This window comes from Meles meles, chromosome 12, assembly GCF_922984935.1.
Source record: "Meles meles chromosome 12, mMelMel3.1 paternal haplotype, whole genome shotgun sequence".
Classification (NCBI taxonomy): Eukaryota; Metazoa; Chordata; class Mammalia; order Carnivora; family Mustelidae; genus Meles; species Meles meles.
In genome coordinates, this window is record NC_060077.1 from 25,824,846 (window position 1) to 25,884,499 (window position 59,654).

General features: G+C 52.4%; 3 protein-coding genes across 5 annotated transcripts; 1 reads left to right on the forward strand and 2 right to left on the reverse strand.

Annotated features, from left to right (window-relative positions):
* Positions 1 to 4,776: 4,776 nt before the first annotated feature.
* SF3A1 (splicing factor 3a subunit 1) lies at positions 4,777 to 25,176 on the reverse strand. Its single transcript, XM_046024283.1, has 16 exons — positions 24,980 to 25,176; positions 22,169 to 22,290; positions 16,787 to 16,994; positions 15,382 to 15,639; positions 12,792 to 12,866; positions 11,920 to 12,070; positions 11,423 to 11,616; positions 10,443 to 10,560; positions 9,975 to 10,160; positions 9,294 to 9,415; positions 8,945 to 9,190; positions 8,170 to 8,377; positions 7,541 to 7,695; positions 6,455 to 6,556; positions 6,264 to 6,335; positions 4,777 to 5,485 (listed from the first exon to the last, which is right to left on the reverse strand). Exons 1-16 carry the CDS (start codon positions 25,040 to 25,042, stop codon positions 5,384 to 5,386), a joined length of 2,382 nt encoding a protein of 793 aa, XP_045880239.1. The 5' UTR covers positions 25,043 to 25,176; the 3' UTR covers positions 4,777 to 5,383.
* Positions 25,177 to 25,329: 153 nt separating this feature from the next.
* CCDC157 (coiled-coil domain containing 157) lies at positions 25,330 to 41,225 on the forward strand. 2 transcript variants are annotated; one of them, XM_046024285.1, is made up of 12 exons: positions 25,330 to 25,457; positions 28,233 to 28,348; positions 30,899 to 31,157; positions 33,145 to 33,298; positions 34,006 to 34,651; positions 35,349 to 35,426; positions 35,768 to 35,958; positions 37,175 to 37,351; positions 37,527 to 37,695; positions 38,778 to 38,917; positions 39,320 to 39,408; positions 39,498 to 41,225. In XM_046024285.1, exons 3-12 carry the CDS (start codon positions 30,910 to 30,912, stop codon positions 39,745 to 39,747), a joined length of 2,142 nt encoding a protein of 713 aa, XP_045880241.1. In that variant the 5' UTR covers positions 25,330 to 25,457; positions 28,233 to 28,348; positions 30,899 to 30,909; the 3' UTR covers positions 39,748 to 41,225. The 2 variants fall into 2 exon arrangements, with proteins under 2 accessions (XP_045880241.1, XP_045880240.1); XM_046024284.1 differs by lacking the exon at positions 28,233 to 28,348.
* On the reverse strand, positions 36,014 to 49,087 carry RNF215 (ring finger protein 215). Of its 2 annotated transcripts, none has more exons than XM_046024289.1 (9): positions 47,942 to 49,087; positions 47,533 to 47,676; positions 47,027 to 47,098; positions 46,862 to 46,947; positions 46,282 to 46,438; positions 42,890 to 43,009; positions 42,670 to 42,813; positions 42,334 to 42,436; positions 36,014 to 36,842 (listed from the first exon to the last, which is right to left on the reverse strand). In XM_046024289.1, exons 1-9 carry the CDS (start codon positions 48,224 to 48,226, stop codon positions 36,784 to 36,786), a joined length of 1,170 nt encoding a protein of 389 aa, XP_045880245.1. In that variant the 5' UTR covers positions 48,227 to 49,087; the 3' UTR covers positions 36,014 to 36,783. The 2 variants fall into 2 exon arrangements, with proteins under 2 accessions (XP_045880245.1, XP_045880246.1); XM_046024290.1 differs by lacking the exon at positions 36,014 to 36,842 and adding an exon at positions 41,410 to 42,242 and having other exon boundaries at positions 47,942 to 49,082.
* Positions 49,088 to 59,654: the final 10,567 nt, after the last annotated feature.

The window sequence follows — 59,654 nt, forward strand, 5'->3', positions numbered from 1 at the left end:
TTCAGAGCTCTTTATCTGATATTTAGTGAGGAAGAGATGAAGACCAGGATCAATAGTTTATATGAAGGACATCAGGAGAAGGAAAGGAAAGGGGAATTCAGGTAAAGCAGAGAGGAAGAACATGTGTGTGAAAAGGACAATAAAGCGGGGTCAGGAAGGTATAGAGAGTGCTGGGGGCAAGGGTGCCGGTGCAGGCGGGGAATAGATAGAAATAAAGAAGCTTCTCTATAGGGATCTGGGAGAAAGAGAAGCAGACTCAGAGAATGGGGCGGTTAGACTGCAGTGAGAAAGCAGGAGTGAATGAAAGAATGATCCATCCAAAGGAATGCCCCGCAGAGTCCTGGCTTCCTGGAATACGCGGCCTTTGGCAATGCTGGGAAACATCCCGGTAGCCTGGCCGCTATAGTGCTGAGATGCTCAGCCAGGACTACCGAAATGTATGCACAACCTGGGGACGCATTCTACTGGGGTCATTCCTGAAAGTTTAGCTCCAGGTGCTCACACAGGCCCCAGGGAAGTCCCCTCTTCTGGACCCTGGAATGCAGGACTGTGTGTGCTCAGAAAATCTGTCAGCACTGGCTGTGAGATGTCCAGATGTCAGAGCCTTTATTTGTAATAAGGTGAGAGCTGAGGTTCAGAAGGTAGACGACTGGTGCCCAGAAGCCAATGGAGAGTAGGCAAACAACAGTGTCTTTGCCCCTACACTGTGGATAACGGTAAGACTCTTAGGTCCAAGGGGCAGGCAACAGAACTTAAATGGGCTTAACCCAAAACTGCATTTAGTGTGTTCTATAGCTTAAAAATTCATAGGCCAGTGAGCTTCATGAGACATCTTGTCCAGAGGCTGACCAGGAATAGCAGCCTTATTTTCCTCTTTTCTTTGTCGTCCTTCCTCTGGTTGCTTCATCTTAAGCTACAGCCCCTCATGGCAGCAGCTCCAGGCTCACTCCTTCCTCCACACATCCATACAACAGACTCTTCTGGTAGCTTCTGCTCAAGTGAGGAGGCAGCGCCATTCCTTTATGTGTCATCTGTTTATACTGGGACGCATGCCTATCCCTAATCTAATCACCACAGCTCAGGGACAGGGAACACTGACCGGCTTAAACTCAGTTTAAGGCAATGGTAGTACCTTCTCTGTGAGGAGTAAGAGTGTATCTTGTCTTGCTTCAGATTATATGACTAGGGGTATCTAGAATAATTCACTTATTATTTTTTATGGAAATATTTTATTTGAGAGAGAGAGCAAACACAAAGGGTGGGGAAGGGCAGGGGGGTGGGGAGGGAGAAGCGGACTTCCTGGTGAGTAGGGAGCTCAAAGCAGAGCTCGATCCCAGGACCCTGAGATCATGACCTGAGCCAAAGGCAGACACTTAACCAACTGAGCCACCCGGTGTCCCATTCACTGACTTTTTATCAAAATACAGCAATGTAAGATAAGAGCAAATTCCCAAATTAATGATCTCAACTTGAAGATGGTACATTTTTTAAAAAAGCAAACGTCTAAAAATCTTACGTACTAGTATGCATTTAAGCCATACTGTATTTTGCCTTTTTGATTTTTAACTATAAGGATAAATATTACATAAAAGAATTGCTATAATTCAAGTATACCACATATTTCCATTTAAGTATATATCCTAACATAACTTAAAATAGCCTTTTATATATTCTCTAATACAAATTCTAACTGTAAAAAGTGAAATGGGTCAGGATACCAGGGTGGCACAACTGTTAAGAGTCTGACTCTTATTTCGGCTCCTGTCATGATCTCAGGGTTGTAAGATCAAGCCATGCGTCAGCCTCAGCTGAGTTTGCTTAGGTTCTCTTTTCTGGGGCGCCTGGGTGGCTTAGTCAGTTAAACATCTGCCTTTGGTTCAGATCATAATACCAGTCCTGGGATCAAGCCCCATGGTGGGCTCCCTGCTCAGCGTAAGTCTACTTCTCTCTCTTCCTCTGCCTCTTCCTGGCTTGTGCTCTCTCTCGCTCAGTCGTTCACTCTCAAATAAACTTTTTTTAAAAGATTTTTATTTGGGGGCGCCTGGGTGGCTCAGTGGGTTAAGCCGCTGCCTTCGGCTCGGGTCATGATCTCGGGGTCCTGGGATCAAGTCCCGCATCGGGCTCTCTGCTCAGCAGGGAGCCTGCTTCCCTCTCTCTCTCTGCCTGCCTCTCTATCTACCTGTGATCTCTCTCTGTCAAATAAATAAAATCTTAAAAAAAAAAAAAGATTTTTATTTGAAAGAGAGTAAGTGAGAGAGCAAGAGAGAGCACAAGCGGTGGGGGGGGGGTGACAGAGCAGGAGAAGCCGGCTCCCCGAGGAGTAGGGAGCCCAATGCAGGACTCAATCCCAGGGCCCTGGGATCATGACCTCTCCCTCTGCCCTTCCCCCACAAATTAAATAAATCTTTAAAAAGTAAATAGATTAAAAAGTGAAATGGGTCTAATCATAGATGGCCCCCTTTGGGCTACATGACAAATATTCAAGTCAAGCCACTGGTGGACTTGAAGCTGAAATTCCTTAATGTCTACAACTCCCGAAGTCCTCTGTGCAAGTCTAAAAGGACAGCCTCTCTGAGAGCATCAAATCATGCCCATTTTCCCAGCAGTCCCACAACAGGAACATTTCTCCCCATTTCACAGTCTGGTCTGGTAAGGCAGTGAGAACGATGTGGTCACCAGGAATGGAAGAGCTGATTCGGCCTTCCAGAGCCCTCACAGGCTATGACCTTGCGTATCTACCTCATCTAAAAAATGAGTCAGACAATCCTCAAAGGATCACAGTGAGATTCAGAAAAGCTGTGTCAGCAAGGCATTGCCTTCGTGTCACAGGCCCTAAACCAGAAGAGCAGAGGGCTGGGCCCAAGTGCTGGGCCCATGGCCACTGACAGTCACAAGGCCACCCTGGTCAATGGGCCTTCTTCGACGGGAATGAGCCAGGACAGATGTTCATTCAAGAGCTTCAGGAAACTGGGTTCAGGCCTCAGAGGGTGGCTCAAAGGACCCATTCACTCACATTCCACCCAGCAGCATTCCTGGCCTCTAGTCACAGCCTCCATCATCGGGGGCCCACAGGATCAGCCATCTGTGGGGGAAAGTGCCCAACACCACACTCTGTTCCCCATTCCCAGAAACAATCCCAGGAGGAAAGGAGAGCTTGGAGCACAGGACACCCTAGGCCTCCTGACTTCCCTTCCCAGTTGGTGTTTGGTGCAATTTCTGGTGTTAACTATGGAGAAGCAACCAGCAGTGCCTTCATTTTAGACACCTCAAAACATGGAACCCACGTCAGCCCTGGTCCCTGGGGAAACTTCCAGCAACCAGGTGGGAGGCAGATGTCAAAAGGGTAAGGAATAGCATCCCTTGACCAAGTTAAAAGTGTGAGGGATCAGTAGTTTGTAATGGAGCCATACAAGTGGTACTGTAGAAGGGCCACCTGAGCCCTAGGTCTGGAGTCAGAAGCTGCAAGCTTATGGGTATGGGACTAGGGATGGGGAGTGCTGGTGGTACAGAGGGTGGTGACTAGAATACTGGTTCTATTGCTTTGGGAATGGCCTTACCCCTCTGAGTCCTGGAGATGACCTCGTGGGGCAGCTAGGAGGATCCAGCTGAGGGATTACAAAGAAAAGGCACGAGGTACTCTCAGGGGATAAACACAAGTGAGATCTTCAGAACAGAATGAGATTTGGGTTTCAAATCAGGAAATAGTTTTCAATAGGCTCTCACCTTCCTCCCTCTAAACACCCACAGCAGCGCCTAGCTCCCTGTGATAGCACAATTCCAAAAATAACAGCCTGCGTCTGCCTCTTACTAGGAAGCAAGGCCTGTGACAAGCGTTTTGCACATATTCTCTTTTCAGCTTCTTACTGTGTGACTGTAGGCATGCAATCCACCGTTTCTGTGCTTAGTTGACTCAAGCATAAAACAGGAATACTCAATATTATGTAAGTTAAAACTGATGGAGTACTTAAATAAGGAGTAAATTGGTTAAATTTTATAAAATTCTTATAATAATTCAAGGCTCTGGCATAATTAAGTACTTTTTAAATAAATAAAATTTTAAAAAATTTCATGCCCCTGTGCTCACTCAGGGTAAGCCATCTGACTAAGGTCAGAGGGCCAATCAGGTGATGGATGATTCCAGGTGGTCAGGAAACTGCCACCCCTGAATCTCATCTCCATGTGTCTCTCCACTGCCCACTGGCCCAGGAACTGCATCACACTTGTTCTTCTGTGGTCCTGGCATGCTGAAAGCATTTTGTGGCAGTCTATTAAATACATAGGGTATGCCTTTGAAGGATCCAAATGTTTTAAGAGCTATAAAAATAAATGTAAGACAAATTCATGAAAGACTTGGTGGTTAAGAATTTAGTTAAAAGCCCAACATTCCAGCGCACATGGTTGGCTCAGTCAGTTAAGCGTCTGCCTTCAGCTCAGGCCATGATCTCAGGGTCCTGAGATTAAGCCCCACAGTGGACTCCCTGTTCGATGGGGAGTCGGCTTCTCCCTCTTCCTCTGCCCCTCCTCTGCCCCCTCCTCCACTTGTGCTCTCTCTCAAATAAAATCTTAAAAAAAAAAAGCCTAAAGCCTATTAATAGTTCAAATGTTACCTCTAGCATACTAAAGTTCCTTCAGTAAAAGAGTACTTGACCAAAAAAAAAAAAAAAAAGTCCAACATTCTCAGGGTAGAAGAAGAGACACAACGTACTGTACCATGTTCCCACTGTCTTGGATCTGGACAGGGCACAGGTGGCCAACGGACAAGTCTTACGACACTGATTTCACAAGAAGGATAGAAGAGGTTTATTAGACAACCCATGGCAAGATACAAAATCATCAGTAATGAGAACAACCATCTCTATCAGCCAGGTGCTACTTGGGACTATGACACTATCCCACAAGACATTTCTGGGTTCACATCTCCTAATGCGCTACCTAAAGAAATGAATCCCCTCAAATCAGGACTCAAACACAAAGGAATTACACAAAATAATAATGACAACAACCATATTCTCATCAGTCAGGTGCTACTTGGTTCTATGACACTATCCCACAGCACATTTCTGCATTCACATCTCCTAACGTGCCACCTAAAGAAATGAATCCCCTCAAATCATTACTCAAACACAAAGCAATTCCAGAGATCACTGGGCGGGGGGGGGGGGGGGGGGGGTGTGTGGAGACTAGCTTTGGAAGCTCTCCCTTATCATGTGGAGAAAGGATGGGGGAAGAAAACTTGGCAGGACAATTTGAATTTCCAAACTCAGTAAGAGGGAAACAAGTGTACAAGGCAGGGTCTCCTGGGACTGGGGCAGAGGGCGGGACAGTGGGAGATAGGAGAGACAAAAACGGCAGTGGCTGAGACCTGACAGCAAGTTTCTCTTCTCTATTTCTTCCTCCCGCCTCTCTCCTTGAGGGCAAGGTGGATGATGGCGCCGTTGGCCATGTTGTAATAAGCCAATGAGTTGGAATCCTTGATGAAAATGCCCTGGAAAACAGACGATGTGCTTTAGCGTGGGGGCAACCTGGCCTTGAGCAGTGTACAGTTTCATAACCCCCAACATCCATTCCCTCTGAACTCAGTGAATACAGAGGCCTGAGAGAAGATAGGGCAATGGCGGGGCATGTGGGTGGGGTTGGCTCAGGGAGGACTGAAGGGTCTCTGGTTCCCCCAAGAATGCTCTGCTTTCCTTCCATCCTAGTGACCCATGCTCTCCCTCTTTGTCAACTTCCCAAGAAGGTGGCCCAGACCAAACCCCATGGAATTCTGACCCTCAAATCTGAAGACCTTTCTGAGATCAATCCAAGAGTCTGAGACTGAGTCTCAGAGTAGGGATTTGTCAAAGTCCTGAGAGGGAAAATAAAGCAGCCCCATGTGGCTGGGTAGGCACCAGGTGGAGCTGGACTATCACTTCTGCGTCCCTGAACAAAGCCAAGCTACCCCAGACCACCCTGGCTGGGATGGCTCCACTACTGGGCCAGAAACCCAAAACAGCATTCCAAGTCTTGTCCCCAGATGCCCACCCTAGTCACTGAGGCATCAAGGTTTCTGGGGCTCCACACAAGACTGTAACATGACCCAGCCACCCCAAGCCTCATCATGTCAGGCTAACCTGCCTGGTACTCCCAGCTAGCATCATTGCTTCTAGAACAGATTCACATGGCTGCCCCCACGTCTCTCCACTCCTTTGATTCCACAAGGGATTTGGTTACTGGGATGGCAGAGGTGTTGAGACCCAAGGGGCAGGACCACCGACATGACTCACCTCATACTGCAGCTTCTGTTTCCCTGCAGGCATACCCGTGGCTTCATGAATCTTCACCTTGATGACAGAGACCTGTGGGACCAAGAGATCGTTCAGCTCCTTGCTAAGGTCCGCTGAAGAAAGCTGACCCGCCCCCCACCCCACTCCTTGGATCCCCGCATCTAATGCCACTTAGCAGCAGCAAATCATACCTGGTCTGTGAGCGGGAGTGTGAAGACCAGCACCTGTCCATTCAGTTTCCATTCAGTCTTATCCTGCATGTTGGGCACTTGGACTTTGATGGACACTGGACCCTAAAAAACAGAACATGGCCATTACGCCCGGGGAACCCTGAGCCCATCAGGAACTATGGTTTCCTATTTCTGGGCCAACATAAACAATGTCACCTGTCCATCTGGCCTCTTGGACCCTGGCCCAACTCACTAACACCACTAGTGACATGGCACAACTCACTTCCCGTTTTCAAGATTTGGTTTCTTTTCTTTAAAATGGTCTCTACCCTGCCTCCTAGTGAGTCTAGAACTGAAAAAGTGTTAAGAAAATGCCCCATAAAACTCAGAAGCACCAGAGACAGAGAGCATATAAACTGCAAAGTCAGAAAACCTGGGCTACCAACTCCTCTAACCAGGTCTCACTAAGCTTCAACACCAAGTTTATAAAGCAAATGATCACAACAGCTGCATGGCACTGCTGTAAGCACTGAGAAGACATGGGCCTATAAAATGCGTAGCTCTACCTTGGCACTTCAGCTGGTACTGAGAAAATGGGAACTGCTACCGGAAAGGGAAAAAAAAAGCACGGGTCAAATGCACTGGGGGAATGGGGCTAGGACTGCTTCTGCCTCCTCACTAGAAGCCGACAGATTCTCTAGGCACTGGCAGCGCCAGGATTTCCCTTATTTCTAGTACCCCAACAGAATTCCCACAACAGGGAGAACGTCAAAGGGATGGAGCCAGAGAAGGAAGCCACAAAGAAATTAAGAACTACACCCAGGATTTCCAACAGTGTCCAGGGCCCCCTTCATACCCAAGTCCTGCCTGCTGATCTCCACAAGAATTCACACCAGAGGGACCACCTACTCAGCCTGCTCCTTTCACTGCTAACTGCGCATCCACTGGGCGCTCAGAAGCCCTTCCAGGCCTCCAGTGTCTGACTCAGGCCCATGAAGCCAGAGGAGTGGGAGCGGAACAGGGTGGGGCAGGGAGTGTGGAACCACAGCAGGACCAGACCCTCCAGCTGGGCATTATGACCACAGCTGGCACTCTGGTATCACAGACCTTGTTTCTGCGCAGGAATTCCTCTTCAGGCACGAGGCTGTCTTCTGTCTTCAGTTTTTTGGAGGCAGGCTCATCCTCCATGGGAGGCGGAGGGTGAACAGGGGGCATCGGGGCTGGAGCTGGGACCGGGGCCACAGGTGGAGCGGGTACAAATGCTGCAAGGACAAGAATAAGTGGTTGCATGAGTGGGAAGAAGGGCCCTGGGATTCAGGGCTGGTGAAGGATGAGGGGAGATTGCAAAGGTTTCCCACTTCTCCCAGTCAAAAGCGTGAAGGGTCACTCCTTGCTGAGTTTGGCAGCCAGCAGGAAACTGGGCAGCAGGGGCAGGACTGATAGAAAGAGTGGGTGCCAGCTGACAGGCAAGCATCACTGGGCCTCTGCACCTGTCTGGAGCCTGACCATCCTGGGTGCACAGACCCCAGCTTTGCCACATCAGCCCATCTCCCCCAGGACCTGTGGCTCCCCAGCTTGTAGCTCAGGGATACTCATGTGGAGAAGCTAAGGCTCCCCTCTGGGTTGGCCCCCCAGCTGTTAACAGCTGGGCACTACCATCAGTCACTGCTCTGCTCACAGTGCTTAGTCTACAGTTCTGACCCAATGGCCTGGAAGGTGGCATGAGAGACACTGACCTGTTGGCACAATCATAGGGGGTGGGCGGGGTGCCATGATAGGAGGGGCCGAGGGAGGCATGGGCACCACGTTGATCCTGGGCGCATGGATGATAGGCGGCATGGGGGCAATCACTGAGCCTGGGGGTAGTCGGACCACTGATGCCATCGGGGGGCGGGGCATGACAGGTACTGCAGACACAACTGTGGTTCGGACAGGAGGCGGCATCTGTAGAAGAGGAGGGACCCAGAGGTCACAAGAAGCCAAAGCTGGATCTCAAGGGTAAAAAAGCCTGGTGATTAGCCCCCTGCAGCCTTTGAGGATGGGGACTAGACAGCTCTGACAGAGTCCCCTGGCTGACAGACTGCAGGCTCACAACCAGACTCTGACAGGAATTATGCTGGGAGACCCAGAGTGACACTCTTTCCACTTGGGACTCAACCAGCTGCTTGTGGCAGATGCTGAAAGACCCACTAAAGAGGCTGACCTCAACTTAGCTTCCTGGAGACGGGCCAGGGTCCTCGAAGACCTGCTAAGCCCTGCAGCCCTTCTCTGTCCTCAGCCTTCTTCTCACATTTGCTTCCTGCCTCCCTCCCTCCCATGCTCCAATCCTCCCCCACAGATGGAAGATCAGACCAGAGGTTCCCACTTACAATTAAAAGAGTTCTTTGTCTCTCAACTTGACCCAAACAGTGGCTGGGTCCCACTATAAGGAAGTTGTCCTTCTCAGTCAATAGTGTCCAACCCCAAGAACCAAGCTCTGCAAGATCAGTCCCAAAGTGGCTACTGGCTTACCGCAGGTGGCCGGGGCACGGAAGTAATGGGTGGGGCAGAGCTAGGAATGTTGGTGGCTGAAGACGGAGGTGGTGGCTGCTGGGGAAGTTCATTGGGTTTGCTAGGGCCAATCTTCTCTTTGGTATCATCCTCTGGCACCAGGCCCTTGGCCTTATGGATGGCCTCGATCTGCTCCTGGAGGGTAATATTGGCCTGGGCAGCCTGCTGGGTCCGGGCCATACTACCTGAGTGGCCATCCCAGGTCACCTGCAAAGGAAAGCAAAGCCACAGCTTGTCAGGGATCCTAAAATGCAGCTCAAGTATAGGATTGTGAAGGTGGGGAAGGCACTAGAATCCATCAGAACTGCACCTTTTCCTCTGGCTTCTGGATTTCTTCCTCACCGATCTTCTTACCGATGGCTGTTTCTTCTACACCAAAGATGTCAGTACGCCGCTCAGCCAACTGTTTCAAGCTGCTTTCAATATCCAGACCTGGATGCAGTCACAGAACGGAGGCAGGGGACAGAAAGGAAACTAAAACCAGGTGCCCTTCTAACAGAGAGCAGCAACTCTCCTGGTGCAGAGTAGAGGCTAGTCCCACGGGGCAGGCTGAGCCTGGGGAAGCCCAATCAGCACTAAGGCTTGTCCAACTGCCTGACTTAAGAAAAGCAATTGCGAGGACTGGGTCACACGAATGGCAAGCGGCAGTTAGGACTACAAGCTTACTCTCCTGCCTCTGGAACAGTTTTCTTCCCATCATGTCTCATTTCAAAGCACTAACGGTGCTCCAGCCCTTAAAATGAGAGACCTCATTCTAAGACAGCCCCAAGATGGTCAACTTCCCCGGCTCTGGTATGTCTGGGATGGCGTCCATGTCAGGTGCCTGCCTTTGGAGGAGCCTTATGAAGAATGCTTCCAGGAAATGGGGAATTCTTTTGTAGCATCACAGGCTGTACCTATCTGACCACATTTTAGAGATTCCCACGGCTCAAAGCAAGTCCGGGCTGAGTCAGAGCAGGGATTTGGACTGGCTGGGAGAACCCCACCTCACCTGGTGCATACACTTCATCATCGCTCTGCTTCTCCCGGATGGAGCGATCTCGCTGCTCTAGCCAGCGGGGATCGAGAAGCCCGATGCGCATGTGCTCCTGCATTTTGCTGGCAGGGATCTTCTCCCCCGTGATAGGAGACACGAGATATTCATCTGGAGCAGGGGCTGGAGGCAGGGGCTTGGAAGCTAAAAGAAAGAGAGATGCCTGAATGAGAACACTGGGAAGCAGCCAGAGTTAAGGGACTATGGTTTTATTTGTGTCTCCTTCATCTAAGACCCATCCATTTAGTGCCATGCTGTAGCCGGCATTGTGCAAGACACGTGGGCACCAGAGATGACTCGGCTCTGTTCCTCACCACCAGGTCTGCGAAAAGAGGGGCTATCGATGCCTTGGCGACAAGCCACCTCACCCCCTCCTAGAAGCAGACAGCACTGAGGAACATGTGAGGGCAGGAAAGCAGGCCCTACCTTTGGGGTCATAGTCCTTCCGAACAATGACCTGGTCTGGAGTTGGGGGCAGAGGAGGCGGCATGGGTGTCTCTGGGGGTGGGGGCACTTTCTGCCCTTCTTCTTCATCATCCGAACCCTGAAAAGCAAAGCAATGGCAGGACTCAGAAAAGAGCCAACAGGCCACCTCCCTGCAGCTAAGCCCTGGCGGCTCTCAGGGTGGCAAAGAGCCTAGGTCCCTGCCAGCCAGCATCCATGTGCTAAGCCTCCAGGGGCAGCCTAGGCCAGGCGGCAGCTGGCCAAGCTCCTTCCTCGCAACATGAATGGGAGTGCTGGGGGCCGTGGTGCTAATACTCCGCCCAGGCATTTCCAGCAGCTGGCACCAGGCAGTCCCAGGAGGCCAAGGGCAGTTAAACATGCTGGGGAGGGGTGCGGGGGGCAAGTCGGCGCTCAATGGTAGTTGCTCATGGAGCAATGCTGGGAGGGAGAGAAAAAGTCAATTCCCACAGACAGAGGGACCATTCTTCTCACACAAATTCTTTCCAAGGGGAGGAGAGCAGTTTGGCTCTGGAGACTCTATGCCTGCTGGGAGGGGGTAGAGGTGGCCGAAAGGAAGTAGAGGCTACACTAAGAAAAGCTCTGGGAACTGCTGATCATTTGGGCCTAAGTTCAAATGCATCAAAGCATGTGGTGAAAAGTATTCTCTTACTGAGAGCTGGTATGGGGGCAGGAGGGAGCAGGGCCTCTGGGCGAAGCCGGGAAGGTCACAGAACACAGCCAGCACAGCTTTCAGATCCTTGCCTATGAATGAATCTTTGTTGCCCAAGCTGGAAAGAGGCTCTATGCTCCCTGGGTCCAGGCAGCTGCTCAGCCAGCATGCCTTATTTGGGACCCATGCCTCCTCTCAACGATCACAAGGGAACTGATCTGAAATGTGAAGAGCACCCCCATACCAAGCTACAGAGGGAAAGGCCGGCTTGCAGGCCCTCCCAGAAGCATACCTCGTCCATGTCTTGCACTTGGGTGTCCTGGTCCAACTGCGAAGGAGGCTCCTCCGCCTTCTCCTGTTTCTCGTCCTCCTCATCAGACTCGACCTCCATCTCAACCTCTTCACTCTCCCCAAACTTCTCGTAGCGCTCCTGAATGAGGATTCGGGCCCCCAGTTCCTCTGGGGTGGTGGGGGGAGGGAAATTCCCTGGCAGAGGGTAATCCAGAGTCAAAAGGAGACCTCCACAGACACTCCTTATCAAAGGCCCGCCCCTTGGTCTACCCTCCACACACTGTAAGCTCTCCCAGCTCCAGACCCAAGGTCTGGCACGTTTGCTCAATTGGGTTAAGTGGGGCACTGTGGCAAATCAGAAGTCTTCTGGCAGCAGAGACGAAACAGATAGATAAAACCCTCTGGGAGGACTGTAATGCTCTGTGGGAAGAGATAAATACCTGAGATATCCCAGATGGTTCCAAGCTCCTGGCTCCTCACCTGGAGTCACAGACCTACCTTGCTCATTGGGTTGGAAGTCCACTGTTTCCACCACCACAAAATCATGCCAGTCGATCTGTGCATAGGCCACCCGCTCCTTTTCCTTTTCCTCCTCTTCTTTCTTCCTCTCTCGCTCCTGGAACTTGGCCCACTCCACCCGGTAACACACCTGAGGAGATAGGAAACAGCACAATGCTAAGCTGAATCAGGGTCTGTTCCTGATGGGCCCACCCCCTCCAGTACCTTCAACCAAGCGAGCATCTCCTTCAGAACAGGGGGCTGCTCAGCCCACAAGGGGAACTTCCTGGCGGAAACTATGGTATTTGCATTTGGTTTCAGTCAAGCCCAGCGCCCGGACAGGAAAAAAAAAATCTAAATGCCACAGAAACCTTGTGTCTAGGCTTCAAGGACAGCCATTTGTTATAACCTGAGTTTTCTGCTTGAGTTGGCAAGGGGCGTAATGTTCACAGAAGAACAAACTCTGTCCCAGGAAGTCTGCGTGACGACCAAGTACCCACGACAGAAGCAGCGATCTGAGAGCCTGAGAAACAAAGCCTTCATGCAGCCACCCAAAACAGGCAGTGCCAAAAGGCCTTCTCTCCTCGACTCTGAAAATGTGGGGCCTCAAATGGCATCTGTCGCCAGAAAAACCTGTTCAGGAGTTGGCTTCTAGTGAGGGCAGAAAAAAGGAAGATCCAGCAAAGCTAAAAGAAAAGCAGAAAGGGAGCAGAGAGCCCAGGATTCTTCAGCCTTTATGGCCACAAGGTCTTTCTTTCCACCACTCCTGTGCCTGGAACACAACATGGTCCTGCCTCGGAGCCCATTTCCAAACATGAAACAACCCACACAAGGTCACTCGCATCGCAGTAACTAGTTATAATTTAGTTTACCTGGTCCAAAACTTCTCGGGGGTTCTCAGCCTCTTTCTTGAGCTTTGTAAATAAGCCTTTAGGAGGAATCAAGATCTGAAACATGGGAAAAGTTAAAGCAACTGTCAGTGCAGCACAACCCAGGACAAAGAGGGGGCTTCCCAGGGCCTGTGAATAGCACAGGACAAGCAAAAGCATGAGGTTCCAGGTCCCAATCCCAGCTACACTTTGCTTTGTGACTTTGGGCAAGCCACTTAACCTCTGTAACTTGGCTGCCTTCTATAAATAGTGACATCATTGCTTAAAGGTGGCACAGTCAATGTAAAAGGTAGCTGCAAGGACCAGCAAAAAAATCTGCAAAAATGCACTAACCACCACCCAGCAAACAGTCCGCATGCACTGGCTTCTCTCAGCATGGGGTTGCTACCACCTTCTGGCACATGCCACCAGGCCCTTTCGCACGTGCTCCCCTGATGATCCTACTCCACACTGCTGCCCACAGATCCCAACTCCCAGATTCTGTCCCCTGCTTTCCATTTCTCCATAGTATTTATTACCATCGGACAACCACTGACATTGCACTTGCTTTTTGCCCCCCTCACCAGACCAGAAACTCTGTGAAGACAGAGATTTCTCTGTCTTCTGTTCACTATTATATCTCCAGCATTTGAAATAAAGTCTGACGCTGAATATATAGTTGATGAGAAAACGAATGATGGCATTGTTCAAAGCAGCATAAAGCCAACCGTAAAGTGGCTCAGCCCTACCCTATCATCCCTAGACCTCTACCTCAGAAATAAATCTGCCCTAGAGTCTCCTATGACTAGAGACAGACACCAGTGCCCTCAGGTTAGAGTACTAAATGTCAATACCCAAGTCCTGAGAGAAAAGGAATAGAAAAGTAACAGACTACAAAGGGATCTGGGGACCTTTAACCCTGGAAGTGGTCCACTAGGTAAAATCAAGGCAGGGCTCCCTTAAAATTGTTACCGTGTAATTAATTACACTAACCCTTTGGCCTTCCACGATTGTTATTTTAACAACTCTTCCATTTTTTGATTTGATCATTTTCTAAATACATACATTTTTATAATTCTTTCTAGTTACATACTTAGAGTGAACTAAGTAAATCATTACAGTCCTTTCAAGCCAGATCTTTAATGTGCTGTTTCTAAATATCAAGAACAGATGTACAAACCAGGCAACTAAAAAGAGAATGCAACCGCCACAAGAAGTTGGGGGGGGGGGAAGACACTAAAAAAAAAACCAAAAAAACAAAAAAACCACACCAAGCCACTGGCAAATCTGTATCAGTGTGCTTTGCAAGAAATTAACAATCTGTTTCTAAATACTAATATTGACTTGTCCAGATTCTTGATTACAACAATGTAGCATGAAATTAAGCTTCTTGTTCCAGACCCTGAGGCCCAGATCTTAGGGGCTAGAGTGAAAATGCCAGAGTTCAAGTCCCAGCTAACCCTGCCCAAATTAATTCTCTGTGCCTATTCCTCTTCTGTAAAATACGTACAGCAGTAGCTAATTTATAGATTACTACAGATTAAATGAGAAAATGCCACATATATAAGTATTTCAACAATACTATCTATATCTCCTTAAGTTACACTGTCTCCCAATGCTTACTTAAATTATATTTCTAACTCAAGGTACTTTTTAGGGTGAAAAACAACAGAGATGTTGGGGTCAGTGCAGCTACTTACTAGCTCAGAGACCATGATGAGTAAGGGACTTCAACTCTCTGAGCCTATCTCTGCTTTTGAAAAAGGGGAAGGGGAGGAGGAATACCTCCTGGATTCTTATGACAATTAAACTGGGCAAAAGAAGGCAATTATTAAGGGCTTCCTTCTTCTCAGATCTGGTGCTAGGCAACTGAACACTCTGATGTACTTAAAAGCAGCTAACACTTGGACTTGTCACATAGCAGGCACTAACCTAATGGCAATTATCAATCACATGTTTCACTGCTCTTTAAAACCAGCAGTCTAGGGACACCTGGGTAGCTCAGTGGGTTAAGCCTCTACCTTTAGCTCAGGTCATGGTCTCAGGGTCCTGGGACTAAGCCCCACATCGGGCTCTCAGTTCAGTAGGGAGCCTGCTTCCTCTCTCTCTCTCTGCCTGCCTCTCTGCCTACTTGTGATCTCTTTCTCTGTCAAATAAGTAAATAAAATCTTAAAAAAAAAAACCAAAAACAAAACCCAGCAGTCTATGCTACATTTCAATGGCAGAACGGAATAGAAATCAAGACTTTAGGGACACCTGGGTGGCTCAGTCAGTCAAGCAGCTGCCTTCAGCTCAGGTGATGATCCCGGGGTTCTGGGACTGAGCCCCACACTGGGTTCCTTGCTCAGAGGAGAGCCTGCTTCTCCCCTGCCTACTGCTCCCCCGACTGTGCTTGTTTTCTCCCTCCCTCTCTCTCTGTGTCAACTAAATAAAATCTTTACTTAAAAAAAAAAAATCTAGAATGTACACTGAACTGGAATTTTTAACCTCTGCCCGAGGGCCCACAGAGGAATCACGTTCTTAAGAGACACAAGTAGATACAGTGCCTTCCTGCCCTAGGCCCAGCACCCCTGCCCCTGCCCTGCCCAGGCACCTTGGTGTACTGTTCCACCAGCTTCGTGAAGTAGTTGAAGAGGCTGTGCTGCGGGCGGAGGAAGTCAAACTGGTAGTTGCGCTGCTCCTTCTGCATCAGCTGGGTCAGAAACTGGCGGCCGTTCCTGGCCACAAACTGAGCCGTCAGCTTCACCACGTCCAGGTCAAAGGCTGAGATGGAGGGGGGGTCTGCGATGAACTCAAACTCAGGAGGGGGCTCTTTCGGCACGATGGTCTCTTGTATCACCTGGGCTTGGACCTAAGACGCGGAGAGAATGTGAGGGTCGAGAGAGGGTAGGAAGACACCCCCGACAGGATGGCACAGGCCTTCGCATTTCTGCCAATCACCTGCACGCCACTGGCTCATAGTGTGAGAGAATCCTAACTCACAAGAGCACTGATTTCTTGGCCAACTGTGGCCTCCACTCCCTGAATGGCTTAGACCAAGAACCATGCCCCTCTGTACTTCTGCTGTGGCCCTGAAACTGCGGGCAAAAATCGGGTGGCAGAAAAAAATCTGACAGGAACATGCCTTATTAAATCCCACCAGAGGGGGGATGAAGGACACAGTCAGCCCTACATGGGTGCAGAGGACCCACTCTACAGAGGACTTCCATGTTTGTTACCTCGCCTGACCTCCACACGAACCATGTGGTGGACAGAATAAGTACTGTGAATCCCTTTTACAGATGAGGAAACTGGTAGCCTGAGGCCCTAGAAGTAGTAAACTGCAATGGAAGGTCACAAAATCTATTCCAACCTTTATTTCCCACTGTAAAACAGGAGGCAGCCTTTGCCACCATGCTCCAGGAATACAGCAAAGAGAAGGGACCAGTCTAGGTCTATACAGGAGGCACAATGTGCCAGCCCTTCTTGTCCTCCTTGATAACCCTAACTGTCCCTAGTGATGGACCCAGAGAAGATTAGGGTATTAAGGCAGGCCACATGGAGGGACCCTAGGAAGGTGAGATGGATGGGAGGGATGGTTCAAGAAGGGGCCCACAAGCCACATCACAGCACTGTCCTCACTCCATGGTCAAGGCAAAGAGGAGGGCCAAAGGCCTAAACTCTGGATTACTGACCCTGTGGCCTGGGAAAAGCATACTTCCCCAAGCTTCAGGTTCCTCATCTGTAAAATGGTAACTTTGTTGTCCTCACGCAGCTGCTGGGAGGTGCCAATGAGACTCCTAAAACACTGAGCACAGAGCTGGACAAGCAGTGCTCAGGAAATGTCAAAGGCCACAGCACTTCGCTACCTGAGCCTCAGCATCTTCCTCTGTGGATAGAAACCTCTTGTCTCTCCCTGGCTGGTAGTGAGGTTTAGACAGCAGAGTTCATTACCCTCCCCTCCCTGGCCTGGCTTCCCTCTCAGCCCTGGGGATATGAAGGAAGTGGATGGCTCTAACCTTCTGGGGCAGCTGCTGCTGGGTGGCCTGCTGCTGCTGCTGCATGACCTTCGGGATGGTGGCTGAGGGCTCCTGCGCCTTCCCCTCCTTGAATTCGCTGACCTTGTGGCGATAGTAGGCATGGTAAGGATCGTTAGGGTTCAAGAAGTTAAACTTGGGATTGTTGATCTCATTCTGTCGTATCCTAGCTTCAAATTCAGGTCCGTTTCTACAAGGAAGAAAAGAGAGAAGAATTAACACCACAAGCCTTACAATTGCCTAGATGCAGAACACTGCCTCTTCAAGCCCCCTACTTGCCACCACGTGCCACTCAAACCAGCCCAGTCCTGAGCACAGCAGAGGTCCTCCATGAGGCTCCTTGTGACAGTGGCCAAAGTCCTCTGTCTCCTCCAAGACTGGGCCAGGCCTCCTCTACCACAGGGTCTCCCAGACCTCTACTGCTCCTGTAGCTCTTCTGCTAGTCCTGCCATCCCACAACTATCTAAACTCATTGCTTTTTTCTTTTAATAAATTTATTTTGAAATGCAGTTTAAAAAGAAGATATTACTACTTCACATAAAAATCAGTAGAGCTTTACACTAACAAAAGGAAACATAAAATTAAACACAATGAAAATAAAGTAGTATCATTAAAGTCTCGCTCCAAGTTTGTTGAGATGAAGGCCAGTTCTTAGTTAAAGAGGGAGATGACAGAGGGCTGCAGTGGTGTTAAAGATACTCTAGCACCAAACTGACACTTTGTCCTTTGGGTAACCACAAAGGTTGAAAAACATCTAAATGTAAACAATTTCATGTAATGCTTTGTCCAAGTACTACCTAGAATCACCTCATTTAGTACTGGCTGAGGCCCACACAAGAAACACTGCTCTCCAAGGACCCGGATCTGTGCTGCTGCGTACAGCACATCCAGATGACAAGGGGAGAGCTTAAGAATAGAGGGAGGTCTCCCATCTCTCCCCGTACTGAGACAGTTTCCCACATATACCCTAGGTCTTTGCATGCCTTTAAAAACCTCAGGACTGGGGCACCTGGGTGACTCAGTTAAGTGGTTAAGTGTCTGCCTTTGGCTCAGGTCGTGATACCCGGGTGCTCGGATCAAGCCCCACATCAGCCTCCTTGCTCAGCAGGGAGCTGCTTCTCCTTCTCCCTCTGCTGCTCCCCCGCTTGTGCTCTCTCTCTTGCTATCTCTCTCCCTGTCAAATAAATAAATTCTTTATAAAAAAAATAGATAAATACCACAGGATTAAAAAAAAAAAGTCCCTCTCATATTTGGGGAACCCTGATTTTTAAGGAGTCCCAATGGTAACATTTCAAGGTGTCTAACATATATAATACCTGTGTCACTCAAAAAGCACAATAAACTTAAAGACGTAAGATATGGACACATACATGTTTTGAGTTCACTTCTGACTCACCAAGTTACCAAACCTTCCACTCTCTCTTTTTTTTTCCTTACTAGATTACCAGGTTATTATAAAAGGATATTTTAAAGAATAAAAACGAGGGCGCCTGGGTGGCTCAGTGGGTTAAAGCCTCTGCCTTCGGCTCAGGTCATGATCCCAGGGTCCTGGGATCGAGGCCCGCATCAGGCTCTCTGCTCAGCAGGGAGCCTGCTTCCTCCTCTCTCTGCCTGCCTCTCTGCCTACTTGTGATCTCTGTCTGTCAAATAAATAAAATTGTGATCTCTGTCAAATAAATAAAATCTTAAAAAAAAAAAAAAAGAATAAAAACGAATGGCCAGATGAAGAGTCACATAGGAATAGGTCTGGTAGGGTCCCGAACACAGGAGATTCTGTCCCTAGAGTCTGGGGTACACCAGCCTCCTGGCACCCTCTCTGATGTGTTCTTTTCTTGTTCACCAACATGGAAGCTCTCTGAATCCCTCTGGTTAGGGTATTTTAAATGAAGACTTCATGCTACAGGAATGGTTGATTAAATCACTGGTCATTGGTGACTGAACTCAATCGCCAGCCCCTCTCCCCTCCCCAGAAGTCGGGGGTCCAAACTTCTCTGACTCAAATTCCCATGTGTAAGATGCAGCTAATACCACCTTCTCTTTCTACCCTGGAGAACTCAGAAGATCAAATCAGTTAAGGAGATGGCTAAGTCTTTTTGAATCATACAGCAGCCTGAAATGCAAGGGCTGTTATTCCTATGAAGGCTAGAAAGGACTGTTCCATAAACATTAAAGATGATGTGGGTATTAGATGTTTGTGGTGGGGCACCTGGACAGTTCAGTCAGTTAAGTGTCTGACTCTTGATTTCGGCTCAGGGCATGATCTCAGGGTTGTGAGATCGAGCCCTGTGTCTGGCTCTCTACTCAGTGCAGAGTCTGCTTCAGATTCTCTCTATCCCTCTCCTTCTGCCCCTCCTCCTGTTCTCTCACAGACACACATACACATTTTCTCTCTAAAATAAATAAAATCTTAAAAAAAGATGTTTGTGGGGCCTCTTCCCTCACTCCTCCAGCCAGAGCCCTGCACTGAAAAGATGCCCTGAACGTATCAAGGGATGGATGGTTCCAGGGCTGCTGGCAACAGCAGCTTCACGCTCTCGAGACTTTCACACCCTGGCCTTGCTAGCTGGAGGGCGAGACAAGGTACAGGCAATGCTGTGCCCCAGATCAGCCTTCGTACCAAACTGTGCCATGGTGGTGCTCATCAACACCCAGGCTAGGTCCTCTGCAAGTTCTGGTCACAGTCTGTAGTATGAATAACACCATGGGGTCTTAATTAGGCAATGCATGAGTCCAACTGGAACCTCATGCTTGGAGAAGAAGCACCTTCCACCTTCTGAAATAATGCAAACTACACACTCAGGTACTGCTAAAGTAGGCTATCATGCCCAGCAAACACCCAGGGCAGACAAAGGGCTGCTCAAAAAGGAGGTGGGGGGCTCTGCTTGTCTCCTCCATCACTGCCTCCTAAGCCATAACCTCACCACATCTGGGAATAATCTGAAAGAAAATGAGAAGGCAGGAATGTTCATTCCAAGATATTCTGTTCCTTTAAATTAACTTAATGTTAATTTTAGAATTATGTTCTCTAACACAAGGAACAGATTTCAGCAGAAAAAGACATGATTCTGAGTCAACGCAGCTGGTGGGACTTTTTAAGGGTAATTTCCACTTCAGCTTCTTGACAGGAGAATGTAGGGAAGACCAAACCTAGAGAGAAAAAAAACTTCTTCGGAAAAAGATACTCAGTGATTTTAACTGAATGCCCCATCAATCAATGTGTGAGATCCAACAGAAGTGGAAAGATGGTCCCATATGCTTCCTTTATCCCAGAGTGAGATGATGCTCATCCGTTCCTCCATTGCAATGTAAACGAAAGCAAGTCCACAGATACTTAAAAATGCCTACAAGGCAATCACCTAGGCCAAAAATAAATCTAGAAATATGGATGCATACGTTTTTATTTTTGAGAAAACTTGGATACTCATTTCTGCGGCAGCAGAGGCTGGCACAAAATTATTGGAAAGCTACTTGGCAAAATGTTTAAGAAAATCTTTAAAAAATGCTCTTTCAGCCAGTTATGTGCCGCACAGAATTTTCTTCTAAGAAGACAATCTAGAAAAAAGAAAATGCTCAGATTTCCCCCACAGTTTTGTGTGCCAAACTTAAATGCTGGAAACAACCTTGGAGGAAAGGAGAGAGGAGACAGCCAAGTCAAGGGAAGCCCGTCACCTCAACATGGTGCGTTGAGGATGGTGCACCATCAGAGGACTGTGGAGCAACAGGAGAAAATGCTTCTAACACAGCACGAAGGGGGAAAAGCAGGATGTGAAAGTATCTACTAGTATTACAAGGGTCTAAAAAAGGACGTCAAGGACCAGAAGGAAACAGGAAAGTGAAAACAGCTGGTAGAAACTATTCTGGTAATGAGACTGTGGTGATTCTTCCTCTAACACCCTTTCCTATTCGTTCTGTTTTTAAAATTACCAGGGCGAAAAGGGAAGCATGAGCGTTGCTATGAGACATTGAACATTTATCATAAACACAACACTTACTGGCCTGAACCTAACATTGTTCCCCCAAGCACAGAGCAGATTTAATGCAATACCCTGGTTAAGCAAAGCCTTTGAAATGTGAGGCTATGAATCTGCACGGAGCCTGAGAAGTAAAAGGCCTCAGAGTAACCTCTATGTTTCACTTTAAGAGGTTGGGAAGGAAGGAACCCTCTATTTTTTTTTTTAAGATTTTTTTATTTATTTCTTTGACAGAGAGAGAGATCACAAGCAGGCAGAGACGCAGGCAGAGAGAGAGGAGGAAGCAGGCTCCCTGCTGAGCAGCGAGCCCGATGCGGGGCTCGATCCCAGGACCCTGAGATCATGACCTGAGCCGAAGGCAGCAGCTTAATCCACTGAGCCACCCAGGCGCCCGGAAGGAACCCTCTATTAAAATGTACTGTGATGGGGATACTGCCTTGGGATCAAGGCATGTCCCTCTGGAGCACATGTGTCCTGACTGAGGGCAGTGATCTGTTCAAGGCCAGCAGCTGTTTACATGCAACGAGTTGTCCAGTTTGTTGACAAAAGCCAGAAATCCAGATTTACTGTGCAAGCTCATTTTTAAATGGTGGCAACTTGCAAGTTTTTTAAAAATACATATTGTGATGGTGCACTGGGTATTTCAGTTGGTTGAGTGTTTGACCCTTGGTTTCAGCTCAGGTCATGATCTCATGGGTTATGGGATCAAGCCCTGTGTCAGGCTCCCCACTGAAAATTCTCTCCCTCTGCCCTACCCTCTCCCTCCCTTCCTCTCTAACAAATACATCTTTAAAATACATATATATCATGAGGAAAAACAACAGCTCTATAAGCTGCATGTGGCTTGCTGGCTGTCAAAAAAACACTTTAACTAGGAGGGGTGTGTTGACCTTTGGAGTCAAGCAGACATCAAGCGGATTCCGTCTGAGGAAGTAGGAGTGTGTAAAACATGACGGGAAAGGATGAGAGGAACTCGCACTGACTTCCAAGTCATCCACGAAGACAGCACTCAGTCCCATTCCCTCTCTCCTGCCTCACAAGAACTCTGAGCTCGTATTTTATTCCATCCTGCAGAGGGGTCAGTGGAAGCTGTGAGGAGCGCAGTTCTTGCATAATGAGAATAACCAACTCCCTTTTTATGTCTTCCTCCGGCCAGCAGCTCAGACACAGACAGACACAAATACTCTCCCTGACAAGACAGCTTTCCAGGCACTTCCTCAGGCCTATTTTGGAAGCCCAGGTTCCTGGTTTCTGGGGCTGGGTGTGATTCACATTCTGCCACTGCCATGCCATGCCGAGACACTAACCCTGACCGTGGCCCATCTCACCAGCATGCCGTGGTGCTAGATGAGCTAACGAGCCCGGGCTGACAATGCAGAAGCAGCTATGTTACCTGGCCACAAAGCTGGCAGTCTTGTCAACGATATTCCTGACTTCTGGAGGAGGATAAATAATTCCCACCACTGGCTTGGAGGGGGTAGAATCCTCCTTCGAAGAAGCTTCTTCTTCTGTGGGCTGTGAAAACAAGAAAAGGAAAATAACGTCTTGAGGTTCCTGATGTGGGGGACTGAATCCCCAGTCAAACTCCTCTAAAATCACTGAGAACATGGACTCTCTCCCAGGGACGTTCCTCGAGTTAGGACCCTCTGCTCCAGAAAACTGGCTCTCTTAACTGCACTGTGCATGCATGGGACTCTCCTGGGGAACTGGTGGAAAGAGTTGACTCTCACCAGCCAGCCAGTCTGTGACACCAGGAACCTAGATTTTTACCAAGTGGCCAGATGATTCAGATTCAGGGGAGAGGGGAGAGGATCTGACCACATTCTAAGAAACCATCTTCCAGAATCCAGAAGGCCATGTCTGTACCCAGGGATGTTCCTGGAGTGGAATATTTAATGACTGCTGAACAAAGATGGGAAACTCTGCTGGCAGCGCCTTATGCCCTTTCCCTCTGCACTTATTCTAGTCTTAACCACCACTCAATGCTCGAATGTTCTGTGAAACCCCACTGGAATGCACAACACCAACTGTCCCATAAATTCCAATATTCTTTCTTCACCAGCTTCTTTCTGTTAGTGAACAAAGGGTCAGTCTCTCATCTGAAAAAAAGATAGCAGTTCCCTGCCTTCATATTCTTTTCTGCTGTTACATTTTCCCCCTCTTCCTCTGGTAGCTAAATATCCTGAGTTTTCGCAGTCTTGTGACTGTCCACTTCCTCACCTCCCATCTGGTCCCCATCCATTTCAGGTGCTCTTCCTAAAGTCAAACATGACTGCCTAGAGCCAACTACAGCCAGCATCTGGTCATGTGACCAGTGACCATTCCTTCACAAAACTCTCCACTCCACTCCCATGCCCCATTATCCCGTGTCTTTCCTTCCTGCTCACCACTCCACCCGAGCGAGTTTCCCTCCTGACTCCTGTTTCACCTCCTGCCCTATGTTAGGGTTCCCAAAACTTCTATTCTCCACAGTATTCACACTGTACTCAGGCACTCACAACTATGGCCTTTACTTCCCCTACCACCTCGAGACTGAACAATCCCACCCAAACTGATGCCTCAGATCACTCTTACGTGTCACAGAATTCTAGATCAAGCTGGCTCCGGGGCACTTTCCTCATCAACAGCCAACCACGCACTCAGTCATCCAAGTCAGAAACATGGCCCTCTTCTCCCTTCCTCGGCCTCCATATTCAATGGTAACAGTTATCAAGCACATAGAAGGTTCCATATACCTTTCTAAAAACTTTAAATATATTAACTCCACAGCCCTTATGAGAGGCCCATGATGTGAATACTCATTACCCTCATTTTACAGATGGCAAAACCGAGGAACGTAAAGTTTAACTAGCCCAAATGGCAGAACCAGGAATCCCACACACCACTTGAGCTGAAGAGCCTGCACCACCAGTCACTGCGTGACTTGCGTTTGCCCATCCAGTCTGTCCCACCCCCGCCCCAACACATCTAGGGCAAGCCCTCAGCATCTTTTGAGTAACTATGCTCCTATATATTCTCATCACTACCTGCCTACCTGAATTTCTGAAACACAGATGTCATTTATCCAGCTTCAAACTCTTTCCTTTCTCCCTATTGTGTACTACGAAAAGTTCAACCACCCCCAAAATGCATCTTTTGCCACCACTCTCCCAATCCTAAACTTCAGCAACACTTTTTAATTTACTCTCCACCAGAGACACCAGCTGATCCCTACCCTGGTGTCTTTGTAATTATCTGGTATTACCTCACTTTTCCCCAAGTGACTGGGAAAATGCCAGGGATACAGATGTACTTAAAATGGACCTCTTCTGTCATGTACTCTGCTGTATTCCGAACCCAAAGCAGTGGTCACCATACAATATGTGCTCAATAAACGTTTGCTTAATGAATAAAGGATGCTGTTAACCTTTCCAATCACCTGTCTGGCACACTACTAATTCATCCTTTTAAAAGCAATTCACCTATCACTCATGTGGGTTTCACCTACTTTAATTTCCCCTTCACACCATCAAAGAAATGTTGATTAGTTTCTTCTGTACCTGATCCTTATAGGGCCTATCACAATATACTGCAATTATTTACACACCTCTTTCACCCTCAGCTGATTTAAGTGCTGGCTGGTATCATTTATGGTGATCGAAACAGTAACCATTTGTAGAATGTTCACTTATATGGCTCCCCACTTAGAACTGTGACCTCCCTAAACTAGGTATGCTTCATTCATTCTAAACACCAGCCTTGCACGGTATTTAGCTTAGAGCAGATGCTGGGAATTAACAAAGACGTACCGTACAGGCTGGGAAACTAGGGATTACTGGGCAAAACCCGGCGGTCTGGGCAGGCGGGGTGGGGGGGGGGGGACGGGGTGCGGCGGACGGTGGGCCCAATAACCACAGAAAACCTATGGATGGGCCGGATCAGTGCTTCTCAAACTTTAATCGATCACCTTGAGATCTTGTTAAAATGCATTAGTATTTAGGTCTGGCATTTCTAATGAACTCCCAGGTGATGCTGATGGTCCGCGGACCACACTTTGAGAACCACTGTTCCAAGAGCGCAGCGCGCTGCCTTCTGGGATTTGTAGTCCCTCCAAGCCCTCGTAAGCGACCGCTTCCTCCTCTGCACAAGTGAAGAGCGCCCGCGCCGGAGGGGAGGGCCCAGGCCAAGGATCGGGCTGCCGGTCGAGGTGCGGGGGTCGCGGTACCTGTTTGGGCTCGGTGGCCGCGGGCGGTGGCGGGGGCACCGCCTGCACGGGTCCGGCCGGCATGACTGCGACGCTCAGGGCTGCCAGTCCGCCTCGCTGAAGGTGAGCGGTGCTGCGTCAAAGCAGCTCCCCTCACGGACGACACGACAAGCTCCCAAGATGGCAGCAGCCGACAGAGTCGTCGCGGAGGAGGGGAGGCTGACGCACTTCCGGGACCGCCCCTTCTTCGTGATGCAACTTCCCGCCCCCTCCCTGGGGCCTTCTGCGCGAGACGCCGTTGCCATAGCAGCGGTCGAGGTACCCGGCTAGGATTTGTGGGGGATCCCCTGAGCCGCTGGCGCGCGGCGGGCAGTTCCATGAGCCGACCAGACCACAAGGGCTGAGGGTGCGACGCAGGAGACTGGGAAGACGTTCTATACCGCTCGCCGGACGGTCTCCGCACACACCCCACGGCCTGGCCCCCTTCTTTACTCCAAAGGTGGGTTCCTCTCTCCCTCTCATTGGCCTGTCATCTTGGAGAGCCCCTTCCCTTCCAGCCTGCTTCCTCAAAGTCCCGCCTCCCTCTTCCCTTAACCTCTTCTTTCGCTTCACGTCTACATCTTCTGAACCCCCTTCCCTAGTCCCAAGGCCTAATTCTCACTGGTCCCTTTTCCCTTAGGGATGCCTTTTCTAGGGTCCACCCTCTGCCTTCCATAGACCCTCCCTCAAGCCCCGCGGACCGTCTCGAATCAAGACTTCTTTAAGCTCCATCCCTCACTCCCAAAGATGCGTTCTTGCTGACCACTTCCCTAGCTTGCCCGAGCTCACCTCGAATCCCGCCCTTCCCATTTCCTCTCCTGAGATCCTGTCCTCCTTGTTCCCTCTTCGCTCCATCCCAGCGCCAGACTGCAGGCCGGTTTTTAGCCCATGCCTGGATAGTTTGTTTCTTCACCTGTGGAATGGAGGCGGGATAGCAAGAGATGCCCTCCCAAGTGTCTTACCCCATCTCTCTTTTACACACACACACACACACACACACACACCCCATAGCTGGTTTATGTCGTTGTAATAATGTAGAATGATGATATCTAGGATTTATTGAACATTTACAGTGGTCAGATCTTCTGCCAAACACTATACGCATTACATCACTAATTTTTTTTTAAGTTTTTCTTTATTAATTTGTCAGAGAGAGAGAGAGTATAAGCAGGGGGAGTGGCAGACAGAGGGAAAAGCAGGCTCCCCACTAAGCAAGGACCCTGGACTTCATCCCAGAATCCCCATCCCAGGACTGGGGACTCCATCCCAGGATCCTGGGATCATGACTTGAACTTAACCAACTAATCCATCCAGGCTTCCCTACATCACTAATTTCTTAGAGCAATTTATTTACAGACGAGGACAGTGAAGTTCAGAGTTGGTGGCGTAAGAATCCGAACCCAGGCCATTCTTACTCCTCTATTCCTTTGTCTTCACTCGGTCCCTTCATTGTCCCCCAGGGATCCAGGCATTAGCAGTCCTGAGTCAGAGGCTGACAACTGGGATATACAGATGGTTTCAGAATTTTCAAAGTGTTTTCCTGGTGGTGACCTTGAATCTCAGCAGGGACACTGACCAGGAGGTAGGCATAATCTTTACCAGAGGGGTAGAGTTCTAGGACTCAGAGAAAGAAGGGGCTTGCGTGTTGAATGGGAGTGGAGGACTCCTGCCCTTCTCTGCAAGTCAAAAGTCCACCTTGAACAGGAAGGAACTGGGGAGAGGGCAGAGTTAACTGCTGCTCCTTCCTCAGGGTGGTGTTGGCCCAATTAGTGCCATCACCCATATGACCTCAGGAATAGTCAGTGCAGGGCTGGCAGCCTCAGGCTCACGGTTCCACTCAAAAACCAGGAATTACAGAGAAAGCCCACGTCACATGCTCCTTCACTCGCCACACACCAAAGTGGTTCTCAAAGCCCTGTTTATAATGGCAAATCCCACTGTTCAGAAGAAATGACATAAGATAACCTTGAATATTTTTCAAAGTTCTGTTTTCCTCTTCCATATTGCTGATGCTTTGGCATTTGTGGCTGCTTCTCAGAACCAGAATCTAACAGGAGTTGGATCTCAGAGGGCCCCAGATGGCAGCTGTAATTATCTGAGGGTGAACAGGCCAGTGTTTCTCAGTGTCTTCACAGATAAGCTCCCAAGTCCTAGGTACTTTGCCACCTGAATATTCCTCCTCCCAGGACGGCACTGCTTCCTTGCTTGCTTGCTTGCTTGCTTGCTTTCCTCCCTCCCATTCCAGGAAGGAAAACCAAAATGTTTCAGTCTGTTATTCTCTTTGGTTTCTGCCTCATTCCTTGGGGATATAAAATCTCACGGGTGGCAATATCTCACCAGAGTCTGTCGCCGCAGCACCGTATGTGGCAGGGATGTGGGCCTGGGTGTGTTTGTGAGTATTGTAGGGTGGAGACTCATTGCCCCAGGGGTGGAACTGTTCCCCAGTAGAGATCCTCAGAGGGAAACCGTGGCTCCTAGGGACAGGGCTCCATGGGTCCTTCTCTGTCCCTATTCTTGATGTAGTGCCCAGGATGCCAAAGGTACGCAGTCACCATTTGCTTACTGAACACACAGGATCTGACCCTCTACACCGCCACTGTTCAGTTCGGTGGCCAGCCATCGATGTGGTGGTGCAAACTGAGATGTGCTGCAGGTGTCAAAGAGACACTGGATTTCGAGACTGAATGTAGAGAAGACTATAAAATAATCTTAATGGTGTAACGTTGATGTCATGTTGAAATGATAGTATTTGGGGTTTATTAGGTTAAATAAAATATTTAATTAAAATGAATTTACCTGTTTCTTTTTACTTCTTTTTTTTTTTTTTTTTTTGGCTAGTAGAAAATTTAAAATCCCATGTGCAGCTAGCATTATATTCCTTTTGGACAGTGCTGCCCTAGAAGCATCATGGCTTGAAGACAGAGCAGAGATGTTGGACTCAAGAATCTTAGCTCCCTGAGTGACCTTGGCTTCATCCCCTAATTTCCAGAGCCTCAGGTTCCTCATCTGTGTAAAGGAGGCAGATTCAGGAAGTAGCACACAGTAGGTCCTATGGTCAGAGCTTAGCACTGTTAAAGCACAGCCTCTGTGCTCAGGCTCAAAACAGGTGAACCCACATGAGCTTTCCCTCACTCCAGCCCTTCAACCCTCTCCTTCTGGGACAGCCTCCTCCCTGCCCCACCAAGAAACCTCCCTGAGAGCACATTCACTCACTCTTGCCTTCATCCCTTTTCAGGGACTGAAGAGCGACTTGGGGCCAGCCCTGCACTGGAAACAGGAAACCAGGCACCTGGGTGAGCCTCTGGCCTGAGTCCCAGAGCCCACAGGCCAGACATCCAGCCTCATAGACAGGTACCTTTGCAGAGATGAGGACAGGGCCCAGTCCTCTGGGAGGCCTGAGAGGCTGGCTCAGTCTTCAGGAATCACCCTTTGGTGCCTTTGAGTGTCCCAGGACCTATGGCTAGCAGCTGGCCCTCAAGTCCTTTGGCCCAGATGGCAGATCATACCATAGCGAAAGACAGTCCATGTGCTTGCAGGGAGACAGATCGCTGACTGCAAATTACTCAAATAATAATTCAGTGCCAGTGTGGCGTATGCTGGGAGGGAAGAGAACAGAATGCTCAGAGGAGTGACAGGTGAAATCACCTGGCCTGGGGACCTGTGGGAGCTGTGTTGTCTGAAAGAAATGTGCGGAGGAAAAGGCACGCTCTGGGTGATAGATAAGATGCTGGGGTGGGAACAGACCATACAGGGCCAGAGCCCAGGGAAGTGTTCCAGTGTTTATACTATGAAAAGCCATTCAAGGGCTCAAAGCAGGGGGATGAGTTGCCTTTTAAATGATCACTCTGACCATATACAGATGGATGAGGTGGTGCTGGACAGAGGGATGAGGGTGGCCCCTCCGGGAGGCTGTGGCAGTGGTCTGGGGAGAAGATGGAGCATGAAACAGCACGACGAACACAGTGGTGGGTTCTCAGTGTGGTCTGGACATGGGACTGGCAGCCCTAGGTGCTTGGATAGGAGGTAGAGAAGGGAATCCGAGGAAGTGCCCAGTTGCACATAGTGGGGGCGCCGTTTTCTGAGCTGAATGAGGTTGGGCTGGAAGTTGGTCGAAGGAAGAGAGATTCCTCCACCAGGCCTGGACTTGCTGAGGCTCAGGGAGATCAACCATGGCCTAAATACTGCCCAAGCAGCGCCTCCTCCCCACTGCAGGGAGGAGCTGTGGTACAAGGAAGAACTTTCTGCAGCTGAGAAAGCCACAGAGAACAAGAGACCCTGCTGTAAGGTGGGGAGAGACCAGCGCAGCCCAGCTCTGAACAAAGAGAAGAGGGTCACACTGGCAAGGCCTGTGATGATCCACTGGAGGGGTCAGGACAGTGTCATGCTTTTCCACCTTCTGAGTCAAGGACCAGGGGCCATTCATCCAAATCTCTGGCTTCAGAGGTCCACGGACTCCAGAGATGGATGAGAAGGGCTCCGTGTGGGATGCAGGGGGAAGAGGGGACATACAGAAGGCAGGCAGTGGCTCCAGACAAGGATGGTGTTTGCTGTTGTTACTGCTAATAACAGTAATCACCAGACTAATGGTCACTATTGCTCAAGCACTGTTACTCGTGTCTTGCCATGCACCAAGCGCTTTACTCGTGGATACTGTTAATGACCTCACAACTGCTCAGCCTGGTTGGGGATGGTGTCCCCATCTTACAGCTGAGACAGCTAGGGTTCATAGGGGTACAGTGACTTGCCTGAGGCCACACAGCCAGGAAAGGGCAGGACTGGAACTCTCTGCATTCACATATAATGGGCCCCCTGTCACCGGAGTGACAAATTTTCAGGTTTTCTCTCTTACACCTTAAGACAAAGTTAATGTATTTAAATTTTTCTTTGTGGGTTCTTTTCATTTCCCTACTCAATTACTCAGCATTCATTTGCCAGTAAGTGTCTACCATGGGCTAGGCCTTAGGCTGGCCATACTGGGGACACCACCGTGGCTAAGGTGAACTGAGGACCTGACCTAGAGCATGGAGGCCATTCCAGCAGAGAGGGATCAGGGTCCAGATGGGGGAAGCCCAGAGAGATGATCTCGCCCAACCTGGAGAGTGCTCAGGGAAGGCTTCTTGGAGAAGGTGATATCCAGGAAGCCCAAAGGATGGGGGGATTTAGGCTGATGATGGGAATTGGATGGGGAAAGCATGACTCAGACAGAGGGCACAGACGGGCCCAGGTTCAGAAATGAGTGCCTGCACCTGAGCTGCTGGTGGAGCTGACTGGGGCTGAAATACAGAATATGGGGTGGTGGTGTGGGGACCAGAGAGGGCTGCGGGGAGGACTGCGGCCAGAGGCGGCCTTTCTCCCTTAGGAGTCCTGAGGGGGCGTTGACCAATGTGACCCGATCTGGTCAAGTTTGGCCCCAGATCTCTAGAGCTGAAGTGTGTCATTGGAGGGGGCACCCCTGTGGCCCCGCCAGAGACAGCTGCAGTGGTCCAGGTGGGAGATGACGGTGGCTGTCAGCACTTCCTGTCAAACTGTAGCTACAACTCTCTCTTAGTTGTCAGTTGCCTATTCATTTGCTCAGGGAGAGAAGGACTGTGGCTACTTATTCATAACTCTGTCTGCCTAGCCTTTAGCAGGGGTCTGGCACACATAGGGCCTCGGATGGACTTATGGAGCTGGGACTTGGCAGCGTGGACATGGGACAGGGTGGACAAGTGGGATTCTGAGGCGGTCTCTCTACTACCCAGGTATTAAAGGGCCCATGGCCTGGGCCGGGAAAGACTTTTCCCCAGGCTCTAGGTGGGGCTTTTGGCCTAGGACTCACTGGGCAGAGCAGGATTTTCAGAAGCTTCCTCCAGCAGCAGCCACATGGCTCTGGCTAACGGGGATCCTCTCTGCTCACCCCAGGAGCCACAAGAATGGCCCACCTGCTGGGCAGCCAGTCCTGCATGGACAGTCTGCGTAAGGACCTTACCGACCTGCAGGGCGCCATCGTGGACGTGTTCTCTCGTGCTGGACCCGTGCGCTTCCCCTCCTGGAAGTTCCCTGACCGTGTGGCCTGCGACCTGGACATGGTGGCCCTGTTAGAGCATTATGACCACGTGCCGGGTGACCCTGAGTTCACACAGCTGTCTCATGCTGTTCTGCTGGAGCTGGTCATCGACAGGTGAGGGCCTTGACCAAGCCCGGTGATCTCGGGTGCTGGCATCTGCCCATTAAACCAGTAAACCAGCCTCAGGATCCCCCCGCCCTGCCACCCTCTGCCCCCTCCGCCACCAGCAGGGATCACCTCAATAACAATAATCATCTTTAACTGAGCGCCTGTCAGGAGGCTGGCCTGCTCAAGGCCCTCATAGCGATCTCAGCTTCTGTCATGTGCTGTGCTTTCCCATCCTGTACACCTTTGAGGAGCTGTGGGCCCCCCTCTTGCTCCCTGCAGCTGTGCAGCTCCGAGGGCCACCTCTCTAGCTTCCGTCGGCCACCTCCTTAGGGCTTCTGTGCATTGGGGACACCACAGCTGCTGCTCAGAGTTTCCATCCCAGGCTCTTTGTCCTGGTTTCTTGAGAGCTATGCCCTTCTCAGTGTGGGTCACAAGGTCAGAGACAGGATGTGTTTTTCCAGATTCTGGCCCTGTTGGGAAGATTGCCCCGTAGCCCCTCCACTTCAATGCTGTCGTTAAACTTAACATGGCCATCAACCGTCCACTTCCTGAGGACCATCACCTGGCTCCCTGTGACCAAAACCGTACATGGACTGAAGTCATGGAGGCCTGAAAAGCAAGAATAGTTTGGGGATGACTTGCCTGGGGACAAAGAAGCTAGAGTTACCACTTAGAGTCCTGGAGGCACCCTCAGGAACAAAGTATTCTTTGGAACCTGTGAGAGGCTAAACATATATAAGCACAGAACACACTTCCTTCTTTTTTTTTAAGATTTTATTTATTTATTTGAGAGAGCGCACATGAGCAGGGGAGGGGCAGGGAGGACCTGAGGGAGAGAGAGAGGCAGGCTCCCCCTTGAGCAGGAAGCCAGACACGGAGGGGCTCCATCCCAGGACCTCTGGAATCATGACCTGAGCCAAAGGCAGATGCCCAAGCGACTGAGCCAACCAGCTGCCCCAAATATACCTTCCTCCTTTCTTGCCTTTACCTATGTTATGCTATGCCATCTTCTAGGAACCCCCTGCACACCCCTTCCTGGTCTGGCCAAGCCCCACTCATCCATCAAGGCCCAGTCTCGCCACGCCCCGTAAAGCTGTTGCTGACATGTTTTCCCCACCCCTCTGTCAAGGCCATGCTCTGACTTCTTTCGAGGCGTTTTCCCACCCCACCCCACCCCCAGCGCTGCCCAGCACTGTGGCAGGCACAGTTGTCCCCATTCACAGAGGAAGACACCTCAGCTCAGAGAGGGGTAGGGCCTGCAGGCAAGTGGTGTCTCCTCCTGCAAGGTTTTGCCGGCCCAAGTCCCCCCGTGGGTTTAGGATGACCCCTCTGCACCCAGAACAAGGCAAGGTCACTTACCTGCCTGGTATGTTCTATAAATACAAGACCTCTTCCTTTAAAGTAGCTTGGTTCCCCTGCAAAATCCAAACTTGTCCTTCTAATGCCTGTCTTCCTTAGAGCAGCCCGACTCTAATTTTGAGCACTGAAGTTGGGATAGACCCCTAGCTATCTTCAGGTCCCCGATGTCACAGAAGCAGCTTGCCCTGCAGGAGAAGACCCTGACTAGAATCCGGAGGCTGCAGGGTGTCCCTGGCCTGTGTGCTCACGAGGCCCTTCCACTCACAGGGTCTCAGCTCTGTCCTCTGTAAGGCAAAGGCTCTGAGCTGCTTGACGTAAGGCAGCCACCCACCCAGCACTCTCGGAGCATGCACAATACAACTGAAGCAAGAACCAGTCTGCCAGAGCATCCCCGTGTAGTGGGGAACAGCCAGGCTGAAGTGCTGATAGCCAGGAGGCCCAGAAAAGGCCCCCAAGTTCAGCCATCAGGGAGGGCTTCCTGGAGGAAGTGGCCCCTTGGATTGGGTTTGAAGCTGGTCCAGCAGAGCACATTCTAAGGCCCTCAAGGTCCCCAGAGCCAGAGGCTGCTAGTTGTGGGGTGCACAAGTGCTGGCACCAGGCTCTACCAAGCTGACCCTGCCATCTTTTCCCACAGGCTCCTGCTGCTGCTTCAGAGCTGCACGAGCTACTTGGAGAACTTTGGTTCAGAGCAGACAGTGCCTGCTACCCGGGCTGTGGGGCCCTGCATGTCTGTGGGGCTCACAGTGCGGCGCTTCTGGAACAGCCTGCTGAGGCTGCGCATGACCCAGGTGGGTTAGTCATCCTCACACCTATCTACCCTGCCCCAGTCCCAGCCTCGTGGCACACCGTGTGGGCATACCACCCACATGCCCGAAGGAGACGGTGTCACTGTCTGGGCTCACACCGCCCAAAGGAGACGGTGTCCCCTCCAGAGGCAGGAATTGGGGGATCATGTCTGGGCTCCTGGGGTCTGCTGCTTATGCTGAGCCTACCCTGAGCCTCAGTTTGTGCATCTGTATGGTGGGAATAATAACAGTCTCTCCGTCTCGGGGCATTGTTGGGTGATACTGTTAATGTTCGCCCCATTCGTTATGGCTTCTCCTGTAATTTTCACAAATTCCTGTGAGAAGGATCACCACCACCATAACGGGGAGGAACGGAAAACTGAGAGCAGCTATGGTGACACGAGAACAAGCAAGTCCACTGGGCAAGATCCCTGGAACCAGCAGCTGTGGCTTCACTGTTACACTCCTTGTCCCATGCACAGAACTGCACAGAGCCTGGGGGGTAGGGGGAACAACAGAGAGTTGGCCCAGGCTTGGTAAGTTGAGGCAGTGAAGAAAGAAGTTTCTCTCTCTCACTCACGTTGGTGTCAGATATCTAACATCTAAGGGTCTGAGCATCAGGAGAGGCTGTACAGAATACTCACCAGGAAACTGATCCCCTCTTGGGCCTGTCTCCCCCATCTGCTTTCCCTTTCTTTTCCTGAACACAGAAAAGAGTAAACCAAGGGGAGAACCTCACCTCCAAGCCCACCGCCAAGGGCGAGCCAGCCAGGAGCCCTGAGCTTGTGACCGCCAAGTTCCTCAAGCCCCCCTCCCCAATGCTAGGCTTGCCCCAGACCTGCCAAGAGCCGGAGAGCCTCCCCATCAGAGTCTCCCCACAGTGTCCAGCCAGCACTGCCAAGAATAGCAGGAGCGTTCACTCCCAGACGGTGGAGACAGCCCTTGTGCCCTGCGACGCGTGCACCAGCGTCCAAGGCAGCCTTCGGGAGGTGGGCAAGGCGGTCATCAGCCTGTGTCAGAGCCAGAACCTGCCCTCGTCCTTAGGCCAGTTCCAGCAGCTGGTGCAGGACAGCATGGGCCTCAAGCCGCTGCCAGCCGCCACCATGGGCCACTGGGCAGCCGAGCAGAGCAAAGACCTGACACGCCTCACTAAGCACATGGGGGCCCTCACTCAGCTGGTCGGGCCGCTCAGGGCCCAGCTGGAGGAGGCCGAGGGACAGAAGGACGGACTGCAGAAGCAGGTGGGCCAGCTGGAGCAGGCGCTGCAGCAGGAGCAGGGGGAGCGGCAGCGACAGGCGGACGAGGCCACACAGCAACTGGCGGAGTGGGAGCACCACCGGCAGCAGCTGCTCACAGGTCTGTGCCGGGAAGCGGGGCCCTGAGCCCCGGAGCTCTGCTGCAGCCTTAGCACAGGCTCACTGGGAGGCAGACCCCGTAATAGGGCTGCAGGGACACGTCCGCTGGGGTGAAGAAACCCAGGCTGGGGAGTGGGGTCAGAGGCCCCGAGGACGGGCAGCTCCCCAATCTGGTTACCCTGCAGGCAGCCGGAGCTTCATCCCGCCGGGGAGCACTGGAGCTGGTGGTGTGGAACACGTGCCTCAGAGTTGTCCCCTCAGAGGACAAGGGGGCTGAGGGATTCATCTACTCACTTCCATGTGTCCCCAAAGGGGACTCCCGGGGAAGCTGCTCTCTGGCTTCCATGAAAGCCACCAGGCAGAGAGACAGCTATGGCACTCACTAGGAGCAGGCCAGGGCCCACTGAGGTTGGGAGGCCTGAGGGATTTGGGCAGGTCACTGTCCTTTCCGAGCTTGTCACCTCTGTGGAGGACACAGAGGCCCAGAGCAGTGTAGAGACCTGGCAGCTGGCCCATAGGAAGCAGGAAGAAGACGGGCCCAGGCCTCCCGGCCTCTCCGCGGAGCTCCTGCGGGCCCAGGCAGCCCCTCCATTCAGCACTGCCTGTCACGATGCTGCAGGGTGCACTGGGCCTGAAGGCCCTGGCCAGGCCCATCAGAGTCTCTCTCTCTCTCTTTCTCTCTCTCTCAAACGCCGTAGAAACAAGTGACCTCAAGACGAAGGTGGCCACCCTAGAGGGGGAGCTGAAGCAGCAACAGGAGGCCATGCAATCCATGGGTGAGGAGCCCCCTTGTGCGGCCCTGTACCCCATGTCCTGTGCTCAGTGGTGCCGCTAGATGAGCAGTACCCTCTGTCTCTGTCCCCCTGGCTTCTAGGAGCCACAGGGATGGGCCCGCCTGGCCACACTGAGTTGGGGTGCCACCACCTCCCACCCAGAGAGCACCTTCTGTTTTCACAGAAGGGTTCAGAGCCGCATTTTGTGGCCGGGGACACTGAGGCCCAGGGACAGGCTGTGACCCCTCCTGCCCCACCTCAGGTCCCATCATGAGTCAGGGGTGATGCGGAGACTTGCACCCAGGCTTCTCTCTGCCCCTCCCCCTGCCCACTCAATCCTGCAGAGACGAAGGCGCGGCAGTTTCAGGAGGAGGCCAAGCGCAGGGCAGAGGCGGAGAGGCAGGTGCAGCAGCTGGAGGAGCAGGTGCAGCTGCTGGCCGGGCGGCTGGACGGGGCCAGCCAGCAGATCCGCTGGGCCAGTGCCGAGCTGGACAAGGAGAAGGCCCGTGTTGACAGCATGGTCCGCCACCAAGAGGTGACGACCTAGGGGTGCCTGCGATGTAGGGTACAGGGAGAGAGAGCCCCACTGGCCAGGGGGGTGGGGTACCTGCCTGCCAACACACACACACACACGGTTTTGTTTGATCTTTACCAAGAGTCTGAGCCTTCCCCTGGGCCCCGGGCACTGGGGAAACAGCGATCCAGGGACAGATGCAGCCAAAGGAGGCCTTGCTCTGGAGGAGCTCCCCGCCCAGCGAGGACGAGCAGCTGGGTCACCACAGCTCAGCTGCCAGATGGCTAGGAGGTGCAGGGAAAGTGCTGCAGGTGTCCACAGAGGGACAGTCACATCTGTGGGAATCCAGGATGGCTTCTGGGAAGGAATGGCCTTTGAACTGGGTGTCAGGGCCTGGTAAGGAGTCCATCAGTCAGAGAAAGGATGGGGATGACAAAGAGCGAGCCAAGGCCCAGGTTACAGCTGTGCCCTGGGCACTGGGGCCCTGCGGGAATCCTCAAGGGTAGGGCTGAGGGAGCAGGTGACCTGCCACCTGAAGCCGTTATGGCCCAGACCGGGAAGGCCTTTCAGTCCCAAGCGGGTGCTTTCCTCAGTTCCCTGTGAACGGTCACGGTCACCAGGTATCAGATGTGTGCTGTGGACAAGGGGCTGGGCCTTGTCCTCTATAGCCCCCTTGTTCTTACTCCTCATCACCACAGTAGGAGGTGGACAGTCTCATCATCCCTATTTTATGGAAGAGGAGATTGGGGCTCAGGGAGATTATGGCAATTACGCAAAGCTTTGCAGCCAGCTGGAGCTAGAGCCCGGACTCAGAGCAGACCGGCACTGGCTTTTCCTGGTTTGCACTCAGTGGATGTCAGGAAAAGTGGATCCCAAGTGATGTGGGCTGACGGGACACAGGAAACCTAAGGAGAAAAAGAGAATGTGTTGCCCAGAATTCCTCCCCCAGTGGAGACTGTGACTGGAAAGAAGAGGGGACGAGATTGATAGTCAATCCATTGCTTTCCAAAGTGGCAGGGGTCTGCAAGGTGGGGGGCCTGGGCCTGACCGGGTGGGGGGCCCAGGCGGGTGTGCACCACTGGCCCCTCTGCCCCTTCTGCTGCACACACATGCACAGCCTCCCCTGTACATAGACGGGCACAAGGGCGCGGGTCAGAGATACCAAGGCCTCTTCTGTCCCATGCTAAGCCTTGCCCTGTGGGCCTCATGGCCTCCCTGCCTGCCCACCCTGCCTCAGTCCCTGCAGTCCAAACAGCGAGCCCTGCTGCAGCAGCTGGACAACCTAGACCAGGAGCGTGAGGAGCTGCGGGGCAGCCTGGACGAGGCCGAGGCCCAGCGGGCCCAGGTGGAGGAGCAGCTGCAGAGCGCACAGAGCGAGAGGGAGCAGGGCCAGAGCCAGCTCCTGGCCCAGCAGGTGGGAGCCGGCAGGGTAAGGGTGCAGGACAGCTCTCCCCTTTCTCCAAGAGGGGTCTCCAGCCAGTGGAGTGCCCGCAGGCCTGTCCCGTGTCTGGCTCGGTGGGGAGAGGGGCTGTCCCCAGGGGAGCTGGGAGCCATTTGTTGCATAAGGCTTGAGCCTCCCCCTACCCCAGGAGCTGCTGCAGAGCCTGCAATGGGAGAAGCAAGGACTGGAGCAGGCCACGACGGATCTGCGGCTGACCATATCGGAGCTGGAACGCGAGCTCACAGAGCTGAGGGAGCGGGAGCGGCTGCTGGTGGCCTTCCCAGACCTGCACAGACCCATCGAGGCCCAGATCCCAAGTAGGGGCCCAGAGGTGCTGACCAGGGCATACTGGGGCCTGGACAGGCAGCTGAGGGCTCACCTGGGCAAGACACTGGAGTCTGCAGCTCCCTGGCCTGCAGTGCGGTCCCTACTGAGTCCCCAGGACACAAAGGTGCTTCGTGTGTTAGCCACTCTGTAGATGGGGACACAGAAGCCCAGAGGCAAGGAGACTGCCCATTGTCGCATGCTGAGTCCACGTGCAGGTCTAACCACCTCTGTAGCCTGTGCTCTTCACCATGTCACATGCCAGTCCTTGCTCAATGTCCTGGTGTCCCCTGTCCTGGTGTCTCCCCAAACCACACTATGGGGCCAGCTCCAGGGGCACTGCCCCAGCTGTCCAGTGTCCCGTGTCATGCCCCCCATGCCCCAGGAGTACTAGGTACCCATCTCAGCAGAGAACTGGATGCCGGGCAACCTAGGTTCTCCTTTAAGGCCCTCAGCCCTCACTCCTGGGGGGGGGGGGGGAATGAATCCATTTGCGGGGCTGTCGGGTAGAGTGACGTAATTTAGCTTGTCACCCTAAGTCATCGGTCCTGCGCGCAGTGGGCCAGGCCCTTCCGTTGTCTTTTGGGTACCAGCCCTTTCACCAGCTACAAGACCAAGAACCACAGCAGGCAGCAACTTGCTCAGGTTCAGAGTCAGAAAGCAAGCATCCATCTCCCCGGTGGTGGGAAAGAACGTGCTTGCTGAGTTCCTGTGACTCATACACAAGAGCTGGCTGCACGGCTTGAGACACCTCGCTGTCTCTCTGAAAACAAGCGGCTTTGGAAGGGATTCACTCTCTTACCCAGTTACAGCGTCTTCAGTGAGCCTGAGGTCCTAGTCAGCTTGCTGTGGTCACCTCCCAGCAGGGAGGGGGTGGGAAACTGGGACAGGGCCTCAGGAGAAGGATGATGGGGGGGGGGGTATAGAGCGCAGGCCTTGCTCGGCTCCCCTGTGCTTGCCAGGCCACCAACCTAAGGTACACCCCAGCTAGCGTGTGTGCCCTTGGAGGTCCTGTACCACTGGGCACCAGGGGCAGCCCTGGCAGGGGGAGGTAACAGAGGGTATATCCCTGCAGGCTCCGGCAATGTTACTGATGACATGGAGAGACAGGTACAGGCCAACGACATCCGCATCCGGGTCCTGCAGGAGGAGAATGGGCGGCTCCAGTCTATGCTGTCCAAAATCCGGGAGGTAGCCCAGCAGGGCAGCCTGAAGGTGGGCAGCCTGGCTCCCTAACCTGAGAGGGCTGGCCCTTGGGGGAGGCCCCTGACCCAGGTCTTCAGACCCCACCCTGGGAACCTACCAAAAGCCTGCCTCATCACATGTGGTTTCCACGTTTCAAGCAGGTGTGAGAATGGTATGGTGCCTGCCAGCTCCAAAGTCTCCCCCTCCAGCTCTTGTTGCCTTTAAGGACAACCAGAAACCTTGTCAAAAAGCCAAACTTCCCATACTTAACTGCACCTGGGGTGGCCCTGGAAGCCTCCCCAAACCCTGCACCTGAGAGGAAGGGGCTGTGGGTATGGGTTTCAGCCCTCCCTTCTCCTCCATGGCAAAACACCCTTGCTGAAGGGTGCCGAGAGGTTTCCTGGGCCTTTCTGAATCTGACTTTCTTTGCAGCTGATCCCACAGGACCAGCTCTGGGCCCCTCCCAGCAAAGGAATCCAGGGAACAGTGCCCCCAGCCCAGGCCCAGAATGCTTCCCCAGGGTGAGTAAGGCGTTGAGGGAGGTGGGGAAGACGGGGGTGGGTTGGTCCCCCTCACTCACGGGAGATCTTGCCATCTGGTCCTCCCTCAGGCCCCTGGGCAGGCGGCACCTGCCTAGCAGCAGGAGAGCCAGCGTGGGCAGGACCCTCCCATGCCAGCTCCAGGCATCCCCACCTCAGCAGTCCTGCGGTCGGCCGGGCAGGTCCTCCCTGGAGGACATGACCCACTCAACCAACTGTGCTCAGAACCCCATCCGGGCCTTGGCCAGGCTGAGGAGGAGACTGTCACCAGGCCAGAGCCAGGCCAGCCCTGCATACCAGCCCCAGGAGCGGCCCACGTAGCCTGCCATGTGGTGGGGCTGGAGGGCAGGTGGCTGGCAACCCGTTCCATGTAATAAAGCCCCGGCCATCTGCCCACAGCACCCTTGGCCTCACAGCACTGGCTGAGCCAGAGGCAGAGTCCTCCCCCATTCTGGGTGGGGACCACTGAGTCCCCAGCCATGTAGGTCGTCTGCCGGCAGAGACCTAGCACACTGTCCTGACAGGACAGTGGGAAAAGAGGGCACACAAAGGACAGCAAGAAGCTTTAGCACCTGGGCCAGGTGAAAGCTAGTCTTTTGATCCCCAGAGCAAGCACAAAAAGGTGACAGACTCAGCGACCCCTACCCATGGAGAGTAGTAGGGTCAGGGTAGGGGTAGGTCAGGGAAGGAGAGCAGCTGCCAAGGTAGGCCTGGTGAGGAAGGAGTCAGAGAAGGGGGTCCCGGCTCTAGGGCCCCTACCCCCAGCTCTGAACCCAGGATGGGGACATTAAGGACCCAAGAAAGTCAGTTGTCCTTTTTACTAAGAAACTATTCACCTTCAGGAAATGTGAGTCAAAAAGGTTTCTCTAAATCCGGGAGATTGGATCCCTAGAAGGCAGGGAAAGGCTTCACCTAACCAGACAGCAGGACCCCCAGCAAGCCCTGGATTTCCCAGGCCTGTCTCTTGGGCCCTGGCACTCATGCCACCCAGCCATGCCAGGCCCACAGTCCAGTTCTCTCCACGAAGACTCCAGCCTGCCCTGGGTCGCCTCAGCAGTGAAGGACAGGCTCTAAGGCCTTGCTGAGGACTTCTCAGGGTGGGCACTCCCAGCTTCCTGTGACATCTTCCCCAGGCGAGGAGGCCAGCAGGTAGAGTGCCTCTAGGTCAAGAGGGGCCATGTGTGTAGCTGAATGGGCATGGCCGCTATCTGCCCAACTCCAGCTTCTATGGAGCCTGGTGTTGTGGAGGGAGGCTGGGATGCCCTGGCCCTCACGGGTGAAAGCCAGCCCTTGGGGTGGGGTCTCTAAGGCAAGACGCATGGGTCCAAGTCCAGGGTAGGACCAATCACAGCTCAGCTCCCCTCTGCTCACAGTTCTGGAGGTCAGGAGTTCAGGCCCTGTATCTGGGTTCTCCGTTCAGAATCTTAGAAGACTCACGTCAAAGTATCTGCCAGGTTACATTCCTTTCTGACAGCTCTGGGAAAGGCCCCACTCCCAGGCTCATTCTGACCGCTGGCAGAATTCCGATCCTTGCAGCTGTAGGACTGAGGTCCACCTCCCCAATGGCTGCTGTCAGCAGGAGCCACTCTAAGCGCTCAGAAGCTGTCTGCCTTTCTTGCCATGTGGTCCCTTCCATCTTCAAGTCAGCAACAGAGAATTCCTCACGCACTGAATGCCCTTCTTGCTTCAACTTTCTGACTTCCTCTTCTTCCACCGGGCCAGTGAAAACTCTCTGCTTCTAATGGGCTCTCGTGGTTAGGTCAGGCCCTCTTGGATACTTTCCCTATCTTAAGATCAACTGTGCCATATAACCTCATCATGGGGGTAAAATCTATTACACTCCCCATTGCAGGTTTACAACAAGGTGTGTCCATGAGGGCTGGGGGCGGGATAACTTGAAGCCTGTCTTAGAATCCCCCCTCACAGGCAATAGAGCCCAAGGCGAATTTTCTGTCTTAAGACATCCACACAAATCTGATCTCTTTATGTTAAAATATATCCATGTTTACTTCAATATTAAACCTCCCCTACCCCAAATCTAAAAAAACCCAGCTGCCCCTAAAAGATGCACCACGTTTATCCTGCAGCTTCAAGTACTCTGGTCAGCAACCTGTAGCCCGGCCAAGCAGCACAGGACTGGATGGCTTCTGAGGCCTCTGGTCCCAGCCAGGCCTGGGGAGGGAGTCCAGCTGGACAGGCAGCACTTGCCGCTCCTCATGCCCAAGGGCTGAGGGTGCTATCAGTGGAGGGGCCTCTGGGTTGAACATCATAGTCTTGACCAAGATGTGTCCTGAAAGACAGGCCAGGATGCCCCCAAGGCCAGATAGCTCCTCCCACAACCCAGCGCCCAAGAAATAAGCACAAAACCCGACCAGCCACCGCAGCCTCAGTCCCCAGGGATGCCCCAACAGGCAGGTCAGAGAGCCACCAAAGCCCTGGGACCAGCTGCGCTGCCCCTCCCGCTTCTTCCCCCAGGCCTCTGCCTGGGGTCCCAGGAGCTGCCTTCGAGGAGGGCAGACACAGACATTCCAGGATGGTAGAAGAAGGGCCCCAAGGTGGCTTCTCTTTCTTGAGTTGGCAGGTCCAGACCCTGCATCCTCGGACTGGGGAGTGTGGTCCCTCCTTCCCAGTATGAATACGATGGGGTGCCTGGCCCTTCAGCAGGGGAGGCCCCTGTCCTTCCTCCCACCAGCTTCCTGTCCATCCCACTATTCTGTTCCAGGAGCCCAGGCCTAAGGCCTGGGTGCAGGTGGGAGGGTCCTTTGCCCACATGCAGAGACCCAGGTTGGGCAGCTAATCGTCTGAGTAGCGGTTCCCTGCAGGGGAGCAAGAAAACACCGGGAAGGAGGTGTCAGGTGGGGAGTGAGCAGGGAGAGCTGGCCAAGGGCCCCCATCCCTGGTGCTTACCCAGGACGTTGAATTTGCACAGCGGGCAAGTCTGCTGGAGCATCAGCCAGGGATCCACACAGTCTCGGTGAAACTCATGCTTGCAGGGCAGCACCCGGAGCCACTGCAGGGTGTGGGGGGAGATTCAGACCACAGTCAGACCTCCAGATGGGGATGCCTGGCCCCACCTGCATGGGGAACTGAAACCCCTGCAGCCTGTCACCACCCTCCCCACCCCCCCATTCTGCTTTCCTAGTTAGAGTAGGAGCTAGGAGGATAAGGGCCTGGTAAGAACGGTTCTGGGGGGTCTCAGAGCAGTGAGGGATGTCATAGGTCAGCCTCTGCCTGTAGCACTACCTGCTTATTGCAGAAGTAGTCCAAACACACGGCGCAGGTCTCAGCACCTGGTTCTGGGGGGCCCTGGGCTGCGCGGCCCAGACGGCAGCGCCGGGTCTTCAGGGATGCCAGTCTCCGCAGCACTCGGAGCTTGAGCAGGTCCACCTGGTGAGGGAGGGGAGGCACAGTCAGGTGGGCCGGAGGGCTGGGGGCACTGGGGCTTCCGGGGGCCGGCTCTCACCTGGCCTCCAGGTTCCCGCTGGCTCTGCCTGGCTGCCTGCCGCTGGGCCTGGACCACAAGGCCTGTGCACAGGAGCATGGCCACCAGCAGGATGGCGTTCCACAGCTGCTGCAGGGGCTTCTGGGCAGGGGAGCAGAGTGTCAGGAAGGCTGGGGCCACTCTATGCTCTTCCCCCAGTGAGTCCACTCTGAAGACCAGGCAGGTAAGGTCCCTTGGCAGCGCATCCCTGCAGGTTCCTGACGTCCTCTTCTGAAGCCTGCGTGCCTCCCATCTGTGCCCCCAGGGTCAGCCCCCACTGTCTACACAGCTCCTCGTCTAGCTGCTGAGGGGACCCACATCTGCCCCAGACCCTCTCCTGGGAAAAAAGCTTTTGCATTCTTGGAAGCTTCTCTCTGGCAGCCTCACAGACTCCCCAGCCCAGGACCCTATCACTTTCCCACCCTCATCCCTACCCCGCACTTCTCCTGGTCTACTTTCTTGGGTGCCATCACCCACCCATTTCTGTCTGAGCTGAGCATTCACGTGGTCCCCTGTGGCTTTCCTCTTTGGGGGCCCATGCACCCCTCCCTCCATCCCACTCCTCTGCATTTTGGGGGCCCTGCTCCAGCCTCACCAGCCTACTTCCTACAGTGACAAGGATCTCACCTGCAAACCCAATCACCCAGGACCCCTGCTTGCCCCCCTTCCCTGCAACACCCCCGTCCTCAGGAGAGACCCTGAACTCCTCAAGCAGCCATCTGGCAAGGCCCCAGATCGCCCACCCCCTAGATCGCCCACCTCCTGTCCTTTCAGGGTCCCATGCTCCGTGTCCTTTCTTGTGCTCCCAGTTCTTCCTCACCCCTTCCCTGGGCTAATGCCTTTGGGTGCCCCCTGCTCCAGAGCTCTCCCTGACCCCCAGCCCTCCTCACACTCTTTACTGTGTGTTTCCTTGTTGCTGCCCTCGGTGGTCCTCAGGCTCCCGCTGGGGGTAAGGAACCACAACAGCCCTGCCCTTGACCTTTGAGAGGGCCCCTCAGGACCTCAGAGTTCCTGGGCTGGGGATGGGGGCACACTCTGACCTTGACTTAACTACCCCCCCACTCCCACCCCACAGCAGTGTGGCAGCTGGGCTTTGACTACAGGAAATGATGTGGCACAGTAAGCAAAACCCAGCCGACTCACCCAAACAGGCACACCGGCTCTCAGGGTCTCTGCACATGTCATGACTAATAAATGCATTCATTTAAAAGCTTTCTGCATTCCTGGTAGCTTTCTGCCACCGTGTTCTTCTCCGGTCAACAATGAAGCTCAACTACCATTGTGTTACAAGGGAGAGGGGCCAAGAAGTGACTGACTCTTAAGAGAACAGTACTCCGGACGAGGGTGGGTGCTGCTGCTGTCACAAATCAAGAGATGACCGTGAGACTCTTCCCCAAGCCCCCAGGCAGAGCTCAGATGCTTCTGTTGTGTCCTGGAGGGCCCGTCCCCCCTCCCCTGCTCAGTGCTGACCCTGGCACAGTGACCGCCCTGGCCTTTCTCCTCGCCATTTGGGGCCCCAGGAGCCCAGGGCTGGAAGTGCCCTGCCTTTGTGGCCTGGGCCATGCGGAGCCAGGATGACACCGGGCAGGACTCAGTGGCCATCATAGTGTGAGCTCACCAGGGCAGAACCTGGAGCTCTGAGATCTGGAGCAGCCTGAGGGCACTGGGTGGGCACAGGGCATGGCCAGCTTGGGGCCCTGCTGCAGGCCAGAGACCCAGTGCTCTCAGGCTCAGCACATCTGCAGGACCCCCAGGTGAGCAGGTAGGGAGGGCCCCTCTGACCTTTCCAGGGCATGGGTGCTGTATACAGCTCTGGGTTCAGACTCACCAGCATGGTGACCAGGCCCTAGGGTTGGGGCCCAAAGCTGGCCCCAGCCACCCTTAGGCCACGTTGGCTAGCATGGCTACCCAGCACTTGACAGGCTCAGCTCTGCCCCCTGTACCAGCCAGACTGGCCTGCACACTGCAGGCATTCCCACTCCCAGGCCCCTTGCCCAGCCCGCTCTTCCCCGGGCTCCAGACTTTCTGCAGGTCCATCCTCTCTCATCCGACAGTCCCTCACCAAATGCCTGCCCCACCCAGACGTCTGGGTGGGCTGCCCTCCAGTGGAAGACCCAGTGCGGCTCCCTCTTCTTCCAGAAAGCCCTTCTGTTCCCCTAGTCCCACTGCCCGCTCCCTTCACACAACTGTGGGTCAGTTCCTGCTGCTCAAATAGGAATGAGCACACAATGTCCAGGCTGAATTGCTGAGGCCTTTTCATGGGAGAGTTCCTTCCCTGCCTGTCTTTGAGCCCCTTCATGACAGTGCCTGGGTCCCATAGGTTTTCTGGACCCTCAACAGCCCTTCTCATTGAGCCCTATGTGTCCTAGGACCTCAAAGATTATCTGGTGACTGCTAATTTATTCCATTATTTATAACAACAAACACATTCAGAGAGTAGGAGCTGCCCACCTGCTCTGTGCCCACCGTGAGCTTCATGCACACACAATGCCCTGACGATCCCGTGGCCATGTGCTGTCCTTGTTCACAAAGGAGTAACATGAGACTACAGAGGTTAAACGCTCAACCTGAGATCCCTCAGCTAAGGGATCTGCAAGTCTGCCTCGCACAGCCCAATCCCACTGACACCCAGCACAGAGGCTGCCCACCAGTAGACCAGGACATGCCGGCCCTGACAGAGTATCTGACCACAGATGCTTGTGGACAAAATACCTTCGAACCTTCTTGATGCCCAGCATTGAGAAATCCAGAGACTAGTAAGACACAGCCACAGACTTCAAGAGACAAAGTCACATTCCCAACACTTAGAGACTTTGGACTGTCCTGAGAACGCTGTGAAGGGCCTGACAAAGGACGGCTGCGATTTCAAAGACAGAGAGAGGACTGGTGAGCTGAGGCTGTGAAGGAAGCTTTCCAAAGAAGGCAAGCAGACAGGGGTGTATGGAGACAGAGAAAAAGAGTGTTCATGCCTGCAGCCAAGCATGGACAAAGCCTAGTAGCAGGAGGCCAGGGCATGTGTGAAGGCCAGTAAATGGCATAGGGTGAGAGTATAAGGAAGAGACTGGGAAAAAAAAAAAGATAAGTGAGTGAACAGGAGAGCTGTGAAAGCCAGGCTAAGGAGTCTGAACTTTATTCTGCAGGCAATGGGGAGTCAAGGAGGGCTTCTGAGCAGGAGAGTAACATAGCCATAGTAACTAACACTGATTACGCATGACCCCATCAGGCACTGCACTGAGCACCCGTGTCAATGAGCACTCATTACAGCCCTGGGAGGTGGAAGAAGTGGTCCTGGCCAGCAAGGTGAGGAGAGGCCACAGAATCTGAAAAGGGCACGTGTGCAGCCATACCCGAGCCTCCTCTCCCCAGGCACCCACCTGCTCCTGGGCCCGACTGCCTCCCAGGCACACCAAGTCCTGCCATCCTCCGTAGCCATCCTTGGAGAGGCCACAGGTGGTCCACAGGGTCAGCTTCCACTCGATGTTGGCTGACAGCGACTCTCCGCTAGTGATCTCGGCTGTGGCCTGAGTCCTCCTGGGAGGGAAAGCCACAGAGGGGCCAGAGAGAAGGGCTTTTGGCAGGAGATGACCCACCCACCCCAGCCGTATAGGTAAAAGATCCTCCCACGTATCATCCCACAGCCTTTCTGCATTGGCCCCCAAGCCTTTTCAGGTTATTGGTTTTTCCATTTCTCACATCAGCCAGACCACGGAGGCCTGCAAGTCTCAGAAAGAACCTGTCCATCAGGAATCCAGCTTCCTCCTTCCTGAAGCCAATTCCCCTCGGCCCCTAGAGCTGTCTCTTTGCTCCAGTCCCCTCACCCATTTTTCAGACCAGGAGACTACAGTCTGAAGGTTAACAGGAAAGACCCTGGTCCTAAGACCATGGCGGATTCAGGGACCCCCTCAGCACCCAGGTTCCCAAGCCCAGTCCTTTGGAGCCCAAACCCCAACTCACTGCAGCAGTGCCTCCAGCAGCCTGGTGACATTGGAAGAGTAATGGAGGACAATCACTGGCCTGAGCAGAAGCTGAGATATATCTAGCTGGAGATGGATAGACAAGGTCAGCCGGCGTTGGTCCCCTCCCCCTGGCCTGCATATCCCCACGCCTGAACCAGTTTACCTCTCGGACCACGTTGTGGTTCAAGATGAGGAGAAGCAGGGCAGAGGCTCCCAGGAAGAGTGCCCTCCGCATCTGCAAGGGACAGAGATAGAAGCTAGCTGACCCCCTGCCTACACACCTGTCTCACTACCCACGACCACAGTTCTTAGCTACTGGCTCTGCAATGTTTTTCTCCGGACAGACCGGCTGTACACTCCTTCCCCCAGATATTCTGAGGACCCAAGCAATTATGTGCCTTCCCTGGTCCTAGTAGGACAGGCCTGCCCACCAACTCTCAGCAGGAACTCCCCATCTGATACTCTCAGAGCCTGGTGGAGCTTCCTGACTCTGGCCACCTCCCACCTCCCTGCTTCCACTCCATACTGACTCAATTTTTCAAACTGGGGTCCCTCACCTCACCCAGGCCCCAGGTTTCTCCGCAAGCTCCTTAGGGGCCCCCCTGGTAGTCTGACTCTGGCCTTGAAACCCCTTCCTCCAGTCCCCTTCCCCACATACACCCCCTGCACCTGCTGGACCAGGGCCTTAGGATAGGCCTGGGGACCGCTGCCCTGACTCTTCTGGTGCAACTGGGCGGCCTGCTCCTTGCCCACGTATGCCACTGCAATCCAGCCTTCTACGGGTACCTCCTGCTCAGCTTCCACGATGTCCATCTGTGGGGTAAGGGACCACAGGCAGAAAGAGGAAGGGGAGGAAGAGGGGTTGGACACACAGGGGATGTAAGGTCAGGGTTTGGGAGCGAGTTTGAAGGGAAGGGCATCTGGATCGCAGGTTTTGGAAGCCGGGGTTTGAGGCCTGGGCATCCTGGGGTGAGGGCGCTGGGAGGCTAGGGCTTGGTCCAGGATAAAGGCCGGATCTGGGTGCGGGGTCTACGGCGGGGCGGGGCAGGCCGGGACCAGATGGCTCGGCTGTGCTCACCAGCAGCAGGCGGCCACCCAGCGCGGGTGCGGGGTCGACCTCGGGGCCGATCCTGACGCCCTCCAGGACGAGAGCGTCCTGCCGCGGCAGCCTCACGTCCACTCTTACGGCGCGAGCCCCGCCCCGCCCCGCCCCGGCCTCCGGCTCGCTGCAGTCCGCCGCGGCCCCGGGTCCTGCCAGGCCCAGCCAGAGCGGCAGCAGGGGCAGCAGCAGCAGCAGTGGCGACGGCGGCGGCGGAGGAGGCGGCGGGGGTGACCTCAGCTGGGGGCGAGCGGCGGGGCCCATGGCCGGACCCGGCGAGCAGACGAGACAGGGGTACCGGGGGTCCCGGCGCGGGGGGGGGGGAGCGTAGGGAGCGAGGCCGCGGCCGGACGGGGCGGGGCGCCGGGAGGGGCGGGACCGGGGCCGGACGGGGCGGGGCGCCGGGGGGGCGGGGCGTCCTCGGCCTCTCTGGCTCCCAGACCGGGCCGCGCGCGCCCCCTGGTGGCCGCGGAGAACTCCGGCGCCGGCAGCCGAGGTGGCTGGAGTGGGGCGGAGCCCGGGAAGAGGTGGTCGACTTGTGGCCTGTCAGACTGGCGGAGACCCGAGACCGAGGGAGATAGTTAGCAACATGGGGAGGTAGAGGCACGATCAGGGCCCCCAGAAGGGCAGGAACAAGGGACGTGTTGTGGCCTGGAGGCTGGCTGGCCCTTGCTGTGCGCCGGCCTTAACGGTCACTCCGTGTGGCCTTGGTCAAGTCACATCCTCATCTTCCCTGGGCCTCCATCTCTCCACCAGACCAAACTCCAGGAAACGGAGAACCAGAGACTGGCGTGAGAAGGAGATGGGGGAGATTGAGACAAGGGTCCCGGAGGGGCAGAAAAAGGGCTGGGGACATTTGCCTGAACAAAGCAGGCCAGACAAAGCTCCTCAGGGGGGCCCAGAGGCTAGGTCTTCAGGCAGGTCACTCTTCTGGGCAGTGAAATGGGCATGATATTAAGAGCCGCACTGCCTCATCTCCAACAAATAATCTCTGATGCCTACAGGAATATGAAAAGTCCACACACTGTCCTAAAACTTATCTTTTTCTCAAAGGGCTGTAGCGGCTAGGAATCGCCTTGTCTGAAACCTGAGCCTTTTAAAAAGTGTATCCTGATAAAAGGGTAAAGGCCAGATAAGCCACAGAACTCTTTCCCCCAATAATTTTTTTTATGATTTTATTTATTTATTTGTCAGAGAGAGAGAGAGAGAGAGCGCACAAGCAGGGGGAGCAGCAGGGAGAGGGAAAAGCAGGCTCCCCACTGAAGAGGGAACCCGCTGCAAAGCTCAATCCCAGGACTCCCCTCATTATGACCTGAGCTGAAGGCAGACACCTAACTGAGCCACCCAGGCATCCCTTCCCCAATATTTTTTTATGGAAAATTTCAAACATACTGAAAAATGCAAAGAATTTCATAGTGAATACCCTTATAACCACTAATGTTGAATTGTCAAGGGACTCCTGAAGAATAAGATGGAGGGAACAAGAGAATCTGATGTAAGTCCAAAGACAGACAAATGGGGCATGAAACAGAGAAGCCGAAACCAGCCTACACATAGAACTGTGGCTTTATCCGAGGGACCACTGCAGTTGGAGAGAGGGGCCGTGTTATGGACTGTTTGGCAAATCGTGCCAAGGAAATGAGTTAACCATAACAAAAAGCCATGAAATTGGACCTCTACTGCACATCATACCGGAAAAATCAATTCCATGTGAATTAAAGATCTAAATATGAAAAGCGATATTTAAGCAATTTTAGAAAGAAACGTAAAAGACCATCCTGTTTACTTCAAGGTCAGGAGAGATTTCTTACTACATAAAAGCAGACTATAAAGGGAAAGACTGAAGAAATGCATCTGCAATAAAATGAAAAAAAATCTTGTAGTAAAGTGGTAGGGAAAGCAACAAACTGGGAGAAGGTATTTGCAACCAAATTATTCCTATGCAGAATATACAAATGCATAGATAAGGGCCCAAGATGCAAGTAAGCATTTGACAAATAAGAAAACAACAATGGCCAATAAATATGAAAAGATCCTCAACCTAATTATTAATTAGGGAAATACGAGTTAAGATCACAACTCATCAGAGAAGAGAGAAATCTGTGGTACGTTCATATGTAAAATACCATGTAATAGAGAAAAACAAATGGTTTAGTAGTGTGTTCACTCTGGATAATTCTAACAATGCTTAGCACAAAAAACAAGTCTCCAAATAATGCATATGATTTAAACTCAAAAACATCAGTATTTATAGGAAGAGTACACAAAAATCAGTTGTGTATCTCTATGCCAGCAATAAACGATTTTAAAAGGACATTAAGACAATGTCCTTGTCTTAAGGATTTACAACAGTTGCCAAAAAAAAAAAAAAAAAACCAACCCACCTGGAAATAAACTTAGGCAATGAGCTGAAAGATCTGAGCACTGAAAACACAAAACATTGCAGAAATAAATGAAAGAAGATCCTAAATAATGGAAAGACATCCATGTTATTGGATTGATAGACTTAGTAATGTTAAGATGGCCATACTACCCAAAGCAATGTACAGATGCAATGTACAGATTCCGTGTATTGAAATTCTAATGATCTCTTTTGAAGAAATGGAAAACCCATCCTGAAATGTACATGGAGTTGGAAGGAGCCCTGAATACCCACTGTGGACAAAAAGAAGAACAAAGGGGACTAACACTTCCTGATTTTAAAATGTACTACAAAGCTACAATAACCAAAACAGTGTGGTTCTATTGTAAAGAGACTCATAGATCAATGGAATAGAATTGACAGTCCAGAAATATACCCAGACATCTATGGCTGATTGATTTTCAACAAGGGAACCAAGACTATTCAATAAGGAAAAGAATAGTCTCTTTAACAAATGGTGCTGGGACAATTGGACAGCTACATGCAGATGAATGAAGTTGGACTCCTACCTCACACCATATACAAAAATTAACTCAAAGTGGATCAACGGCGTAAATGTAAAATGGTGCAGCAGCTGTGGAAAATAGTATGGTGGTTCCTCAAAAAATTAAACATAAAATTACTATATCATCCAGCAATTCCACTTCTTAGAATATATCCAGAATAAATGAAGGCAGGGACTCAAACAGATATTTGGACACCAACATTCATAGCTGTGTTATTCACAATAACTGAAAGGTGGCAACAACTGAAATGTCCATTGATGGATGAGTGGATAAATTTTGATATGTCCATATGATGGGATATTATTTAGCTATAAATAGGAATGAAGTCCTGACCCATGCTACAAGATGGATGAACTTTGAAAACATTATGCAAAGTGAATTAACCCCCACAAAAAAGGCCTAGATGTCAAATGCTAGATCTAGAATAGATAAATCAGTAGAGAGAGAAAGCAGATTGGTGGTTGAAGGGAAGGGGAAATGATAAGTAACTACTTACTGGGAGTAAGGAAAACAACTTTTCCTTTTGGGTTGATGAAAGTCTTTTGGAATCAGAGGTGCTGGCTGCATAACATTGTGAATGTACGATACTTCGTACTGAATTTTTTTATTTGAAAATGGTTAATTTCATGTTATGTGAATTTCACTTCAATTAAAGAAAAAAAAACATGGCAGACCAACAATATTTTGAAGAGATAAATTCATCTGTAACAAAACTATCAAGAAAATCAAGGGACTGAGAAGTACAGACTTCCATTCACCAGGTGGGATGTAATTGGGGAAGGGCACCCAGAGCTGTTCTGCTTAAGTCACGTGGGTGTTTTTTTTGTATCATTCTTTATTCTTTGTGCTAATGTTCTTTCATACCTTAAGCAGTCTCTCTTTGTAAGTTGCAAAAGGCACTCTGCAGGCCCCTAGGTGTCCATGGAGAGTCTTGCTTCTCCAGGTCCGTGAATGTCCCAGTCCATCTGTCAGCCCCAATGATAGGGTTGCAAGTACACACCCTGTAATCAGTGAGGCTGTTGGCTCCGCTGTCTGCCGATCCCTATTCCTACAGCTTGCTCCCTAACTCCATCCTGCCCACCTAGGCAAGGGGTCCTCTCTGCCCCCTTAACACACACACACACACACACACACACACACACACACCCCCAATGAGGCATAGACCCTTGCCTCTACCTGTCCCCAGCCTGGAACAAGCTTCTGTTTCCCCCATGAATATCCACATCCTAGCTTTCCATCAGTGGGAGCCTGAGGCATCCTGTAAACTTAGTGAGTAACCAAAGTAATTCTGTGGTCTGTCCTCCCACCGGGGAACGGCTAGTTATCCTGGAAGAAACAAGTGCTTGGAGAGATAGTCTAAATGTGGCAGGGCCCTTCTGCTGTTGTGTTTTGGGTGGGGGAAAAGAGTGGGGGAGGGTAGAGAAACAGTATAGATCAGAACTGCCATTGGAGGGAGTATTAGCCCAGGGACAAGGCAGCAAAGGCCAGGAGACTGATAGCAGGGAATGAGCGCTGGGAGAGCATGTGAGGAAGAGGAGACTAGAGGACCACAGAGGGAAGGATGAGATCCCAGCTGGGAGAAGCAGCCCTGGTGCTGAACCTCGGGCCTCCTTGCTCTCAGGGCTGGGTCCACAGGATGCTCAGTCCAGTGGGCCCCTCCAGATGAGCCAAGCCCCTAGATCCCAGCTTGCTTCCCTTCTGGGGCTGAGTAGGGAGCTGGCATGGATAGGGCTGTTACTCTTTCTGCTGTGTTCCTCCCAGTAAGCCACTTCCTTTCTCTTGCCTCATGTCCCCAGCTGTAAAGGAAAATGAGAGTTGGACCAAACGATTTGGGGCAGGGGGTCCTTTCACCAGACATGCTGTGATTCCAAGTGACTTGTGCCTTGGATTACAAGGTTCCCTGGCCCTGGGCTGGGCCGTGAACTGGGTGGAAGAGGCCCCAGTGTCCCGTCTCCTTCACCCCCTAAAGTTGCAGGAAGACCTAGGAAAAAATGAAGCTGTTAATGAAAGTGTGAGGCATGGGCTGTGTTACCGAAGTGGAACGGGCTTGAGGCAGTGCAATGTTCTAGAATTGACACCAGGAATAGAGTATGTGGTAAGGCCCGTGAATTCCATGGGCTTGTGCCCACGGTGTCTCTTCCTCTGCTGTGAAATGAATTCTTCGCTGTGATGCCAGGCTGCGCATAAAAATGGATGAAGCATTCTGTGAGCGATGCTGGAAGTGGGATGAAGGGCAGAAAGGCAAGTCCATATCCAGAATCTGGGTCTGCCCCCTCCCCCCACCCCCCCAGCTGTGAGCACCCTCCCAGATGGAATAGGGCCAATGCAATCAAGCTACCACCAGGTGGCAAAATAGTCCCCAGGGAATGGGACCACGCAGGGGCCCAGTTTTGGGCTCTTTTTACAAAGGGCCATCAGCTAGACAATTCCTAGCTCCTAGGAACACAACCCACCCCTACAACCGTGGGGGCTTTCAGGACCAGTGGCAAAGAGAGAGCTAGGCTGGCGACTGTTATTTTGAGACCCCAGATATCCTTGAGGTCCTTCCCGCTAATAGGCATGAGCCACAGGACGTATAACAGATTTTCTTAGAAAAAAACTTAGATTTGAGGGGCTGGGTGGCTCAGTTGGTTAAGCATCTGCCTTTGGTTGGGGTCATGATCCCAGCGTCCTGGGATCAAGCCCCGCATCAGGCTCCCTGCTCTGCAGAGAACCTGCTTCACTCTCTCCCTCTGCCGCTCCTCCTGCTTGTGTTTTCTCTCTCTCGCTCTCAAATAAATAAATAAACAAAATCTTTTTTAAAAAGAAAAAAGAAAAACCTTAGACTGTCACTTGGTTGCCTAGTTCCACTGCTCCCTCCCTTTCCTCACCTGAATGTCCAGAGAGGGGTGGTGACATGTCGAAGATCACACACGGCAGGTGCAGAGTAGCGCAGATAACTGTGGTTTGGGGGGGAGGAAGGGCTACTGAGTGGAGGGGTGGCCAGGGGCCTGTCCTTCCCTGGGCCCAGCCCTCAGGGGGCAGAGTGAGTGTTGGCTCATCTGGGCACTGGACATGGAACAGCGACCATGACCAGCAATGGCTCCTGCCTTTTAGAATAGCTAGGAAACAATAACCACATATGCAACGAAGGTAATTTCAGACCACGGTAAATGCCATACGAAGGAGATAAAATAGCATGGGAAGGGGGAGTTGCTGGTGGCTTCTTCAGCTTCAGTACCAGGGAAGAAAGGCCTCTCTGAGAGGTGGTGTGGCGGGTAAAAATGGCAGGTATATCGGGGTTGGGTGGGGGGAGAATAAGAAGTATGAGTGAAAATAGCTGATATGTTTACTCTGTTCCAGGCACTGTTCAAGGCCCTTCGCACTAATAAACTTGTTTAATCTCATTATAGCCATATGAGGTAGTAAGATTATCATCGCCATCCTATGGAATGAAAATTGAGGCATGGCGGTCAAGTAACCGTGGTAGGTGATGGAATCAGAACCTGAACCCAGGTAGTCTGATTCCAGAGTCCGGAGGGCTCATCCCCTGCTGTTCTGTTTCTCAAAGTCACTGACCTACACTGAGCAAGGGCGGGGGTGGGGGGGTGGGGGGGTGGGCGGGTGTAGAATCTGGATTCCAGGGAGCCTGGGCGGCTCAATCGTTCAAATGTCTGCCTTCAGCTCATGTCATGATCTTAGGGTCCTGGGATTGAGCCCCACATCTGGCTCCTTGCTCCTCAAGGAACCTGCTTCTCCCTCTCCCTCTGACTGCTGCTCTCCCCTGCTTGTGCTTTCTTTCTCTGTCTGTCAAATGAATAAATACAATCTTAAAAAAAAAAAAAAAAGAATCTGGATTCTATCTCAGATGCAGGGTACAGGACTAGAAATGAAAACTCACTCTTCCCAAGGGAGGTCTCCAGGCTCATGCTAGCCAGTCCAGAGCCTGGGCAGGGTCTCCAGAACCCTTCCTGCCCTCCTCTGCCCTCCCCTCCACTCCAGGGGAGTCCTGAAGTCCCTGCTCCCTGCCCCCAGCCTCTGGGTTCACAGTTAACTGGGCCACCTCATTCTAAAGGGATTTGGCTCCCTGAGACAACTGGAGACTGGTGAGAAAGGGCTTAGGGATTAGACAGTGATAGCCAGGAAGGTAAGGGACTTAATTAGAGGGGTTTGGGTGTGGGAAGTGGGGCGGGGAGGGGATTTGTGTCTTTGCAAAGCCAGGGTGGACTGCGGAAGTGACGAGGAAGTGGCCTCCTTGGGAGGAGCCTGGCAGCGGGCTCGGTTTCTCCCGTTCTCTTGTGCCTTCAGAAAAAACACATAATAGTACTAATAATGCTCCACTTTGTGCACCCATCACTTTTCCAGCCATTATTCACCTGGAATTCTCACAGCAGCCCCGGGAGAAAGGCATGGATTATTTTTCTCCCCAGAAAGCAGGCACCTGGAGTAGACAGGTGACTTTGCCCCCCCACCCCCCCAGCTGGGGTTTTGTTCCAGGCCTCTGGCTCCAGGTCCATGATTGCTTCATTGGCTCTCGTTGCATTGCCTCAGGGGGAGACACCCCAGGAGGGGCTAAAGAGCTGCCAAGGAAGAATGAAGTCATTCATTCAGTGCCCTGGCTGCCACCTCTGCCACTGAAGTTTCTGAAGACCCTTGCCCTTCTCACTGGGGGCTGGGGAGGGGGGAAAAGAGTTAGGGGATAAAGGGGTTGCCATCCTCTATCCTGGGCAGCAGGGCAAGGCTGGGGCTGGAACCTGAGGGGCCTGATTAGGGGGCTCCTTATCCCACCCCCTCTCCTACACACACCCCACCCTCCTCAAGCGAGACTCATTTGCCGACCTCCACCCTTCAAAAGCACTCTGTACCTGCAGTCTGAATGTATCCTGACGGAGGTTCCAGTCTGGTTCCACACCAAGGACGCTGAAGCCCCCGAAGGAGAAGGATCTCCCCACTCCCACGGCTCACACAGAACACACTCAGCTCAAGCTTCTTGGGATAGCCCCTCCCCATCGCTCAAAGTCCCTCCTGACACCTGCCCTCCTACATGCCTGTACTCCTAAGTGTTGATTCTTTTTTTTTTTTTTTGTTAAAGATTTTATTTATTTGACAGAGAGAGAGAGAGATCACAAGTAGGCAGAGGCAGGAAGAAGCAGGCTCCCGGCTGAGCAGAGAGCCCGATGCGGGGCTCGATCCCAGGACCCTGAGATCATGACCTGAGCCGAAGGCAGAGGCTTTAACCCACTGAGCCACCCAGGCGCCCCCTAAGTGCTGATTCTTTATCTGACCCCCTCACTTATCTATCCCCTCTCACTTATCCACAGACCAAGCTCAGGCTGGGCATGCCCCCAATCCCGACACTGTGTGTTCCCTGAGGGCAATTTTCCTACTCCAGGACTTCCACAGTGTTCAGTGAAATATGTGAAGGAAGGAAGGAAGGGTGGAAGGAATGAGTGGTTTCCAGGCCTCCTGTCCCCTCCAGTGTGGCCAACTCCTGCTTAGTCATCAGGTCTCTGGGGAACCTGAGATGCCCGCCCCCCTTGACCGGGACGAGGAGCTTCCTGACTGCACCAATATGGCGGCATCAGTCGCACTGGGCTGGATTGACCTGTTGCCTTAGCCATCTCCCCGTAGACCAGGAATTTCTTAAGGGCAGGGCCTGGTCAGCCTCCTTCCCCCAGGTGTCCCCGTGCCTGGCACCATACCTTCTACTTAAATACTTTTGGAGCCAAGGAATGAAAGGTGCTCTGGCTCCCAGCTCCAGTAAGGAGCTGAAGCCTAGACCATCTGGAGGAGAGGGAGGGCAGGTACAGGAGTGTGGGCCCATCACTGTCATTTCCTCATTCTGCTGCTGTCACGGCCATGTCATCCCAGGGAGAGTGGATTTCTTCATTCCTTCCCCACTCTGTTGGAAAGAAACTTAAGGCAGCTGAAACCCCTCATGGCAGGGCTGGGATAAGGAGAGGAGGCAAGAAGGGTGGAGTCAGTGTCCTTCTGCAGGGTCACCTGCAAGCACGGGGGTTTTCCAGAGAATTCTGCTGTCCTGGCCCCATGGAAGTAGAGTGTTTCACAAATATTTGTTGAAGGGTTTGAAAGACTGTTTTCTCCGACTCTCGACTCTCGAACCACTGTGCCAATCTCGGCACCACCCCCTTTCCCTGCAGGCACCAGAGAATCAGGACAAGGCCCCCCAGGGGACTCTGATCTGGAGGTCAGTGCCCTTGTTTTGGAGAAGAGTCATCAAAGGCCCAGAGGCCAAGGCAGGTAGCCCAGAGGAACACCCCTTCCCTCCCCAGTGCTCACTGCTAAATAGTCACTGAAGCACATTCGCTCGAGAACACAGTTGAAAGCCCAGCCCTCCCAGTCCAGTGCTCCCGCCTGATCCACAGCCACCTCCTAGAGGCATCTCAGCCCACTACCTGGCAAGACTAGAACTATTAGTTAGCCCATGCTCCTCCTATATCTCCTAGGCCTTGCAGCCTTCTTTCAAGTTATACTCCTGGCAAGTTATGCTCCACACAGCACTCTGGTTACAGAGCTGGAAAGTGGCAGAACTTGGATCTCACCTGTGGCCTGCCTGACCGACAAGGCTGGGCTCTTCCTGTTGGGCCAGGCTGTTGCCTGACAGTCAACCACTTCAACACAGAGCAGTCAGTGTCAAGGTCAGGAGAGAGGGGCTGCTATTTAGTAGGGCTCATGTTGGATTGGTTAGATCAGGGAGAAGTTCCTGGAAACAGCATTTGATCAGGTCTTTGAAGGTCAGGGAGGATCTGGCAGGAGGAAACAGGAGAGGGAAGTAACTATGACAGAGGCAGGAGGGCCAAGGAATATCTGAGGGATAGCAGGGAGCTTCTTTGACTAAAATGAAAGTGTGTGTTGGGGACAAGTGGGTGGCTTGGTTGGTAAAGCATCTGCCTTCAGCTCAGGTCATGATCCTGGGGTCCTGGGACTGAGCCTTGCGGTGTGGCTCCCTGCTTAGTGAGGAGCTTGCTTTTCCCTCTGCCCCTCCCCCTGCTCATGCTCTTTCTCTCTCTCTCAAATAAATAAATAAAATCTTAAAAAAAAAATGAAAGTGTGTAGAGGGGAAGAGTGGCAGTTGAGGCCCACAAAGGATGTTGAGACAGGATAGGCCTTGGCCTCGAATGCAAGTTGGTGAGATTGTGCTGACTCCTGAAGGAACTAGGGAGCTACTGCAGATTCTTGAGGAGGTGAACAACATACCTAGCAGGGAGCGAGACTTGCAGGACAGGGGTAGGGGATGAAAGAAAAGGTGGGGATGTGGAGGAGGGACTCTCTCTTAGTAACCAGCTCAAAGGAGGTGACCAGATTATTAGTCTAGGATTTATATTATCAGATTAACTAGCTGTTCCACAGTGGGCCAGAGCTAGGTAAGTTTCAGTGGAGGAGGGAGAAGCAGGCAGTCACAGGCTCTGGGAAGGGTAGACTGGAGGAAGGGTACTTCACTTAGAACTTTATCGTGGGTAACTCTAGATTCCTGGGGGCTTATTTAGGGCTGAGGATGATTTCCTGCTGGGTGAAAGTTTTCCTTGTGCTTTCCTGGGGAGCCTGTGTAGGCAACTCCCAGGCTAGTCCACGCTGCAGCGTGTGGGTGCCTGGAAGCACTTGGCCCAGAAGCCAGAGACTTGGGTGCAAGTCCTAAATCAGCACGTACTCTTACAGGATGGCCTCCTTCCCTAGGTTCCTCAATAAATCACCTGACTTAGAGGGTCACCACAGGCTTAAATGAAAAGCTAGATCGGAAAGTAACTTGCAGAACTATAAAGTGCTGTAAAGGGGCTATTGTTCTGTTTTCCTTTGAATAGGCCCTCCATGTTGCCCTGGAAGGGTCTTATATAAAGATTTCAGCCACGTGTTCAACAAGGAAGGCAGCCATGCCTTCTGCCTTAAGCCAGAAGCCCATGATTCCTTAACTAGGGCAGAACTGCAGGGACAGCTAAAAACTTTTCTTGGGGGTGGGGGTGGGAGGGGCCTCTCAGCAACAGGGCTGAATCGAGACCCTCAGCTCTCTGCACCTCGAGGCAGACCTTCACTGTGTGGACCATTTCAGGTGCACTGTCCTCCCAGCGTCTCTAGCACGCCTTCTATAGCCTGCCTCTGCCTTCTGACCCAGAGAGTCTGGAATCATCCTGCTTTCTATGCCCTTGGAGACCTGAGTGTAGAGTTGGCAGGGGCCTCCCCACCCACTCCCCCGTGAGAGGTGAGTTGCCCTTGGGCTCCTGGGATGAATTCCTTGGGCTTTGTGTGAATTCCAGGCTGTAAGTGGAGGCCTTCCATGCACCAGGAACCAGGCAAAGCTCTCCACAACTGTCATACCATGCAGGATTTGGGGCCATGTCCTCTCTGGGTCTTTCCATGGCTGTTAAGTGAAGTGAGCTGCTGGATGCCTGAATGATCTGTGCTTGTGTCTCCTTCCCAGGGCTCCCTCAGCACCTAGCTCTGCACCTGTTGGAGCATTTCTTGCATTCATTCATTCAGCATACATTTCTTGGACAGTTCCTGTGTGTAGGCCGGGGGATGGGAGCTTGTGGGGATTCAGGGCCTTGTGCCCAAGGACCTCACGCTCTACCAGGGATGATGCTGCTAAGCAGGGCCGCACAGTGTCTCTCTGTGGGTCCTCCCTGCCTATACTTCCTCTGCTTCCCATCAACCATCCAGACTTGGCTCATGCCATTGTGCCAGCATGGAATGAATGGATTTCCTTTCCCTTTCCTTCCTACCCCATAGTTTAGGGCCCAGCTCCAATGCCACTCTCTCCATGTAGCCTTCT

Excerpts from the sequence above, each read along its gene's own strand:
- SF3A1 (XM_046024283.1), bottom strand. The coding sequence starts at position 25,042 with ATGCCGGCCGGACCCGTGCAGGCGGTGCCCCCGCCACCGCCCGCGGCC. Across the intron at positions 22,291-24,979 it reads CGGCCACCGAGCCCAAACAG|CCCACAGAAGAAGAAGCTTC; the intron begins GTACCGCGACCC and ends TTGTTTTCACAG. Across the intron at positions 9,416-9,974 it reads TGATGAAGTGTATGCACCAG|GTCTGGATATTGAAAGCAGC; the intron begins GTGAGGTGGGGT and ends GACTGCATCCAG.
- CCDC157 (XM_046024285.1), top strand. The coding sequence starts at position 30,910 with ATGGCCCACCTGCTGGGCAGCCAGTCCTGCATGGACAGTCTGCGTAAG. Across the intron at positions 31,158-33,144 it reads CTGGAGCTGGTCATCGACAG|GCTCCTGCTGCTGCTTCAGA; the intron begins GTGAGGGCCTTG and ends CTTTTCCCACAG. Across the intron at positions 33,299-34,005 it reads TGAGGCTGCGCATGACCCAG|AAAAGAGTAAACCAAGGGGA; the intron begins GTGGGTTAGTCA and ends TCCTGAACACAG.
- RNF215 (XM_046024289.1), bottom strand. The coding sequence starts at position 48,226 with ATGGGCCCCGCCGCTCGCCCCCAGCTGAGGTCACCCCCGCCGCCTCCT. Across the intron at positions 46,948-47,026 it reads ACCACAACGTGGTCCGAGAG|CTAGATATATCTCAGCTTCT; the intron begins GTAAACTGGTTC and ends ATCCATCTCCAG. Across the intron at positions 42,437-42,669 it reads ACTACTTCTGCAATAAGCAG|TGGCTCCGGGTGCTGCCCTG; the intron begins GTAGTGCTACAG and ends CACACCCTGCAG.